General features: G+C 55.3%; 3 protein-coding genes across 3 annotated transcripts; 1 reads left to right on the top strand and 2 right to left on the bottom strand.

The window, feature by feature from the left end:
• Window positions 1-8,673: 8,673 nt before the first annotated feature.
• Window positions 8,674-9,651, top strand: LOC141974204 (olfactory receptor 14A16-like). The gene has a single exon (XM_074933543.1). It carries the CDS (start codon window positions 8,674-8,676, stop codon window positions 9,649-9,651), a length of 978 nt encoding a protein of 325 aa, XP_074789644.1.
• A 25,662-nt stretch (window positions 9,652-35,313) lies between these two features.
• On the bottom strand, window positions 35,314-36,276 carry LOC141974203 (olfactory receptor 14A16-like). Its single transcript, XM_074933542.1, has one exon. The coding sequence runs from the start codon at window positions 36,274-36,276 to the stop codon at window positions 35,314-35,316; it is 963 nt and encodes a 320-aa protein (XP_074789643.1).
• Window positions 36,277-57,597: 21,321 nt separating this feature from the next.
• LOC141974202 (olfactory receptor 14A16-like) lies at window positions 57,598-58,533 on the bottom strand. Its single transcript, XM_074933541.1, has one exon. It carries the CDS (start codon window positions 58,531-58,533, stop codon window positions 57,598-57,600), a length of 936 nt encoding a protein of 311 aa, XP_074789642.1.
• Window positions 58,534-69,745: the final 11,212 nt, after the last annotated feature.

Here is a 69,745-nt window from a genome sequence, read left to right as displayed (position 1 = left end):
TCAAACAATCTGATTAGTAGCAGTGGCAATGATAACAACAATAAACAGCAGTAACAGTAAACAAGACAAAAGATATACAGAGAAATACCGCAAAATGGTCAAGGAGCAAGCCCGCCGCGTGTATGGCAAAATCCAAAACCAGAAGCGAAAGTAAAAAGGCTCCGCCCCTGGACCTGACGTCAGCATGGTATGAATAACCCGGCTGGAGATCCCTTCCCCCTCGCTCTCTGCTGGGGAAAAACTTGACTCTATCCCAGCTGAACCAGGACAAGAATGCTGTGGGAAACAGTGTCAAAGGCCTTGCTAAAGTCAAGGTAAACAGCACCCACAGCCTTTCCCTCATCCAATCAGCAGGTCGCCCTGTCGTAGAAGGAGATCAGGTCTGTCAGGCAGGACCTGCCTTTCATAACCCCGCTGACTGGGCCTGATCCCCTGCCTGTCCATTAGATGACTTGTAATGGCACCCGAGGTGACCTGCTCCATCACCTTCCCTGGCACCCAGGTCACACGGACAGGTCTGTAGTTCCCTGGATCGTCCTTCCTGCCTCTCCTGTAGATGGGTGTCCCATGTGCCACCCTCCAGTCCAATGGGCCCTCCCCAGTCAGCCATGACTCCAGGTAAAGCATGCACAGTGCCTTGGCGAGCACATCTGCCAGCTCCCTCAGCACCCTTGGGTGTAACCCACCCGCTCCCACAGCCTTGTGTGCATCCAAGCGGTGCAGCAGGTCTCTGACCACCTCCTCTTCCCCTGCGCTGCCCTCAGCCTGCTTCCCCTGCCCATCTCCCGGCTCCTGGGGCTGGGGGTCCAGGGAACAGCCACTTCCACTGCTACACGCTGAGGCCAAGTAGGCCTTGAGCACCTCAGCCTTTCCCTCAGCCTTAGTTACCAGGTTTCCCTCTGCATCCAGCAAAGGAGGGAGATTTTCCCTCATCCTCCTTTTGCTGTGAACGAATTTATAGAAACATTTTTGTTATCCTTAACAGCTGCGGCCAAGTTGAGCTCTAGCTGTGCTTTGCCTCTCCTCATGTTCTCCCTGCACAGCTTCACGACATCTTTATAGTCTTCCTGAGAGAAGAGTTGCCTCCTCTGGGTCATGGGCACAGTTGTTAAACTGTCCAGGTCCCAGAAGTGTCCCCTGTGCTGCCCCACAACGCCCCGGTATCTCCCACTGACCTCCAGGTAGGGGTGACCCCTTCCCCACAGCTCTCTGAGCCTGATCCTCCAACGGGTGTTTTACCCATCTCGTTGCCGACCCAGCCCGGCTGTAACGGCCTGACTTGGGTACGAGAATATTGAGGGAGACCGTGTCCAATGTCTTGCTGAGTTGGAGGTACATGACACCCACTGTCTCCCCTCACGTCCCAACGCAGCCACTTCCCCATGAAGGCAATCCGGCTGGGGAGCCATGATGTCCCCTTGGGAGGTCCATGCCGACGGCGTTTGGACACGATCTGCTCTTTTGGGTGCCCGGGAATGTCACCCCAGAGGACTCATTGCAAGGGTCACTCCTCACCACAGTGACCTTGTGCAGCCAGTGGGTGCTGGGGGGCACTTCTGGCCTCCTTCAAAGGTGGGGGCAACATTGGCTTGTCCTCACCCACAAGAGATGTCTCCCAGTACTGGGACCTTTTCAGAGGGATATTCCACAGAAATACTGATCTTCTCCTGTAACTTCATTGCACCTCTCTGCTGTTACATGGTGTATCAAATCTCTTTAATCTTTCGTGTATTTTCACCTGTCCCAATAGAATGACCATTTCTGAAGCCAACTTTTCAGATGCAAACTCTCTAGAAAAAGGGCCTTTTCTATTATTCTTTAGTTTTCTCCTCCCCTGACTTTTGTTCATTCAGATTCCTCTCAGCTCGCGAGCTGCTGCTTTCAACTTCAGGTCATTAAAATCTTGCCTCTCTTTCCGCAGACTAATTGTCTCCTTGGCCAACTCCTCCAGTATGTTTATCTCTACCTTTTTCTATCTGCACACCTAAAATATTACTCATAAAATTACCCCTTGTAGAAAGGCAACCTCATTGGAGATTATACTTAACTTATAGGAGAGAAATTTATTTTATTTTGTATGAACCTTGATGATGTTTGACTTTTCCTTGCTTACAAACAGCAGAAATCCTTCTGCTCCCTTGTGCAGGCGGTTCTCCAAGGACAACAGGGGGGAGATTGTGCAAAGGAGCTGTAACCTCCCGCTGCAGAGATCAGAGGAGAAATCTGATGTAAGGAGAGATGATGCGAGTCCCAGGCGGCTGAGGAGAGAAATGCTGGGACTGGGGGTGAGGACAAAGGTTGTCCGGACTGTGTTGGACCCCAAGGGACTGTCCAGGAGATCTCCCGAGGAGATGCTCTGCATCGATGTCAGTCAGAGAGTGCTGCTATCGCCTCTTCTCTAAAGTGTAAATTAAATAATGTGCTCTTTAAAATACAGATTGATTTGTATTAGGGGCACTTTGAAATCTTCCTCCTTAACTACACCAGGAAATGACTCCAATTAGCTGCACAAGTCCTGAAGACTTGAAGAAATCTAAAGGAAGAGAACGAGCTCGTTAGGGCTTTGTGTATTTTAATGAGCCCCGTGGTGTATTTGGCCCCATGTCCATGATGCTCAGGCCCTGAGAGGAGACTGAGCAAAGGACTCAACAAGTCCAAGTCAGCAGCAAAGCTCCCCGTGCCCTGAAGCCCTGATTGGCCCCACGGAGGGCCAGGACTGACAAAGCCTCTGCAGGGACTCGTTAGAGCAGAGAATTGGAGGCTGTGATTGCAGGCAGGCAAAGGCCCCGTGCAGGGCTGTCCTGCTGTGAAACCCTTGGGTTGGTGATGGAGCACAAAGGCCAAGCCCTGACCCTCAGGCCCTGGGAAGGAGATGCTGCCCCTCGTGTGTGGCTCAGGGCTCTTCCTGGGGGCAGGGGCTGTGAGGGGGAGCAATGCCGAGTGTAGGAAACTGCACAACCCCTCCTGGCCTCTCCAGGAAGGGGCGAGGAGGAAAACACAGTCCAGAGCCTCAACATCAGGTTTATCCCGGTAGCCCCCCATGGCAGGGCAACTGCCATGACCAAGGGGGCCAAGAGCTCTGTCTCGTGTGGCCTTTCAGCCCTGGCAGAGCCCTCAGCCATCTCTGCTGCAGGTTTGCTTCTGCTGGGCCCTTCAGGCGCCTTTTTCCCTCCAGGCTGGTGACATCCATCTCCCTTTCCTCCCTCGCTCTCCTCCCGGCATTCCCACCCCTTCACTGATGTCTCTCCACACTCACTGCCTGTTCCTTGAAACACAGAGCCACAGGCTGATCCACACTCCCTCTGGGCGACCTCTTACACCACAATACCACCTCCTGATTGAGATTTCTTTTTCCTCAACTCCCATCTGAACCTCCCAGTCTGCACTTTGTTGAGGTTTCCTTCTCTTCCCACTACCAAGAAAAGCTCCGTTATCTCAGAAACTCTCCTCCCAGCAGGTGCAGACGACTGCTGTAGTGCCCTGAGCCTCCACCTCACCAGGCTCAAGCAGCCCCGGTCCTTCAGCCTCTCCACAAAGGCCCCAAAGCCCACCCTGGCACATCTCCTTTGGAGCTTCTCCCTTTCCTCTCCATTCCTCCAGGACAGGGAGCCTCTCCCCCAGTCACACCAGTCTAGAGGTGGCCTCCCCAGCGCTGAGTCAAGGGCATGATAACGCCCTGGTTTGGTTTGCAGCCTAAGAGAAGGGTCTGGGGGTTCTCACTGACAAGCAGCTGAACAGGAGCCAGCAGTGTGCCCGGGGGGCCAAGAAAGCCAACAGCATCCTGGCTTGTGTCAGCACTAGTGTGACCAGCAGGAGCAGGGAGGTGACAGTCCCCCTGTGCTCTGCCCTGGGGAGGCCACACCTGGAGGGTTGTGTCCAGGTTTGGGCACCTCAATCCCAGAGAGATCTCGAGGGGCTGGAGCGAGGGCAGAGGAGGGCAACGAGGCTGGGGAAGGGCCTGGAGAATCAATCCTGTGAGGAGCCAGGGAAGGAGCTGGGAGTGTTCAGTGTGAGGAGGAGGAGGCTGAGGGGAGCCCTCATCCCTCTCTGCAGCTCCTGACAGGACATTGCAGAGAGGCTGGGGCTGGGCTCTGCTCCCAGGGGATCATGGACAGGACAAGAGGGAACGGCTGGAAACTGCCACAGGGGAGGGTCAGGCTGGGCAGGAGGAGAAAATATTTTGCAGAAAGAGTGGTCAGAGATTGGAATAGGCTGCCCGGGGAGGGAGGGAGTCCCCATCCCTGGGGGGGTTTAAGGGTGGTTTAGATGAGATATAGGGGGGTGTGGGTTAGGGGAGAAATTTGTAGAGTCGGGCTGATGGTTGGACTCAGTGATCCCAAGGGGCTTTTCCAACCTCAGTGATTCTGTGATTCTGTGAATAACAGAGGTTCCTCCGCATTCAGAACCCATGTCTTGTCCCCAGATTGCTGGGGCCAGCTGCTGGCCAATCAGGACCCTGTGGCTGTCATGGAGTCACAATCAGCATCACAATTTGTGGCGCCTTTGCCCGTCTCTCCCCATCCACTCCCTTGAGCCCTCATGGCTGCTGGACCCCACGTTCAACAGCCACACCCAGCCCTTCGCTGGCCTTTCCCTCTCCCTGCCCCACGCCTGGGCAGAGCCGGGGGGGACGTGTCGCCTTCAGGCTTTGCAGTGCTCATGCAGAATTACTGCCACAAAGTCGGTGCTGGGATCAGACTCGGCGCTGTGGAGCAGACCCCAGCAAGACAGAGCAGCGTCCAGCAGGAGATGTGCAGTGGTGGCCGCCACCTTGCTCTGGCCAGGGGGCTTCTGTCCGTGCACTGAAAGGATCTGCTGCTACCAAGATGCACTTGGTGTTTCCAGCTGTCACTGCAGAGCTGCCCCAAACCGATCTGCAGTTGTGGCCGTGGCCTCCCCTCTGTGGGGGCTGGGCTGGGGCTTTGACTCCAGTGTCACCTGCACTGGTCACGGCACAAGGCAGACAGCTCCTACCCAGAGATCTACATCCTGCTGGGGGTTCGGCCAGCGCTCCCTGCCCTTCACTCTGCTCACAGTGTTTGCCTCAGCGCAGGGACCAGCTTGATGAGATTCCCAGGAATATTCTGAGGCACAGTCCAATGCTTGTTGCCGTCTGCATCCACAGCATCAGAAATATTCCTTTCCCTTACATTGCAGATTGACTGATGGGCCTGGTCACATGACTGCCTGGAATTTCCCTTCCTGGAAGGTGACATTTTCCCAGAGTGGGTCAAGGTGATGGGCTCTGTCACGGCCACTTGGAGACACTTCTCCTGGAGTTCTTCAGCCTGAGTTTACCCCAGATGACCCAGGAGTGCTCACGGATGCTCCTGTGCCTGCTAATAGCTGGGCCAAGGTTCTCAGGTTCCCAATGGCCTCTTCAGCTGTGGGTCATCCCCAGGAATCTGCTGGAACTGGTAACATGACCCGTGGTGCCCCCACAGGAACCGGGGCCTTCCCAGTAGAACCTATGGGTCTTGCCCAAGACTTACCCTGAGTTCCCAGGCTGCAGGCAGTGCATTGCATTTGTTGTCACTTGTGTTAGTGACTCAGCACTGCTGTGGCCCACACAGATGGGTGTGTTACAGGTTGTGTCTCCCCCACATTGGGCGCCCAAATAGACTGTGATGGTTTGACTTTGGCTAAACGCCAGGTATCCACCAAGTCACTCTATCACTTCCCCCCCTTACACCCTTGTTTTCTCAACAGAGCAAAGAGGGGAAAGGAAATAATATAAACCAATAATTGTGGAAAAAAAAGAAAAAAAGCAGTTTTAATCTAAGCAAAAAAAAGCAAAGGTCTGTGCGTGGAAGCAAATCAAACAGATTTATTCTCTACTTCCCATGGACAGGCGCTGTGGGGCCTTCTCAGGATCAGGGCTCCCATACGCGGAGTGGTTGCCTCGGAGGACCAAGGGTGACCCCACCCCCTTCCTCCTTTCTCCCAGCTTTACACTGAGCAGACGTCACATGGTCTGGAATGTCCCTTTGGTCGTTTGGGTCAGCTGTCCTGGCTGTGTCCCCTCCCAAGATGTTGCCCACCCCGTCCCACTGGGGGAAATGTCGGAAGGAGCCTTGGTGCTGTGTAAGCCCTGCTCAGCAGCAGCCACCACACCAGGGTGCTGCCAACACCCTGCAGCTCCCAGCATAAACCACAGCACCGTGAGGGCTGCTGTAGGGGAAACCAATTCCAGCTCAGCCAGACCCAGTGCAGTCTCCCCGTTTTGGAGAAGTAAGGGCGACCTGAATAGTGTTGAGTGAAGGTCTGACAAGGTGGGGCTCAGGGCTTAGTGCACATAACCTGTGTGAGGTGGCTGAGGGACGTGGAGTTTTTGGCCCAGCGGTGTGGAGGCTCCAGGAACCATAGGAGTAGCCTGAGAGTGGCTGAGGGGTGACTTCAGAGATAATGGAGATTGTCTTTGTTGAAAGATACACCATGAGAAAGAACTTTTGCATCAAGTGGAGCTGGGGAGGAACAGACTGGGCACAGAGCAATGTCCCTGGAAGGGCAGTGCTGTGGTGGAACAGGTCACCCCGAGGGAGACTGGAGCAGCCCCAGGCTTTGTGTGTCAAGGAGCAGGCAGGGAGGACGCAGAGATCTCAGGAAAGGAAGGGAGATGCTCAGGGGAGAGCAGGGTGTGGGAGCTGGGTGGACGTCTCCAGCCGGCAGAGAAAGAGGTGCAGGTGTGGGACACGGTGGGACAGCCTGTGGTGGAGACGACAGAGGGGTGAGCAAAGTCTGAGCATCCCCCAGCAGAGCTGAGCTCTCTCTGCCCTTGGCTCTGGCTGGTGTCTCTGCCACTGGTGGCCATGAGGAAGCCCCTTCCCCTTCCAGCACTGGGTCTCATGGCCTCCCCTTCCCCAGCCGAGAGCCTGGCAGGGGTTGGACCATAGTCCTGCCCTTGGCATTGCCCATCCCCACATCACCCTGCCCCGGGAAGAGCCCTGAGTAATGGGTGAGGGACAGGACCTGACTTCCCAGGTTCTGGGGGTGAGACCATGGCCCTTTGACTTTACGTAACACACCCAGGTTTGCTCAGAATCTGTTCCACACTGACAGGGCCTTTGTTTACCAATATTCTCTGCCTTGAGTTTTCTTGTCTAATTAGACAATGGGGAGGCTTTGTCAGGAACGGTCCTCACTGGGAGCCATTAACACTCCAAGAAACTTTGCAGTTGGCCTCTGGCTTTGACTTCCTGACTGGCACCTTCATCATCCAATCACTGTCTGAGGTCCATGGACTCAGACCAACCCTCCTCAAGGAGTCATTAAAATGCCTTGGGCTTGCATTCTGCTGTGATGCTGGGCCGGGCTGCTGGGCTGGAGGGAGCTGAGGGCAAGTGGTCAGCGCTGCAGAGAGCCAGCTCTGCCCAGGAGCAGCTCCTCTGCAAAGCGCAGCAGGGCTGAGGGCACTGCCTGCAGGCACCGAGGGCAGAGGAGCCGGGCACAGAGAGGGCAGAGGCAGACGGCACTGGCAGGGTGCTGAGAGCTCACTGCAGGAGAAATCTTCCCAGCCCGTGACACCGTCAGTCTGTGGGTGCGGGGCAGGGCAGCTGCAGGTGGCGGAGAGATGTGGGGAGGCCGGCACAGCCCCAGGAATCTCCCTGGTGTCTGGAGGAGGAGGCCGTGCTCCCGAGCAGGGCTTCCCTGCTGCGCTGCCAGAGGGACAGGCCATGGCTCTGCCTTCTCCCGGGGACGGCTGCAGGGGGTGCAGGCGCGGGTGCAGCCGGGGGTGCCCAGGGCTGTCCTTCCGAGCAGGGTCCCTGCACCCCCGGGGCTGTGTGCTGGGGCAGGGACTCTGCCGCCGGCCAGGGTCAGCACTCAGCCTGCCCGGGGAGCTGCCCACGGCGCCGGGGGGTGCAGCTGTGGGGGGCAGGAGAGACCCCGGCAGGGCAGGGTCCTGCTGCTGTGGAGAGGGTGCTGCCTTGGGCAGGGCTGCTCACAGCCCCACATCACCCCCAGGACAGTTCCAAGGGTATTTTATAGGTGGAATATCAAGGCAGGGCTGACTCAATATATAAGATGCTTTCTGAATTTTGTGATTTCTCTTTCCTGCTTTTGTGGAATTTGGGTGGAGCAATGGAGTAGGAGTTCTCATGCTTGAGCACGGCAGCTCAGAACAAGTCGGAGGGACAGAGAAGCTCCCTTACTCTCCATTAACCTGCAGATCATCCTCTACAGGCAGAGGCTTTTCTCTGTTCTCCCTGGGTGCAGCAGAAGTCCTGAGGGATTCTGAATTCCAAGGACACTCCCCAGGTGAAATAGGGGAGCCTCAAAAAACCCAAAGGTCTCTGACTGCCTTCTGCCATCCTCGTTCCTTATCACTGCAGATGCTGACAGGCCGTGTTGCATTACAGACAGTCACATATAACCACATCGCACACCAGCTCTGGCTCCTGCCCCCAGCACTTACATGAACCCGCTGCCGCAGAGCAGCTCTAACTCCTGGGCAGCCTGTGGGCAGAGGTCCTGCTGCTCACAGCGCATTATGTGTATGTGCACCAAGCGCAGGGTCAGCCCCAGAACTGAAGAAACTTCCCTACATAATGAAAAATGGGAGCATGGGTGCAGTAGGGAGAGGGGCATTGGGAAACAACACTGATCAGAAGAGTTACCCCTAAACTGCCACTGTTGTTTCCTCCTTTGACAGTCCTCCATGTCCAGCGGCAGCAAATGTGCAACGGCAGCTCCACCACCGAGTTCCTCCTCCTGGCATTCGCAGACAGACGGGAGCTGCAGCTCCTGCACTTCTGGCTCTTCCTGGGCATCTCCCTGGCTGCCCTCCTGGGCAACGGCCTCATCATCACCGCCATCGCCTGTGACCACCGCCTGCACACCCCCATGTACTTCTTCCTCCTCAACCTCTCCCTCCTCGACCTGGGCTCCCTCTCCACCACTCTCCCCAAAGCCATGGCCAACTCCCTCTGGGACAACAGGCACATCTCCTACTGGGGGTGTGCTGCACAGCTCTTTTTTGTTCTATTCCTGATGGTGGGAGAGTATTTCCTTCTCACCGTCATGTCCTACGACCGCTACGTTGCCATCTGCAAACCCCTGCACTACGGGACCCTCCTGGGCAGCAGAGCTTGTGTCCACATGGCAGCAGCTGCCTGGGGCACTGGGTTCCTCACTGCTGTGCTGCACACGGCCAACACATTTTCAGTGCCATTGTGCCAAGGCAATGCTGTGAACCAGTCCTTTTGTGAAGTTCCCCAGATCCTCAAGCTCTCCTGCTCAGAATCAGACTACTTCAGGGAAGCTGGGCTAATCATTATTAGTATCTGTTTTGACCTTGTATGTTTTGTGTTCATTGTGGTGTCCTATGTGCAGATCTTCAGGGCCGTGCTGAGGATCCCCTCTGAGCAGGGACGGCACAAAGCCTTTTCCACGTGCCTCCCTCACCTGGCCGTGGTCTCCCTCTTTATCAGCACTGTCATGTTTGCCTACCTAAAGCCCCCCTCCCTCTCCTCCCCAACCCTGGACCTGGTGGTGTCATTTCTGTACTCAGTGGTTTCTCCAACTTTGAACCCCCTCATCTACAGCTTGAGGAACAGGGAGATCAAGGATGCCCTGAGGAAACTGGTTGGACGTCTTTCAGCAGCTGTAGACTGTCCACCTTTCTATTCAAATGACTCACAGTGCATGCCATGACAGGCCAAGCACAGTTTTCCTTCTTTAGATATTATTTATTCTTTTTTCCATTTGTGAACATCTGCCCTACAAAGAAGTTCCATTATTCTTCCCCTCCTACATCAGTATCCACCCATCTTGTGTTACTGCTCATCACTTTTTAAAGCAGGAGCCAGCCACTCTGAACTTAAGCAAAATAAATGCACCCAGGACTTCTTAGTCTTACACCCATCCTTACCCGGGCAGGAAGAAACAGGGAATGAGAACGCCTTTCTGGCTGCACCAGCTCAGGGCTCTTGTGCTGGGCTGGAGAGAGGGGATGGCACAGAGGGGCTGCAGACCCCTCAGGAACTGCTGGAGAGGAGAGCAGGAGATGCAAGTTGCCCCGACCTCCTTCTCCTTGTGCCATGGGTGCCTCCCATCTCTGGGGCTGACCCCTCCCTGCCCCCGAGGAGCTGCTGTGCCCTTCAGAGGGGCTGCGGCTGTGGGGTGAGTGCCCAGAGCACCCTGCAGTGGGCACTGCCTTGGGACTAACTCAGACTGGGCTGTGCCGGGGAGAGAGTTGGAGAGTGAGCAGGGGAGGTGGGAGAGCTTGGCGGGAGCTGGGCTGGGCTGGAAATTACTGGGGATATAAAACCAGGAGCATATAACTGGCACGGTGTGACCTCGCAGGGTGAGGACTCACACCAGGACATTTGTGGTGCAGAGCCAGGGCTTGTGGAAGGGATCGAAGACATGGAGGTGCAGGAGGGAAGGGGCTGCTCTGTGCCCTTGGTGGCACGGACAGACCAGGAAGGTGGCCCAGGGCCTTCATCACCCCCCCGCCTCCCTCATGGGCCATTTCCAGCACTGGCTGCTCACCCCAGGGCTATGGGGAGACTTTCTGTGAGACCGTCTCCATCCTCCGGCTGCTCTCAGGGCCTGGATGGGGGAATGGCCAGCCCTGCCCGGCCTCTCTGCTGGCCCAGACCCCGGCAGACCCTGGAACAAGGGTGTCTGCAAAGCCCAGCATGGGACACGGCTGGGTCTGGGCAGGGGTCGGGTGCTGGGGGAGCTTCCAGTGCAGCGTGGCCGTGGGGAGAAGGGGCAGTGAAGGTGTCTGGGAGACTGAGCTGGGGAACCTTTCAGCTATCACAAATCAAATGCAGGAGGTGACTGAGACAATCCAGCACAGATTTACCAAGGACGAATCATGCCAATGTAACCCGATCACCTTCCACTGAGGAACATCTTCTGTCAACATGAGGAGAGCAGTGGATGTTGTTCACCTGCACTTCAGCAGAGCATTCAACACTGCTTCCTACAGCCTTCTCCTGGGCAAATGGACACGATACAGAGGGGAGGGCTGCTCTGTGAGGTGGGTAGGAAAGTGGCTACCAGGCTGCACTCAGAGGGTGCTGACCAGTGCTTTCTACTCAGCCTGAAGCCTGTAACGTGTTGGATCCTCCAGGAAATGATACTGGGCCCAACGCTGTTCAACATCTTCTTAAATTACCTGGGTGACAGGCGTGAAATCACCCTCACAATGTTTTCTGACAAAACCACATGGAGGGGTGAGGTGGACATGTCAGAAGGCAGAGCTCCTTGACAGAGAGACCCAGACCGTCTGGAAGAATGGGAAGGTCAGAAAGTAATCATTAGCCTCTACTCCCATCTCTTAGGTCTCCTTTGGAGCTGGGGGCCCAGCCCCAGCAGGCAGAAGGGATTCAGGAGCCGAGGGCCCAGCTGCCCCATGGAGGAGCAGCCCCAGTGTTCCTCAAGGCTGCCTGTGAGCTGGGGCTGCTGCTGCCCTGGAGCCCCGGCCAAGGACAGCAGCAGGACGTGGCCTTTTCGGGGCTGGGCTCTCCTCACTTCCACACTGTCCCGCTGTGCCCTTGCATCTGTGTCACCCATAAGATCTTTTGTAGCTCCTGGCAGTTCCGTTGTGTCCACAGTGACACCCCTGTGGCTGCAGGCGGGAGCAGGCCACGTGAGCCACAGTGTCAGAGCTGGCCTCCATGCCAGCACCACCATCACCAAAGGGGCTCCACCAGGCAGGACCAGTAGACTGGATGCCTCTTCCACAGCTGGTGTCGGGAATGCACTCAGGAATCGGCTCCCTCACAAGGACATCTGCTCCTTTGAGGTTCTTGATTGTTTCACAGGGACAAGTGCAGAGACCGAGTGGGATCTGTCTAGGGGCCAAGGGCTGGACCGAGACCTCCCTTTGTGGTTGCCCATGTCCATGCAGGCAGCAACTGCTCTTGGATTTACCTGCCTGGCCCTGTCCCACCTGCAGTGGGGCTGATGGCAGAGGCCACCCTGGAGAGGAATCGGGAGCTGCCGGGAGAGCTCAGGGGATCTCCCCTGTGTGAGTCTGGGTGGGCAGTGAGTGGCCCTCAGAAAGTGAGTGACCCTCCAAGGTGGAGTCTCCTGGATAAAAAGGTGAACCTGAGGACACCATGGGCCAACGAGGGCCCTGCAATTTCTGGAGAGGCTGTGAGGAGCCAGCAGGCAAAGGGACACAGGGCTGAGAGTGGTTCAGGACACACATTTGAAAAACTGACAGGGTGGGTGTGGTGCAGCCCTCCCTTGCCCTTTGTGCCATCGGAGACACCCCATGGTCCTGCCCAGCCCCATCCTTGGCTCTTGAGCCATCCAGGGAAGATGGAAAGGGCCTCAGCAGCATTGAACCCCGTCTGCCTGGCTCTGCTGCCCACCCCCAACAGCACGGTCAGTGGGGAGTCGCCCTGTGGCCCCAGGGCACCGCAGTCCCCTTGCTCCGCAGAGCAGCACCGCCAGCTTGGGGCGCTGCAGGGAGCACAGGACCCGCACCAGGAATGGCCGGGCTGGTCAGCACGGACACGCTCATGTTGGGAAAGGCTCTCTGGGGAGCAGGGATGTCACTGGAGGAGAGCGAGGGAGCATTTCTGTGCCTGCAGGGATGACGCCTTGAGAAAGAGAAACCTCTTCCTGCAGGCACCCGCTCGGGGCAGGATGCTCTGTTGCTGGACCTGGAATTTTTACTGTCCTGGGCCCAGCGGCTGACAGTGAGGGGGCACAATCAGCCTCTGGTGACTGGGTCCAGGACCATCTGGACACGAGACCAGGAGTCCTGCAGTTTCACTGCTCTCCATTTCATCATGGCACAGTGAGACTCCATCCTTGGGTGTGATGAGGAGTCTGAGACCCCCCCTCTGCCCCCAGCAGCTGCTGTGCCCTTGGGAGGGGCTGGGGCTGTGGAGTGGGTTCCCAGAGCTCTGCAGCACCCTGCAGCCCAGACTGGGCCCCTCTGTGAGACCAAAGAGGGGAGCGGGCAGGGGAGATGGGGAGAGCTGGGGAGGGGCTGGGCTGGGCTGGGCAGGAGAAATCTGTGAGAGATGAGAAACCAGGCCTGTGAGAAACTAAGAAATACAGCCCGAGAAAGTGAAAGCTGAGGCTGATCAAAGAAATGCCTCAAACACTCCTAAGACAAAAGCGAGTCCCCGGGTGGATGTTGTGGAGGTCGAGGGTGATGAGGCTGCCCCAATCACACCAGGTGCAGCTGGGGGAGGGAGCCCTGTGGAGACAGGACGGCCCTGCTCTGGGGCACCTGGGCACATTGCAAGGGCCATGTGTCCGGGGAGTGACCTTTGCTTCATTATCCACGAAATGCATATTAAAGTTAACACCCTCAATATGCTAATGAGGGCTGACATGACCATGCTAATTACATCATCGTGTGGAACACATGACCCCTCCCCGTACATGGGGTACACAGGTTTGTGGGTAGATCTAGGGGACGGACCCGAGGAACGTGGGTATAAATCGAGGGGGGGCAAGAGGGGCTTGTCTGGAGAGTGCAGGGAAGGGAAGGAGATGGCCGACGCCTGGAACCCTCGCCGGCGGGATCGACGCAGGGACCCAGACCGGTGATCTCCATTCCGCTATTCCCTCTGTCTCCCTCCTTTCCTTTCCCCCCTTTCCTTCACCACCATTAAGCGATGCAAGGCATGCTGGATTGCTTGCCACAACTCGTTCTGTACTTACCCAATGATCGTGTACCCAATTAGTACATTGTGGGAAGTTAATGAATGTCCGGGCTTTGAGACTTGTCTCACCACCGTCCACTCCGTTGGGGATTTACGAACCTGAGTCACTTGTATCCCTGGTCCGAGTGGGACGTGACATGTACGGTGTGAGGAACCGGGAGCTCAGGGATGCTCCTGAGGCAGCTGCAAATACGCGTTATTCCGGCATTGGTAAGGTGCCCGCCATCACATACCTCCCCGGAAATCAGTGCAGGCCCTGCCTGGCTCTGCGTCTTTGATTGCTTTATGTTGGATTTGCTGTTTACACCTGTAACAATATTAACTGTAAGGACACAGTATTCATACAATTTCTTCTTCGGCTTAGAACCGGTTGTTTCTGTCTGGCAAGTGGAACGTGCGCAAGGCCCCCGGCACCTGCAGAGCTGAGGAAGCCAGAACGTAATCCTTTGTCTGCGGTCGCACCCCTTCACACCTGCTCCGGAACTGGGGCCCAGCCCCAGCCGGCAGAAGGGTTCAGGAGCCGAGGGCCCAGCTGCCCCCTGGAGGAGCAGCCCTGAGCCCAAGAGCTTCCCTCCGCACTCAGAACTGGTGGCGCTGGGCAGCAGGGATTCTTTGTTCGCGGCGCTGGGCAGCGCTGCCCGTACGTGTTCAGAGCGTTACCTCACCCGTCCTTCCGCCCGTTTGTTCCGAGGGAGTTACTTCAAACTGGCTTCCAGCCACTTCCCGTGGCTCTGGCGTGTGCTTAGAGGCTTGTTTTTAATTCCTGTTATCAGGGTGTGCTCGGGGACTTCCCCAGACTGTCCCAGGCCTGTCTTATCTCTGCTAGGCAAGCAGTTACAGCGTTCAAAACAACATGGAGATGATGCCATTTTAGTTAGTTAGTTATTTTAATTATAAATTTTTTTATTTTTTTTTTTACATCAGTTCCATGGCAACCGGCGTCACGTGACCCTCGGGCCCCCGGGTGGGACTGAAGGGGAACGAGATACTCTCATCGTCACAGAAAGAAGAGGACGCCACCCAAAATGGAGCCCCTTCGCCTCGTTCTGCTGCTTGGTGAGTCTCCCTCCTCCGCCGTTCCTCTCACTTTCACCTCTCCCTTCATTTTTCTGCCCATTTCCAGGCCCATTGGGCCAACTCCTCCCTCCTTCTTCCAAGCTTCTACATTGCTTTCTTCATCTCTTCCCTTTTGTATTGGGTCTGGCTGAGCTGGAATTGGTTTCCCCTACAGCAGCCCTCACGGTGCTGTGGTTTATGCTGGGAGCTGCAGGGTGTTGGCAGCACCCTGGTGTGGTGGCTGCTGCTGAGCAGGGCTTACACAGCACCAAGGCTCCTTCCGACATTTCCCCCAGTGGGACGGGGTGGGCAAGATCTTGGGAGGGGACACAGCCAGGACAGCTGACCCAAACGACCAAAGGGACATTCCAGACCATGTGACGTCTGCTCAGTGTAAAGCTGGGAGAAAGGAGGAAGGGGGTGGGGTCACCCTTGGTCCTCCGAGGCAACTACTACGCGTATGGGAGCCCTGATCCTGAGAAGGCCCCACATCGCCTCTTCATGGGAAGTAGAGAGTAAATCTGTTTGCTTTTGCTTCCGCGCGCGGACTTTTGCTTTGCTTTGCTTATATTAAAACTGCTTTTGTTTCACCCACAAGGGTTAGTTTATCTTCTTTCCCCTCTTTACCCTGTTGAGAAAACAAAGGGTGTGGGGGGGAGTGATAGAGCGACTTGGTGGATACCTGGCATTTAGCCAGAGTCAAACCATCACACCTTTATTCAGCGCTTGTCTCCACCCGATATTCGTTCCCCCCCCCCATCACTTCTTCCCCCTTTTTGAATGTTTAGCTTTTCCCTCAATTTCTGATTTTTTTCCCAATTCCTTTTAATTTCCCAATTAATTGGATTTTTCCCCAATTCCTTTGATTTTCTTCCCAATTCCTTTGCTGCTCTCCCCATTGTTTTGCTTTTCCCTCATTTTCCCCCTCATTTATTTCCTTTCCCCCAAGTGCTTTGATTGTTTCTTTGAATTTTTGCCCATTGCTTTGCCTTTTCCACAATTTCTTTGCTTTCCACCCAATTGCTTTGTTTTCCCCTAATTTCTTTGATTTTCCCCACATTTATTCCCACTCCTTTTAAAATTGCCTCTTTTTTATTTCAGTCTTCCTTTTTTCCGTTCTATTTTAATTTTTTTCCTTTGCTGCTGTTTTCTCCAATTCTTTTTCCAGACTATTTTCTTTTTTCTTTCACTTTTTGTTTCATTTTTGCCCTGACCTGCACTGCCCTTCCTCTCCCCCTCACCCTTCCTCTTCCTTTCTCTTCACTTCCTCTTTTCGTTTCATTTTCCATTTTTATTTCTCGGTTTCCTTCTCCAACCCATTCTCTTAATTTCCATCCACTCACTTTCCATTTTTCTTCTCTTTTTCCCTCTTTTTTTCCCATTTCCTCACCATCTCCCCCACCTCAAAAACCAACATTTCCTGCCCCCCCCCTTTTCATCCCCCACCCTTACTCCTCTCTCTCTCTCTTCCAGCCTCTCTCCAGATACTCCTCCCGCTGGCAGCACGTACAGGTAACAAATCTGGGGGGAAAACAACGAGTTTCCACCTCGCCTTTGGGCCACGTCACCACATGGAATCCCCCGACCCACAATAACCACCATCTTTTGACACAAACCCCTGAGGAACTCGATGCTAAACACACATCTGTATTTTAAGAGAATCTGGCAGTTTCTCCTCCACTTGGGCCCCCTCCAATCCTCCAGCCACAAAAATAACAATTTTCAAAGAAATTAAGTGGTTTCTCCTCCGTTTGGTCCCGTCTCATCTCTACCACCAATCAAAATACCAATTTTGAGGAGATTGGGGTGGTTACTCCTCAATCAGGCCATGTCACAACTCCTGCAGTAACAAAATACCCATTTTTAAGAGAATTCAGTGGTTGATCCTCCATCCAATCCCCTCTCATCTCCTCTGTACACGTAAATATCTGTTTTTAAGAGAAATTGGTGGTTTCTCCTAAATTCGTTCACGCCTCATGTCTTCTCTCACCCAAATCATCCATTTCTAAGAAAATTTGATGCTTCCTCCTCGATCTGTTCCAACATTGCCTCTTGGCCCCACCCCTTGCTCTCCAGGGGTGCCCATTTTGGGTTAAAAACTGTCTTTTGACCTCCAGAATTCCCCTCCTCTTCCAAATCGTCTCCCCCCACCCCAATTCTACCCATTCCCACCTCACCCAGAAGACTCCGAGATAGCCAACAATGCCCCTTTTTTCCCCTTTGTTCCACCCCTATCTTTCTTCCAATTTGCCCACCTCGACCCTTCCTGCCTAGACGTTCCTCCTGCTCCTCCCAACATCACGGTGACACCGGAGAAGACCGAGTACCTCCTCGGCGACACCGTCTCCCTCCGTTGCGTTGCTCCTTGGTCCGAAGAAAAAATCCGAGGTTTCCAATTTTCGGGAACGAGCGGTTGGGCCATGGACGTCCGGACAACAAAGAGGAGTTACGTCTACACCTTCAACCTGACGACGCTGAAGAACGGCGGCTCGCACGCCTGCACCTACACCCCCATCAACCGCCACCGCCAACTCATTCGGTCCCGTGAGAGCAAATCCATCACCATCAATGTCAAAGGTAGGTGAGATCTCGCCCCGTTGGCCTCCTCCCACCGATTTCCCCGCTTTTGGCCTCAGAAAGGGCCTTTTTCTCCTTAAATTCCCCCATGGCAAAGCCAAATTCCCCTCAGCTCCCCACCAAAGTTCACCAAGTTGGGGAAAGAAAACTGCAATCCGCCCCAAAACCCCACATCTGACGTTTCTCTTCCACCTTTCAGACCATCCGCCTCAACCCACCTTGACCTTGACGCCTTCCAGCGGCGTCGCCATTGAAGGCCAAGCCCTCGTCTTCCTCTGCGCAGCCCCGGCAGGGGACGGGGAGCGGAGGTTTAATTTCTACAAGGACGAGGTCAAAGTCATCGACGGGGTTGAGTTGACCTTATGGAAGACTGGGGCCCAACTGCGGGTGGCGGCCAGTGTCCACAACCACACCGGCAACTTCAGCTGCGGCTACGAGGAGGAAATCGGAGGCCGGTGGATCCCGTCCTACCTCAGCCAACCCATCGATGTCCTTGTCAAAGGTAGCGCTGCATTTTTCGGGCTAAATCCCACCGGTTTTGGCCACGGCAAAGAGCCACCGGTTTGGTGAAACCACCCTAAACCCCAAAACACCTCGGTTTGCTTTTCATGGTCAAGCTGGCTGAGAAGAAGCCAACTTATGGCCAACTTTTGGCCAACTCAAGCCGTGCCCCGATGACCGTTTTGACCAAAATTACCGTTTTTAAGCCAGTCTCCCTCCCGAATTTTTCTTCCCAGAGCGTGCGTCCCCTCCCCAGTTGAGCGTAGACCCTCCCAGCGGGGTGGTGAGCGAGGACGACCGGCTCCGCCTCACCTGCGTGGCCTCCAGAGACGACTTCGAGTTGAAGTTTTGCTTCTACAGGAACGGGGTTCAGATCCCGCCAGGCCTAAGGGGTGCCAACATTAGGAACAATGGGAATTTTTCCCAGCTTTTCTTCCCGAAAAGTCCCAGGAGTTTTGGCGGGAAATTCAGCTGCAGGATGGAGGAGGAGGTGGGGGGGACGTGGGTGCTGTCCCCCCCAAGTGAAACCTTGGACATCACCATCAAGGGTAAGTCCGTTGAGTCTCCCTGTGAGGTTTTCCAAACTTCATGGCTCAAATTGGCCCCCAAAGAAGGCAAATTAAGGCAAAAAACAGTGGAAGGGAAAGGGCTGAGAGCGGCCGATTTCTGTCCTTTCCCGACGGAGGGGCATTTAAATGGCTTCAGCGCAGCTTTTGGGTCTTCTCCAACGGCCAAGAGCCGCTCTGGGAAGGTCTGAGGGAGCTCGGACTCGCAGGTTGACTAAAAGAAGATGGAGATGAGTTTGGGGGGTTCCGTCTTCCCCTGAGCAGGGACTTCATCTCCTCGAGATGATGAATTTCATCTGGTCATGAGTTTCACTTCCTTGTGATGATGAGTTTCATCTTCTCGTGACTGTGAGGGTCATCTCCTGACGATGAGTTTTATCCCCTCGTCATGACGAACTTCATCTCATCTCCTCCAGCCACCAGAGCAGTTCTGAGGAGAAGGAGAGGGTTTCTGCTCCCTTTGGTCCTGTTTCATTTCCTTGGACCAACAAAACAACAATCTTTGAGAAAAATGGACCCTTACTCCTCCCTCTGGTCCTGCCTCAACTCCTCTGCCACCGAAATAACAAATTTTAAGGGAATTTGGGGGTTGCCCCTCCATTCTTTCCTGTCTCATCTTCTCTACCCTCTAAATACCAATTTTGAGGAAAATCGGGTGGTTTCTCCTCCCTCTTGTCCTGTCTCGTCTCCTCCAGACACTGAAATAACAGCTTTTAAAAGAAGCTGGTGGCTCCTGCTGCATCCAGTCCCCTCTTCTCTCTTCACCAAAATCTCTGCTTTAAACAGGATTTGGTGGTTTGTCCTCCACTTGGGCCTCTCTCATCTCCTCCCTCTAACAAAAGACCCATTTTTAAGAGAATTTGGTGCTTCCTCCTCCAACTGGTCCAACATTGCCTCTTGGCCCCACCCCTTGCTCTCCGGGGGGACCCACTTTCGGTTGAAAACCCTCTTTTCATCTCCACAAATCTCCCTCCTCTTCCAAACCATCTCCCCCCACCCCAACTCCACCAGCTCCCACCTCACCCAGAAGACTCCGAGATAGCCACCAACGACAAGTTTTTCCACCCAAATCATTCCTCCCGTTTTTCCCCACCTCGACCCTTCCTGCCTAGACGTTCCTCCTGCTCCTCCCAACATCACGGTGACACCGGAGAAGACCGAGTACCTCCTCGGCGACACCGTCTCCCTCCGTTGCGTTGCTCCTTGGTCCGAAGAAAAAATCCGAGGTTTCCAATTTTCGGGAACGAGCGGTTGGGCCGTGGACGTCCGGACAACAAAGAGGAGTTACGTCTACACCTTCAACCTGACGACGCTGAAGGAGGGCGGCTCGCACGCCTGCACCTACACCCTCATCAACCGCCACCGCCAACTCATTCGGTCCCGTGAGAGCAAATCCATCACCATCAGTGTCAAAGGTAGGTGAGATCTCACCCCGTTGGCCTCCTCCCACCGATTTCCCCGCTTTTGGCCTCAGAAAGGGCCTTTTTCTCCTTAAATTCCCCCATGGCAAAGCCAAATTCCCCTCAGCTCCCCGCCAAAGTTCACAAGTTGGGGAAAGAAAACTGCAATCCGCCCCAAAACCCCACATCTGACGTTTCTCTTTCACCTTTCAGACCATCCGCCTCAACCCACCTTGACCTTGACGCCTTCCAGCGGCGTCGCCATTGAAGGCCAAGCCCTCGTCTTCCTCTGCGCAGCCCCGGCAGGGGACGGGGAGCGGAGGTTTAATTTCTACAAGGACGAGGTCAAAGTCATCGACGGGGTTGAGTTGACCTTATGGAAGACTGGGGCCCAACTGCGGGTGGCGGCCAGTGTCCACAACCACACCGGCAACTTCAGCTGCGGCTACGAGGAGGAAATCGGAGGCCGGTGGATCCCGTCCTACCTCAGCCAACCCATCAACGTCCTTGTCAAAGGTAGCGCTGCATTTTTGGGCATAAATCCCACCAGGCTTAAGGGGTGCCAAAAATAGGAACAAAATTATTTTTTCCCAACTTTTTTCCCCAAAAGTCCAAGGAATTTTGGCAATAAATCAGCTACGGTGTGGAGGAGAAGGTGGGGGGGATGTGGGTGCTGCCACTCACGAGTGAAACCATGGACATCACCATCATGGGTAAGTCTGTTAGGTCTCCCAACGAGGTTTTCCAATCTTCATGCCTTAAATTGGTCCCAGAAACGGCAGAATTGTGAAAAATGGTGGTGGGGAAAGGATTGAGAGCGGCCGATTTCTGTCCTTTCCCAACGGAGGGGCATTTAAATGGCTTCAGCGCAGCTTTTGGGTCTTCTCCAACGGCCAAGAGCCGCTCTGGGAAGGTCTGCGGGAGCTCGGACTCGCAGGTTGACTAAAAGAAGATGGAGATGAGTTTGGGGGGTTCCGTCTTCCCCTGAGCAGGGACTTCATCTCCTCGAGATGATGAATTCCATCTGGTCATGATTTTCACCTCCTTGTGATGATGAGTTTCATCTCCTCATGACTATGAGCTTCATATCCTAGAGGTGACGATTTTTATCTCATTCATTTTCTCCAGCCACCAAAACAACTTTGAGGAGAATCAGGGGGTTTCTCCTCCTGCTGGTCCTCTTTCATATCCTCTGATTACAAAGATAACAAGTTTTAATAATATTCGGTCGTTACTCCTCCCTCTGGTTCAGCCTCAATCCCTCCTCCCACCAAAGTTACAATTTTTAAGAGAATTATGTGGTTTTCCCCTTTTTCTCTCTCGTCTCATCTCTACCCACAAAAGTACCAATTTTGAGGGAAATCCGGTGGTTTCTCCTCCCTCTTGTATTGCCTCATCTCCTCCAGCCACCAAAATACCAGCTTTTAAGAGAATCTGGTCTTTCCTTCTGCTTCCAGTCCCCTCTCATCTCCTCTCTTTACCAGAATATCCGTTTTTAAGAGAATTTGGTTATTTCTCCACCATCTGATCCTGCTTCATCTTTATTCTCCACCAAAACACCCATTTTTAAGAGAATTTGGTGATTCTCCTCCATCCCATCCTCTCTCATCTTTTCTCTCCACAAAAATACCCAGTTTTCAGAGATTTTGGTGATTTGTCCTCCATCTGATTGAAGTTTGCACCCCCACCTCCGTCACCACCAGGACATCCCCCCACACCTTCTCATCATGACCCTGAACTTCACCTTCTCACCATAAATCTCATCTCCCAATGCCCGACACCACCCTCTCTCCACTGCGCCTGTCACCTCCTCATCACCACGACGTGGCTCCTCCCCCAACCTCTCCCTTCTCCGTGTCTCCCCAGAGCTCCCTTCCCAGCCTGCTTTGCTCCTGGACCCCCCATCCGGCCAAGTCCTCGACGGCGACACCTTGGTCCTCACCTGTGTGGCTACCGGCCCCGTGGCCCAACGCAACTTCTCCTTCTACAAAGATGGTGACCGACAACACTCCATGATGGCCACGAAGGAACGAGCCCGTTTCAGCATCCCGGTGGCCAAAGACACCTTCACCGCTGGCCACTTCACCTGCCGCTACGAGGAGAAAGTCAACGATAGGTGGATCCCGTCCCCCTTCAGCCAAGCCATGATGGTCACCACCCAAGGTGAGGTTGTGGAGATCTTGGGGACCTTCCTGCTGCACCCATATCTTGGGGTGGGTCCTCAGGGACATCATTGACATTCTAACGGCTCATCTAGATCCCAAAATTGGGGAAAATGGGGCTTTTTAGAGATGTCTCTGGGATACCAGGTGGCCCCCCAAGTTGGGTGTCACCAGAAGGGACAAGCGGGACACCAGGGTGGGGTTTAGGAGGTCACTTACTCTTCTTGACGGTCTCCCTCCCCAGCCCGGTCTCAGCTCCTCTCCTTGGTGGCCGATTACGTCACCGGCGGCGTCGCGTTGCTCCTGGGACTCCTATTGGCTGTTTTCCTGTGTCGGAGGTGGAGAGGTGAGTGGGGCGGGGCCACCACCCCCTTCCAGCTTTGGGGTGACTTCCCATGAGCCTTGCGGCTGATGGAGCCTCCCTCCTTCCCTCTCAGCAAGGCAGCACTCACTGGAAGGGGTTCAAGAGCAAGGATAACCGCAGCACCTACCCTATGGCCTATGTCGATGGTGGCGACCCTTGACCTTGAAGGTGACCCCCAACTCTGCCCCCTAACTCCCCAACCCCTTCTCCAGGGGGATGGGGAGGACAAGCTTCTGTGGGTCCACCACATAGCACCGGTCAGTAAACGTTGACCTCAACTCCGCCTCCCCCTTCTCTCGTCCCTGCCCATCACGCATCCCAACTCCAAGATGGCTGAGAGCGTCGCCTGGGGGCGCCCTGATGGTTTTTGGAGTGAGGAAATGGCCACATGGAACTGAATTTGTCACTTTTGGGGTGAAATTAGAAGGGGGGGGTAATCTCGGGTCTTGCTCAACCAAGTTGGCCAACCCAAGCTTGCGCCCCCCAAGTTAGGCACCGTGACGTGGTTGACGCCACCCCTATGGGCCTCCTGGCCCCCAAAAGAGCTTTCTGGCCCTCACAAAATGGCCTCCTGGCCCACCAAAATGGCCTCCGGTGCCCTGAAATGGCCCATTACCCTACAAAATGACTTCCAGCCCCCTAACATCACCTTCTGCCCCCCCCCGAAGCCCCCCAACATGGTCTCCTGCCCCTCAAAATAGCCTCCTGCCTCCCCCCAGAAGCCCTCCTGCCCCACAACTTGCCCTCCTGTCCTCCCACAAGCCCTCCTGCTGCCCAAAATGGCCCCTTTACCCCCCTGTGGTTCCTCTTGTCCCTCACAACTTGCACTCCTGTCCCCAAAAATAGGTCCCTTCCCCCCCCCCCAAATTGACTCCTTCCCCCCCAAAAACAGCTGCCTGCCCCCCCACGTGTCCTCCTGCCCCTCGAAATGGCCCCTTTACCCCCTTGTGGAACTTCTTGCCCCCCTATGTTGCCTCCTGCTCCCCAAATGGCTTCCTGAACCCCCAAAATGGCCTCTTAACCTCCTGTGGAGCCTTCCGCCCCCCCCCCCCCAAATGGCCCCTCCCCCCCCGTGGAGCCTCTTGCCCCCCAAAATGGCCTCCTGATTCCCCTCCACAAGCCCTCCCGCTCGCAATGCGGCTTCTTCCCCTCCTACGGTACCTCCCGTCCCCATCTTGGCCTCCTGCCCGCTCCCCAGTGCCTCCCCCCATGGCACCGCGCATGCGCACACCGAGACCCCGAGGGGAGGGCGCAGCGCCATTGCACACGTGCAGGGTGGTTCTGTGCCTGGGGGCGCCGGTAACGGAGGCACCGGGAGCGACAGCGCTGGGGCCTCTATTTACCTGGGGGGTGCGTGGGGTGGGGGGACGGGACACAAATGCACACACACACACACACGCACCCCCAAACCCCTCTGGGAGTGGCACAGCTGAGGGGATTAACGGTCACTTCTGGTGGTGGGAGGTCACTCTGGGGTCAAACGTGAAGGCGGGGTCAGAGGTCACTCCAGCCGGGGCGCAGGTGGCAGCGTGGAGGTGGGGGGCGTTTGGGGGGCTCTGAGGGGTGCCTGGAAGAACTGAGGCAGTCCCAAAGAGTCCCGGGGGGTTCTTAGGGGGTACTGGGGGGTCCTGGGAGGAACCAAGAGAACTTGGGGGGTCCCAAGCGGGCGTGGGAGGGTCTTAGTATTGGGAGGTGCCAATGTGCTCTGGGGGGGTCCGGGGGGGTTCTTGTAAGAATTGGAGGGGAGAATCAAGGGGTCTGGCAGGTTCTTAGGAGGGTATTGGGGGGTCCTAGGAGCTGCCAGGAGGAATTGGAGGGTCTCAAGTTGCTCTGGTGAGGGGTACTGGGGGTCCCAATGTGCTAGGAAGAATTGAGGGGCCCTGGTGGGTTTGCAGAAGGACCTTGGGGGGGTCCCAGCAGACCTTGGGGGGACCCTGAGGAGGTCTTAGAGGATCCATGGGGGTCCCATAAGGAAATTGGGGGGTCCCAAGGGGTCATGGGAGGAGGGGAGGGGAGCTGAGTTGGAACTGAGGGGTGTCAGGGGGTGCTGGGGAGTGGCATGTGTCAGTTTGGAGGGGGTTGCAGGGGATCATGGGGAGGTCCAGGGAATATGGGGAGGGGGGGATATGAGGGCACTTCTGAGGAGTTTGAGGGGATTTGGGGGGCACCAGGGGCTGGGGAAACACACATCCACTCCATTTAAAAAGGGACATGTCCCTCAGGGGGCAGGGGGAGACTCAACCATGCTGCCACAGAATCCCAGAATCATCGGGGTTGGAAAAGATCTTGAAGCTCCTCCAGTCCAACCATGACCCTCACACTGACCGTTCCCAACTGCCCCAGATCCCTCAGCGCTGGCTCAGCTCAACTCTTCAAGCCCCCAAGGATGGGGACTAGCCCCTGCCCTGGGCAGCCCATTCCAACGCCCAACAGCCCCTTCTGCACAGAAATCCTTCCTCAGAGCCAGCCTGACCCTGCCCTGGGCAGCTTGAGGCCATTCCCTCGGGGCCTGGTGCTGGGGCCTTGGCTCCAGAGACTCACCCCCCCTCTCTGCCCCCTCCTGGCAGGGAGTTGCAGAGGGCCAGGAGGTCTCCCCTCAGCCTCCTCTTCTCCAGACTGAACCCCGCCAGTTCCCCCAGCCGCTCCCCAGCAGACCTGTGCTCCAGACCCTGCCCCAGCTCCGTTGCCCTTCTCTGGCCACGCTCGAGTCATTCAATGGCCTTTTTGGGGTGAGGGGCCCAGAACTGAACCCACTCAGCGAGGGGCGGCCTCCCCAGTGCCGAGCCCAGGGCTCAGATCCCTTCCCTGTCCCTGCTGGCCACGCTAGTGCTGACACAAGCCAGGATGCCATTGGCCTTCTTGGCCCCCTGGGCACTCTGCTGGCTCATTATCAATCCCCCCCAGGCCCCTCTCTTACTGACAGCTCTCCAGCCACTCCTCCCCAGGCCTGTAGCCCTGCTGGGGGTTGTTGTGACCAAAGGGCAGCCCCCGGCATTTCCCCTCAGTGAAACTCCCCCAGTTGGGCTCAGCCCATGGCTCCAGCCTGGCCAGGTCTCTCTGCAGAGCCTCCCCACCCTCGAGAGATCAACACCCCCACCCAACTGGGTGTCATCTGCAAACTGACTGAGGGGGCCCTCGATCCCCTCGTCCAGAGCATCAATAAAGATGTTAAACAGGAGTGGCCCCAGCACCCAGCCCTGGGGGACACCACTCGTGACCACCAGCCAACCGGATTTAACTCCCTTCACCACAACTCTCTGGGCCCGGCCATCCAGACAGTTTTTTACCCAGCGAAGCGTGTGCCCATCCCAGCCTCGAGCAGCCAGTGTCACCAGGAGAATGCTGTGGGAAACGGTGTCAGAGGCCTTGCTGAAGTCAAGGTAAACAGCACCCACAGCCTTTCCCTCATCCAATCAGCAGGTCGCCCTGTCGTAGAAGGAGATCAGGTCTGTCAGGCAGGACCTGCCTTTCATAACCCCGCTGACTGGGCCTGATCCCCTGCCTGTCCCTCACGTGCTCTAGGATGGCACTCAGGATGAGCTGCTCCATCAGCTTCCCGGGCACCGAAGTCAAGCTGACAGGCCTGTAATTTCCCGGATCATCCTTCAGACCCTTCTTGTAGATGGGCGTCACACTGGCCCATTTCCAATCTGTCGGTCCCTCCCTGCTCAGCCAGGACTGCTGGCAAATGATAAAAAGCGGCTTGGCCAGCACCCAGCCAGCTCCTTCAGCACCCTGGGGCGTATCCCGTCTGGTCCCACAGACTGGTGTGTGTCTGTGGGATGCAGCAGGTCACTGACTGTCTCCTCCTGGATTGCGGGGGGGTCGTCCCAACAGTCTCTGTCCTCTGCCTGCGGAGGCTGGATTCCCTCAGGACAACTGGTCTTGTTGCTAAAGCCTGAGGCAAAGAAGGCATTAAGCACCTCAGCCTTCTCCTCGTCACTTGTTGCCATGTCTCCTCCTGCCTCTGGCAGGGGATGGAGACTCTCCCTGGACTTTCTCTTGCTACTGACATCCTTACAGAAACATTTCTTACTGTCCTTAACTGCTGAGGCCAGATTAATTTCCAGCTGGGCTTTAGCCCTCCTGATTTCCACCCTGCACAGCCTCACAGCCTCTTTGGAATCACTGTGAGTCGCTAGCCCCTTCTTCCAAAAGTGGTAAACCCTCCTTTCTCCCTGAGTTGCAGCCAAATCTCCCTGTACAGCCAGGGAGGTCTTCTCTGTTGCTGGCTTCTCTTAGAGCACCCGCGGACCGCCTGCTCCTGAGCCATTAACACTTTCTTCTTGCAGAGCCCCCAGACATCCTGGGCCCCTGTACCCTTCAGGATCGTCTCCCAGGGGATCCTGTCAAGCAGGTGCCTAAACAAGACAAAGTCAGCCCTTGGGAAGTCCAGGATGTCAGTCCTGCTCAGCCCTCTCCTGGCCTCTCTAAGAATAGAGAACTCTATTATTCCATGATTGCTGTGCCCTAGTCGGCCTCCAACCACCACATCCTCCACCAGTCCTCCTCTGCTCACAAAGAGGAGATCCAGCAGGGCACCTTCTCTGGTCAGTTCTCTCACCAGCTGCCTCAGGACATTGTCTGCCGCACATTCCAGGAATCTCCGGGACAGGTCCTGCTCAGCTGTGTTGTATTTTCAGCAGATGTCTGGGAAGTTACTGTCACGCACAACAACAAGGGCAAGCTATAATGCCTATAAAATATCTCATCCACCTCTCTGTCCTGGTTGGGTGGCCTGTAGCAGACTCCTACTAACACATCTGCCCTGTTGGCCTTCCTCCTGGTTCTAACGCAAAGACACTGCACCCTGTCTTCACTGCCCTTGTACTCAAGTGTACTCCAGAAGGCCATGGCCAATAGCACAAAGTGCCCGTGGGAGCAGGGCACCAGTGGTGACCCCCAGGGGCCAGTCCTGAGTCCAGTCCTGTTTAACTGGTGGGTTTGCCGATGGCAATGGGAAGGGATGGGATGCAGATGGGAAGCTCGAGGGAGCTCGTGACTTCAGGCTGTGACGCTGGGAGTGACTACGGACACAGTCTGGGGCAGGGGGGGCTGTGGGGGTTCTTGGGGTCTCTGCTTGACAAAAAATGTCTCTTCCTTTGACTTAAGCCCATCTCCACTGTGGAAAGTGGCCTTCAGAAGTGGTAAAATGGACTTAATATGCAGCAGAGGAGTGTATTTTATTTTTGATTGAACCATGCCTTCTGTTGATTTAGCTTTCTGGCAATTAAACCTCCTTCAGTGTCTGCGTGCAGCTGTGTGCAAGTACCAAGTACAGCAGGTGGGAGTTGGTGGGAAAGGTCTGAAAGATGCAGCTTCAGACTGTCATGGAGAAAGCTCAGGTTTGAACAGAGGTGCTGGAAGTGCCAGGGGGCTGATGAGAGAAATGTGGGGTTGGAGGCAGGGACAAAGATTGCCCCCAGAGTGTCTGACATGGAGGGTCTTGGCTTCCCTCCATGTTCAGCCTCTATCAGCAGATGCTCAGGACCAATATCCAGTGGAGTTTGCTGATGTCACTGCATGGGTGAGCAGAAATACAAGGAGCAGTGGAAAGAGAAGAAATTGTTTCTTATTGCCATGTAGGACTGAAAGCTTTTCCCTTTGCCTGCACGGCTGAAACCTCTCACATTCACCCCGTCAGAAGGGAGGAATGAAGTTCTGCCAGAGACTGGCTTGTCAGGGGGATTTGCGTGTTCATGAGCCCTCTGGTGCCAAGTTCCTGAACTGCAGGTGCAGCAGAGGGGTTGGAGTGGCCTCTAGAGAAGGGCAAGTCAGCAGCAAAGCTCCAAGGCTGTGAGGGTGTCAGTGATGCCCAGCGAGGGCCATCACTGGAGAGGCCGGGCAGGGAATGAGGAGACAAGGTTCCTGTCCCTGGGGCTGGGGAAGCAGGAAGGCAGAGGCTCTGCTCACAGGCTGCCAATCCAATGTTGAGGGGCCCTGAAAGGCCTTGATGGGTTTCATCCCCAGGAGGGTCCAGCCCTGAGCCCATCCCCTGGGAACGGGGATCCTTTCCCTCCTGGGATGCTCAGGGCTCTTCCTGGGGCAGGGAGAGGCAGGGGGTGATGCCGAGGCAGGACAGCGGTCGGATCCCCCCAGGCTCTGTGGAGGGTGGCGAGGAGGCAGCAAAGTGCTGTGCCTGTAGGAACTGGTGTCCTCTCAGGGTCCTCAGGGGAAGCGACAGCAGCCATAGGCGAGAGGACAAGGATTTCAGTTCTGTTGGGGGGTGCCAGCCTCAGCCAAGGGCCCATCCCCACCACAGGCTGTCCCACACTTTCCTCTGCCTCTGCCTGTTTCTCTGCAGATTTTCACCCCACCCCTGCTGCCCCACCTCACTCTGACCCCAGGCTGTCCCAGCACTTACTGATGACTCTCTGTCCTCACTGTCTTCAAACACAAAACTGTCATTGTCTGCTCTGACAAGGGCTGTGAGATCCCCAGAACCTGTGCAGCAGGTGATGAACTGATCACACACCCCATCCCCTGCCCCCCTGCGCCGCTGCGAGGGAGGAGGGAGAGAAATCAGGAGCAAAGCTGAGCCTGGGAAGAAAGCAGGGGAGGGGGAAGGGGCTTTTACATGTGGTAAAACCTCTCAGTGTCCCAGTCTGGGGTTTAACTTTTGTTGTTAGTGTGGGAATTAAATGGATGGGTTTTTTGTTCCCCTAACCTGTCTGTCTTTTGCTCATGGCCATAAGGGGTGAATCATCCCTCCCTGTCCCGATCTTGATGTCTGAGCTCTTTGTTGTGTTTTTTCCTTCCCACTCCGGAGAGGGGAGGGGTCACTGAAAGGCCGAGCTGGCCAGGGCTGTGAAGACTGGCTGCCATGACCCTGAAATAGCAGGGCCCCAGTTCAGGAGGGGAGGCAGGAAGCAGATTGGAAGACACCAGACGCCAGCATTCAGAGGAGCAGCCTTTGGCCTGTTCTGGGCAGTTTCCGTGGGGATCTCATGGTCAGCAGCGCTGAAGGGAAGCCCAGCTCACTGCAACTGGTCTGCAAGAGCATCTTCCCAGCTTGGCAATGGTCTGTGGCAAAACTCAGTGGAAACTGGAAAGTGAGGTCAAGGGCATCAGAACAAAGGTGTTGTCTGCTTCAGGAAGAGTTAACAAAGTAGCAGAGAGCATGTGGGAGCTCTGCTCCATGTAGTAAGGGTCTGTGGAGAAAGGTCTGAGACACTCTGTCCTCTTCTCCTCAGCCTTCCCCAGCAAGGTCTGCCCGGCCTTTGTGCCTCGAGGCAGGACTCTGGAGCAGAACAGTCAGGGGGCGGTGAAAACTAGATCAGAGGCTACTTGATGAACCTCAACCCTTCCAGTCCACAAGCGCAGAGGGGCTGCATCCCAGGGTGCTGAGAGAGCAGGATGATGTCACAGAGAGGCCACTCCCCATCATCTCTGAAAGGTTTTGGAGACTGGGGAAATAACGGGAGTTTATTGATATCACATGATCTGTAACCAGAACAGAAGGGAAATGGAAAAAGAATAAATGATTTCTTACTGTTCCTGAGAACTGAAACTTGTTCACCTTGACTGTGCTCCTGAAACCTCTGAGATGAAGCACCTAAGAAGAGAGGAGTTAAGGGAAGTGCTGCCCACTGCCTTGGCTTTTCAGGGCATTTTGTCTGTTCCTGAGCCCTCTAGTGCCAAATTCCTGAACTGCAGATCCTGAAAGAAGAACCAACAAGGCTCTGGAGCACTAAAAGTCAGCAGCAACCCCCGTGTGTCTGAGGGTATTACCGTGCCCCACCGAGGCCATCGCTGAAGAGACTCTGGAGGGAACCACCAGAAGAGGTGACCACCCCTGGGGGCAGGGGGAGAAGGAAATCAGAGGTGATGGAACCAGGCAGAAAAGGAACGTGGAGGTGGCTGTGAAGGGATCCTAGAGTAGAGTGACAGAAGAGTTTGGGCTGGAAAAGACCTTTAAATGCCATCTAATCCAAGCCCCTGCAACGAGCAGGGACACCTTCAAGTAGATCACGTGGCTCAAAGCCCCGTCCAAAGCGACCTTGAATGTTCCCAGGGACGGGGCCTCTACCACCGCTCTGGGCAGCCTGTTCCAGGGTTTCTCCAGTGCCACTGTAAAAGTGTTCTTCCTTTTATCTCCCTGAATCTGCCCTCTTTTAGTCGAGAACCATTACACTGTGTCCTTTCACAAAAGTCTCCCCCCATCTCACTTTGAAGCCCCCTCTCAGCGCTGAAAGGCAGCAGCAAGGTCTCCTTGGAGCCTTCTCTTCTCCAGGCTGAAGAATCCCTCTGAATATTTTTGTGGCCCTCCTTTGGAGCCACTCCAAGAGTTCCATGTCCCTGCCGTGCTGAGAACCCGAGCTGGACGCAGCACTCCGGGGGCTCTCAGCACAGCAGAGCGGCACCATCCCCTCCCTCGAGCTGCCGCCACACTTCATTTGATGCAGTCCAGGACACGGTTGGCTTCCTGGGCTCGGAGTGCACATTGTCATCTCAGGGTCAACTTTTCCTGCACCAGCACCCCCAAGCCCTTTTCTGCAGGACTGCTCCCAGCACCTTCATCCTCCAGCCTGTGCTGATACTGGGATTTGCCTTGACCCAGATGCAGGACCTTGCACTTGGCCTTGTTGCATTTCAGGAGGTTCGAAAGGCCCCACGTAGGACCTGCCAAGTAACCCCGACTCAATGACTTCAGTGGGACACAAAAGCTACAGAGGATATCTCTACAGTTACATCTGCTCCCTCCATGGTCACAGGGAGTGTGGGTGCTCTCCCGGTCATCATCAAGGGAAGAGCTGTGGTGGAAGGAAATGCACCGTCACCCATCCTGGAGGGGACCTCGGGAGGTCTGTAGGCCAAGCACAAGCCCTGTCAGTGGAGACAGGAGAAACGAGGTTTGGGCTGTTTGTGTGCGGGGCTGTGGGAGTGGGAACCCTTGGCCTCTCCAGACACGTGTCCAGGAGTGATCTCTGCAGGAGCTGATCTCAGACTCTCCACCTGTCCAGGAGCTGCCCGGGGATCCCTCATCCCTCCAGGACCTGCCCTCCACCACCACAAAGGTCTCTCTCCAGCACAGTCGCGGAACCACTGAGGCTGGCAGGCAGCCAGCTCCCACCTTCTCTCTGCTGCCTCTTCCTGCTTCATTGTTACCAGGACCTTCTCCCTCACCTGTACCAGTCTCCTCCCAGGCTGCTTGACTTCCTGAATTTCTGGGTGGACTGGAGCTCAGAGAGGAGACTGAGTCGCGGAAAAAAGATTCCACAACTCGAATAGAGTCACACAGCAGGGATGTTTACTGCGGTGCCGGGGTGCAAGGGGATCTCTCCACAAAGCTTGCACACCCACCGCACATTTTACCAAAACCTGATCGAGTGTGGATTTCCATATTCATTGGGTTCCATCACACAAACATCATGTGCAGGAGTGAGGCTGGGTTAGCTCTAGAGGCTGCTGTCAGCACTTGATGTCATCTTTGCACCTGCCCATTGCCTCCTGGGGGTGTCTCCGGGGGGCTTTGGGAGGAAGGCTCGGAGTCTTTCTCACCCTGTTTTTCCCAGAACATGCGCAGATTCTCTTGGCTATTTTCTTGAATATCAAGAGTGTTTTTCAGACGGTTTACTTTCTATCTTAACTAAGAGAACCGATAGAACTTCTGCCATTCGCATATGGATGCACTTTAACAAAATTCCAACTATAGAACCACTTATTAGTCAAGGAGAAAAGTATATTTTGCTGAACATTGTAATCCTTGGGAGATTTTCACAGTGAACTGCTTTGTGTTGATGAACACAGCAGTCCTTGGTAAAATTCCACAGGACAGTCTGGGCAAGCAGGATTATTAGCAATGTTTTCTAAAAATACTACAACTTGCTATAAGTAAGTAAATAAGTTGCTGAACACTTTTGTATAAGTAAGTAAGTAAATAAACCTGAAAACAAGCAATCATTTCTCTGCATCAAGACCCGTGACCATCAACAGCTCTCCACTCTTCTCTTCAGTGCAGCATCCCACGGGATTCCTCCAAACAGGTTCCTCAGCAGGCCAGAGCCCGCTCTCATGAAGCCTGTTCTTCAGCTCTCAGCTGACTCCTCCTCCATCCCCCGGCAGAGCTCCATGCCTTCCTGCTGCTCTCTCCCATAAAGGGTAACTTCCCCTCCGGGTCCAGCCCCATGGCCTTATCAGTAGCAAAGCCCCAGGACCCCACAGTTTCTCTAGGAGGGAGCATTTGTAGTGCCCTGCAACTCCTCATGCTCTTCCCTTGTGAAAGACACCCCAATCGAGATGACCCAAATGCCCACAACTATTAAAAGGTGACCAATTGGAGCTTCAGTCCGTGGGGACCTTGAAAACTCTGGGATTGGGAAAATGGAAGTAAATTGAAGCTTTACAAGGAAAAGTGGCCAATCCTGGATCAGCAGGGAGCAGGGGGTGGATAGTCCCATAGCTGAGGGCAGGCTGGGACCTGCCGGGCTGAGCAGCGGCTCTGAGGAGAAGGGCCTGGGCACTGTGAGGGATTCCCTACGAGCCAGGAGAGGATGGACACGATGAACAAGGGCAGCTGCCTGCGGGGCTGCATTGGGAGGAGCGTGGGCCACCCAGACACCCTGGGTTACCATCCCCCTCCACTCAGCACTGGTGTGGCCCCACACACATGGGTGAGTCCCAGGGAGTGGGTCCCCATTCTGGAGAAGTGGGGGGGACCTGGAGAGTGTTGAGTGAAGCTCTGCCATGGTGGGGTTTGGGACCCAGCGCCAATTCTTCTTCAGCCCAGGCAGCACCAACCTGGCTATGAGAACACGATGGGAGACCATGTCACAGGCCTTGCACAATCCCATGTGCACAACACGCCCTGCTTTCCCCGGTCTGTTGTGGGTCAGCAATCCCTTCCTTGGCCTTCAGCTACCTGGACACGGCTGAAGGAGGACGTAGCCTACGACCTTCCCAGGGATGGAGGGAAGCTGACAAGCCTATAACTCTCCCCTATAATTCTCCCAGTTCTCATTCCTGCCCTTCTTGAAGATGGGTTTGCCCTCGGCCTTCTCCATGGACCCCAGAACCTCTCTGATTGCTCTGGCCCTTCTGAGGGCTCAGCCCAGAATCACCGGCGAGGGTGACGGAGCCAACAGGAGCACTTGCCATGAGCCTGTCCAAGGCAGCGGAGATGAGTCTCACTGGGAGAGTGGGGGTTGTTCCTGGGTCACACACACAAGTGTCCGGGCTCTGTCAGGTGCCCACATCTCAGCTGGCCCCATGCCCTCACCTTACACACAGGGGGTTCAGAGACACGAGTCCTTCCCTTGCACACGCAGAGGCAGTGCATTGCCGGAGTCGTCGTGTCTCTCTGGGCTCCTGCTGCCACGGCCAGAGGCTGGGAGGCCCCTCAGCCCTGTGCTGATCACCCTGCTCTGCACTCGTGGGAGATGCCCCACGGCATGAGGAATGGACTCGGGGACCTCGGTTCAAGGAAACACCTCCCAGGGCTGCAGCCAGGGGGTTGCCCAGGGGACGTTACTGTCGACGTGAAGTGACCTCATGACCCTGTTTGTGCCACACACCTTCACAGCACCCCCAGGAATAGCTGATGGCATTTGTGCTCTCTCACCTCACACACATGATGTGCATGTTTACATCTCCTCCATAAAATGCAACATGAACTTCTGACCTACTCATTTGGTGTCCCTCTGTGGAGGGACAAAGACCCTCTCCGAGCTGAAGTGAGAGGCCAGTGCTGCAACTGGTGGTTCTGAGGGGCTACAGCATCATGTTTGCCCTGGGTCAATGTCATGGTTTGAACCCATCCAGCATCTGGGCCCAACACAGTCACACACTCACTCCGCTGGGTGCAATGGGGGAGTGAATCAGAAGGGTAAAAGGGAGAAAACTTGCAGGTTGAGCTAAAGACAGTTTTATAGGTACAGATAAACACACAGGTAAGCAAAGGAAAAGGTCGAATTCCTTCACTTCTTCCTATTTCTAGGCAGAGCTTCATCCATCTCCAGGACATCAGGGCTCCATCACACATAACAGTGACGTGGGAAGACGAACTCCATAACTCTGAATGTCCCCATGTTCGTCCTTCTCCCCCAGCTTTATATAACGGAGCATGATGTCCTAAGGTACAAAATACCCCGTTGGTCAGTCGGGGTCAGCTGTCCCAGCCGTGTCCCCTCCCAGCTCCTTGTGCACCCCCAGCTGCTCGCTGGTGGGGTGGGGTGAGGAGCAGGAATGTCCCTGACCCTGTGTAAGCCCTGCTCAGCAATAACGAAATCAGCCCTGCGTTACCAGCACTGTTCATGGCACAAACCAAACCCCAGCCCCATAGCAGCTCCCAGCAAGAAAAGGAACTCTCTCCCAGCCAGAGCAGCACAGGCAGCTGCCCCAGTGTGTCCAGTGAGCGCAGACACAGAGCAGAGCCTGCTCCTTCAGGTCTCTCCCAGGAGGCCTGGCTGTGCGAGGACACTGCTGCCAGCCCCCACCCTGCAAATCACACTGTTCACCTCTTCGCTGGGGTTTTCCTCTGCGGGCCACTTCCTTGGGCGTGTTCTTGAGATCAGGTTTGGGAGAAGAGCTCAGCCTTCAGGCACTGCCCTGAGCAGATCCTCTTTCATGAGGGAACCGCTCTTCGGGAGGCCGGCTCTGTCACACAAGTGCCCAGTGCCTGTCCCTGCCTGCGGTCACAGGGCTGTCACACAGCAGGAGTGTGACCAAGCTGCCAGGGCACTCAGGCCTCACACCAAACCGAAGGGATCAGAAAGAGAGTGTGGAAGGGAAGAGAGAACATCTCTAGAGGACCAAGTGCTCCCTGGCAGGGCTGCCATGCTGGGACTCTCTTCCCCTCCACCTCTGCACACAAGAATTTTTCGTGCAGGTCCTTAAAATCTTACAGGAAAAATCTCAGAAGAAAAAAAAGTCAATGCATGCCCTTTGTTTTTTTAAAACACACACAGATCATGGCTCCTCATTTATCCAGCCACTCGATCAGAAAAGAAAAGCAGGCAGTGAATTAGAAGGGGAGTGGAAACCTCTTTCTAAGTATAATACAACCATCAACTACAGAAAATGTACATGATATCCTGGGCCTGTACAAAGTTAAACCTCTGCAGCAGCAGATGAGCAGTTTCTTCCTTCAAAATAACATCTGGTTATCAGTTTCCTCAGGGCATCCTTGATCTCCTGGTTCCTCATGCTGTAGATGAGGGGGTTCACTACTGGAGGCACGACCGAGTACAGAAATGACACCACCAGGTCCAGGGATGGGGAGGAGAGGGAGGGCGGCTTCAGGTCGGCAAACAGGCCAGTACTGACAAAGAGGGAGACCACGGCCAGGTGAGGGAGGCACGTGGAAAAGGCTTTGTGCCGTCCCTGCTCAGAGGGGATCCTCAGCACGGCCCTGAAGATCTGCACATAGGACACCACAATGAACACAAAACACCCAAAAGCCAAACAGGCACTGACCATGATAAGCCCAACTTCCCTGAGGTAGGAGTGTGAGCAGGAGAGCTTGAGGATCTGGGGGATTTCACAGAAGAACTGGTCCAGGGTGTTGCCCTGGCAGAGAGGTAGTGAAAATGTGTTGGCCATGTGCAGGAGAGAATTGAGGAACCCAGTGCCCCAGGCAGCTGCTGCCATGTGGACACAAGCTCTGCTGCCCAGGAGGGTCCCGTAGTGCAGGGGTTTGCAGATGGCAACGTAGCGGTCGTAGGACATGATGGTGAGGAGAGAAAACTCTGCTGTGATAAAGAAGGCAAACATAAAGAGCTGTGCAGCACACCCCGAGTAGGAGATGTGCCTGTTGTGCCAGAGGGAGTTGGCCATGGCTTTGGGGAGAGTGGTGGAGAGGGAGCCCAGGTCGAGGAGGGAGAGGTTGAGGAGGAAGAAGTACATGGGGGTGTGCAGGCGGTGGTCACAGGCGATGGCGGTGATGATGAGGCCGTTGCCCAGGAGGGCAGCCAGGGAGATGCCCAGGAAGAGCCAGAAGTGCAGGAGCTGCAGCTCCCGTCTGTCTGCGAATGCCAGGAGGAGGAACTCGGTGATGGAGCTGCCGTTGGACATTTGCTCCCTCACGGCACGAGGGCCTGTTCACAGAGGAAAAAGCATCAATCAGTCGGGACAGATTTCTCATTTCTCTCCATCCAGTTCCTCACGGGGCTGCTGGAGAACACAGAGCTGCCCGGGGAGAGCTGTGCCCTTCTGGAGGACAGGCTGCAGCCCAGCAGGACCCCACTGGGAAAGAGTCCAGTGCCCTAAAGATGGGGTGTCCTGAGGGGGGAACTGGCTCCTTTGTGTCCCCCGGAGCCTGCAGATGGCGAGGGCACTCGGACATTTCACTCCCAGGGACACATCAGTGGTCTCCTCTGGAGTGGGTGTCTGCACTGCAGGGGATGGCAGGGGGTGCCTGAATTCCTGCCCCCAAGGTGTTTCCAGCAGCAGCTCCCTCTGACTCCCTGCCCATGTCTCTGGTGCCTGGAGCTGTCCCAGCCAGGAGCTGCTTCTCTGTCCCCACGTCTCCTCCCTGTCAGTGCTCACAGCCCCCATCCCACCCGCTGGGTGCTCAGCTCTGCCCTGCAGACCCCTCCTGGCAGCAGGGCCCTGCCCAGGGGCAGCTCTGCCTCTGCAGGGGCTCAGGAGACAATTAAAGATGTGCTAATGAAACAGCTGCCTTAGCACTTTCTCTAGAAAGGAGGAATAAAATGCCACCTCCCCCTGCCCACCCAGCAAAACAAGAGTTCACTTACCATGTTACCTGCTGGGAAGATTTCTCCTGCAGTGAGCTCTCAGCACCCTGCCAGTGCCGTCTGCCTCTGCCCTCTCTGTGCCCGGCTCCTCTGCCCTCGGTGCCTGCAGGCAGTGCCCTCAGCCCTGCTGCCCTTGCAGAGGAGCTGCTCCTGGGCAGAGCTGGCTCTCTGCAGCGCTGACCACTTGCCCTCAGCTCCCTCCAGCCCAGCAGCCCGGCCCAGCATCACAGCATAGGATCACCCCTGGGCAATTTAATGACCCCTCGGGTGGCTTTTGTACCAAGTCCATGAACTCTGACAGGGATTGGATGATGAAGTTGCCTGTCAAGAAGTCCAAGTCAGATGCAAACTCCAAAGATTCTTACATTGTTAATGGCTCCCAGTGAGGACCATTACTGACAAAGCCTCCCCATTGTCTAATTAGACAAGAAAACTTGAGGCAGAGAATATCGGTAAACAAAGGCCATATCAGGTTATAACAAATATCGATCAAACGTGGGTCTGTTATGTAAGGTCGAAGGGCCATGGCCTGACCCCCAGGCCCTGGGAAATCAGGACCTGTCCCTCACCCATTGCTCAGGGCTCTTCCCGGGGCAGGGTGATGTGGGGATGGGCAATGCCAAGGGCAGGACTATGGTCCAACCCCTGCCAGGCTCTCGGCTGGGGAAGGGGAGGCCATGAGACCCAGTGCTGGAAGGGGAAGGGGCTTCCTCATGGCCACCAGTGGCAGAGACACCAGCCAGAGCCAAGGGCAGAGAGAGCTCAGCTCTGCTGGGGGATGCTCAGACTTTGCTCACCCCTCTGTCGTCTCCACCACAGGCTGTCCCACCGTGTCCCACACCTGCACCTCTTTCTCTGCCGGCTGGAGACGTCCACCCAGCTACCACACCCTGCTCTCCCCTGAGCATCTCCCTTCCTTTCCTGAGATCTCTGCGTCCTCCCTGCCTGCTCCTTGACACACAAAGCCTGGGGCTGCTCCAGTCTCCCTCGGGGTGGCCTGTTCCACCACAGCACTGCCCTTCCAGGGACATTGCTCTGTGCCCAGCCTGGGCCTCCTCAGCTGCACTTGGTGGCATTCGTCCTTTCTCACGCTGTATCTTACTACAAAGGAAAATTCTTGTCCTGATGCCCCCACCTCCACCCCTTTTATCCCTCCCTATCCCATTGGTTTGCTCCCTTCAGACATCTCATCCCTGGCATCTCTTTCATGTCCTCTCTGGGGTCCCCAAATCCCCTCCCTTGAATCCCTCCCGAGGCCTTTCCTTCCCTCTCTCCCCTCACTCCTTCACTGTCCATCCTGTCCCCTGCAGGAGTGTCCCCGGATCCCCTGCCTTGATCCCCCACTCCCAAACACTCTCCAATCCCATTGGGTTTGTCCTCTGCACTCCTCTTCCTTCTGTCCCCATCATCCACTCTGCTTGCAGTCTCCGTGTCCCTCCACTTGAATTCCTTTCATCCTCACTTGCACTCGACACAGTCCTGTCCCGGCAACCCCTCCAGCCCCGTACCCTGGTGTCCACTAATTCCCCCCAGTGCCCTGTCTTTGGGTCTCCCCCACCTCCACCCCTCCCCTTTGGAGGACATGAATTCCTCACTCTCTCCGTGTCTCCGTCCCCACCCCTGGCCCTTGCATGGACAGGTATCCCTGGGGACACTTGGAGGAATGGGGCTGGGCAGAGCAGAAGGGATTTTCCTGCTCAGACCAGGGGAAGCCATGGGCCTGTGGGGACTGGGGAAAGCTGTGCCCACCCCCAGCCCACCAAGATCCAGTCCAGAGCACCCCTTTGCTCTTCTTCCCGAGGCATTCCTCAAAGCGAGAGCAGGTTATGGCGTGGTGGTAATTAGTGGGGTGGATTTGGAGGGCCTCCAGTCTGGGGAACTGGAGGGCACTTTGGTTCTCCCATCCCTTGCTGGTACTGGGGACATCCCAGCAACCATTGAGGTCTTGTGGTGTCTCTACAGGGGGAACTGAAAAAGGCAGGCACCATGAGTTCTGCTGCCCTCAGACCCTCCCCTCCCATGGCCATGACACTCCAGGGCATCCCAGTGTGCCCCAGTAACAGCCTGGGTTTTACCACCTAACCCTCGGAAGCCCTTGTTCCCACACTCTGACCCCGTCCCCCTGAGTCCCTATCCTAACCCTGACTTGGTCTGTCTGGCCCTTGGGGGCAGCACAGGCCCTGCAGGGTTCTAGAGCAGCCGTAAGGCCTTGGAAGCGGAACGTGAGGTGACCTGTATCTGATCCCCTCGTGGGCCACGAGGAGGAGCTGGTGTGGAGCGCTGGGATGAGCTCAGCTGTGCCTCAGGATCTCGTGGGCCAGCAGCAGGTGCATGGCTGTGAAGGCAGCTGTGAGGTCACACCTGCCGCAATCCCTGGCAGGCCAGCAGCAGGCTTGGGTGCTGGTTTGCACAAGCACATGGTTTTGATCCTGGTGCAGGGAGCTGTGCAGATCCCACCCCTGGAACTGTTCTCTCATCGTGCCCCTGTGAGCTCTTTCCGTGTTACCAGTTACAGTGCTGCTCTCACAAGGGTTTTCTTGCTCCTGCTGCCCCCAACAGAGGATGTTCCCACGGGCGTGTGCTGCTGCTTTTGTATAAAGGTCAGGACATGCCGATGGCGGGATGGCCAGGGGCAGGTGGGACCTTCCTGCACTCTTCTCTCTTACAATCAAGTTGAACTGACGCCCAAGGGATACACTCAGCCCAACAGGGCCTGAAGGCCCAGCTGTACATGGAGCACAGCCCGGCACAGCCCAGGCCTGGCTCTGCTCAGGTTTGCTGTGCTGAGCATCACGGACTCTTCAGGGCACAGGGGTCTTCTGCTCAGGATCAGCCAACCTCCTGATGAAGGACAGCAGGAGGATGAAGTCTCCTCTGGACAGCTGGAGGAAGGACGCAGGTTTAGGCGCTGGTACTCCGCGGGGACTTGGAAGTCCATGGACCTCTGCTAGCCAGCCTGGGTTGAAGGGAAGGTGGACAGTGATCCCTGACTGCACCTGGGGGAATGCTCTCCTCTACCTGCACATTCCCAGCTGGCCCTGGAGCCAGCTGCATTGCTGGGGGACCCTGAAACTCTCTGGGCTTCAGTCAGTAGAAACCTCCTGAAGCTTTACGAGGGCAAGTGGCCAGTCCTGCATTTGGGGACAGAACAACCCCAGAGCTGGGGGCACGCTGGGACCTGACCAGCGGAGCAGTGACCCCGAGGAGAAGGGCCTGGGCATCCCTCGGGATGCCATCCAAGGCAGAGGGGCGTGTCCCCGTGAGGAAGGCCAGCTGCCCATGGGGCTGCGTTAGGGGCATGTGGCCAGCTCAGACAAGGCAGTTCCCATCAGCACTGTGGTGGCCACATCATGACTGGGGTGTCTGGGGTGGGGCTCCCTGTGCTGAAGGAATGGGGAGGAACTGGAGAGGCTCCAGAGCAGAGCTGCCAGGACGGGGTGTGGGGACTTGGTGGAGAGGCTGAGAAACCTGGGCTGCTTGAGCCTGGTGAGGTGCAGCCTCAGGGCACTGTACAAACAGCCTGCAGCTGCTTGAAGGGGGGTTTCCGAGTGATGGAGCATTTCTCGGTAGTCGGAACAGAAGGAAATCTCAACAAAGTGCATCTTGGAAGGTTCAGAATGCATTTGAAGAAGAAGCAATCTCATTCAGATGGTATCAGTGTGGTGTAAGAGATCCCGCCGAGGGAGTCAGGATCAGCCCATGGTTTGTGTCTCAAGGAACAGCCGTTGAGGGTGGAGAGACATCAGTGAAGGTGTGGAAATGCTGAGGCAGGAGCTGGGTGGGAAAGCAAGATGTGTGTCTGCAGCCTGGAGGGAAAGAGGTGCCGGCACGGGCCAGTGTAGGACAGCCGGCAGGCGAGATGGCCAAGGGCTCTGGCACGGCGAAAAGGCCCAACAGGACCAAGGTCTTTCTCCCCTGGGCTATGGCAGTTGCCTCTGCCACTGAGGCCTCACAGGAGAAACTTGATTGGGAGGCTCTGCACTTCATTTCTTCTTCGCCATTGCTTGGGGAAGGCGGGAGGGGTTGTGCAGTTTCCTACACTTGGCATTGCTCCCCCTCACAGCCCCTGCCCCCAGGAAGAGCCCTGAGCCACACACGAGGGGCAGCATCTCCTTCCCAGGGCCTGAGGGTCAGGGCTTGGCCTTTGTGCTCCATCACCAACCCAAGGGTTTCACAGCAGGACAGCCCTGCACGGGGCCTTTGCCTGCCTGCAATCACAGCCTCCAATTCTCTGCTCTAACGAGTCCCTGCAGAGGCTTTGTCAGTCCTGGCCCTCCGTGGGGCCAATCAGGGCTTCAGGGCACGGGGAGCTTTGCTGCTGACTTGGACTTGTTGAGTCCTTTGCTCAGTCTCCTCTCAGGGCCTGAGCATCATGGACATGGGGCCAAATACACCACGGGGCTCATTAAAATACATAAAGCCCTAACCAGCTCATTATCTTCCTTTAGATTTCTTCAAGTCTTCGGGACTTGTGCAGCTAATTGGAGTCATTTCCTGGTGTAGTTAAGGAGGAAGATTTCAAAGAGGATCTAATAATTATTTTTTTTTCTTATACAGGCAATTTTTATTTACTGTTCAGATTAGAGAAGGGTGATGGAAGCCTTCTGCAGTTGATATTGATCCCGGGGTCTCCTCAGGAGCTCTGCACAGGGAGCAGAAGCAGCCCCTTGAGCTCTGGCACTGTATGGACAACCTTGCTCCTCACCTCCCAGCCTCACCATTGCTGTCATATCCCACCTGGGATCTACAGCCCTTTTCCTTACATCCGACTTCTCCACTGCATGCTGCAGCGGGAGGTTACAGCTCCATTCCCCATCTCCCACCTGCTCTCCTGAGAGACCTGCCGGCACACGGGCACAGAATATGTTTTCCTATTTGCAAGCAAAACACAGTGACGCATGGTCAAGATTCACAAACAATACAGCACACTCCTCAACCAGCTACTAAGCACACGATATCTCTAATGAGGTCGCCTGTCGACAAGGGATAATCTCAGGAGAAATGTTTTAGCTCCACAGACCCAAAAAGGTCGATACAAACATGATGGAGGATTTGGCTACAGAGACAATTAGACGATAGGAAGACAGGCAAGGTTTGAGTCCCTGCAGCTCAAAGCAGCAGCACAGGTGAGAGGTGTCTGAATGAACCAGGAGTGACGGGAGGAGAAAAGTGCAGTTGTGGGCCCCACAGTTTCCGCAGGGTCTTCAGGTCCTTGAAGGGATCCAGAGGGGGCAACAAAACCGCTGCCAGGGCTGGAAGGAATGTCCCATGGGGAGCAGCTGAGGACTGGGTGTTGGTCTCGTTTGGAGAAAAGGATGTTGCGGGGTGAGCTCAGGGCTCTCTGCAGCTTCCTGAGGAGGGGCTGTGGAGATGGAGGTGCTGAGCTCTGGTCATGGCACCCAGGGACAGTCCGTGTGGGAATGGTTCCAAGCTGCACCAGGGCAGGTACAGGCTTGGCACTAGGAAACATTTCTTTCCCGAGAGGGCAGTGGCACACTGGAACAGGCTTCCTCGAGAGGTGCTCGACCCCCCAAGCCTGTCAGTGTTTCAGGGGCATTTGGACACTGCCCTTAACAGCAGGATTTCTCTTTCCGTCAGACCTGAAGTGGTCGGGTGTTTGGAGCAGGTGGTCAGTGCAGGTCCCTTCCCACGGAGCTATTCTATTCTATTCTATTCTATTCTATTCTATTCTATTCTATTCTATTCTATTCTCTGTTCCTGGGCAGGGTGGATCCCTCCAGCAGCTGGGCTCGGACACTCACTCTCCTCAGTAACTGCCCCTCCAGACCACCCTCCCCACTGGCAGGCACCGGCACATACAAGCCCCCGAGGCCGCAGCCCCGTTCCAGATGCTGGTACAGACCCCCCCAGTCACACACAGACTCTCAGGATCACTCACTCCCGTCTCTCAGGGGCTGGCACTAATGACATACGGGCTGTCTGACCCCCTGCGCCTGCTCCAGCTGCTGCACTCACACCCCCACGCTCACACCTTCACACAGAAGAGAGATTCCCTCGCACAGGAAAGAGTTAGAAATTCGGTTTAATGAGCAGACAGGACAGACTGCCCTTGGCGGGGTCCTCCCCTAAACATCCCATAATAAGCCCGTCGCAATGCAAACATGCTCTTCCCCTGCCCCCATCACGTGTCCTACACCCCGAGGCAACACCCCCTCAGCGCAGATGCGGCCCCAGAGCTGCTCTCAGTGCCTCATCTGGACGGGCTCCCCCTGGCCAAGGGGGCTGGTGGCTCTCCCAGGGCAGCCCTGGAAGGAGCTGGGACAAGACGTTCATTCCTCAGGAGCCTGTAAGGAAGCCAGTAGGCCAACTGGTCTTGAACCCGAGTCTATTTTGCAACGGGGGCAGCTGGAACAAGGGGCAGTTGTCCCAAAAGCAATGGTGGATCTTGTTGGAGCCACAGCAAGTCAGCTGGTAGAGGAGGAGCAGACGGGCACTCGGCAGTGTGATGCCCGTGAGCAGCAGCAGCAGCCGGGTGGATGCAGAGCCGAGGCTCCATGATGGCGGCGTAACACAAAGGCTGGCAGAGAGCAACAGAGCGGTCAGAGGGCGTGACAGCAAGGAGAGCCAACTCTGCACAGCCCAGGGCAAAACTGGAATCGGATTGGCAGAGCCGCTGCTCTGCTGCTGCTGGGTCTGTTCCATGAGGTTTCCAGGCACAGAGGGGAGGCTGACAGGCTGCTGCCTCCCAGGATCCTCCTTTCCGCCCTTCTTCAAAATGGGGGCGATGGTTCCCTTTTTCCGGGCACCGGGGATTTTCCCTGAGTGCCAGGACTTGTCAAATATCACGGAGAGCAGCTTGGCCCCTGCATCAGGCAATTCCCTCAGGACTCTGGGATGGAGCCCGTCCTGTCCCACGGCCTGATGGACGTTCAGTTCCCCAGGGGGGCCTGAACCTCATCTTCTCTTCCAGGGGGAGGGACTTTGCTCCCCCAGTGCCCGCCTTGTGGTCCATCCACTCGAGAGCTGTGGGAAGAGAGGTTGCAGTGAAGACTAGTTACTACTTTGCCCGTTTTGCTCCCAAGGGGGATGCAGTTTCTGTGATCTTCCTCTTCAGGCTGATGTCCCTGCAGAAGCCCCTCTTCGGGTTCTTTGCATCCTTTGCCAAGCTCAGCTCCGGCTGAGTCCTGACCTTCCTGACCCGATCCCTACACAACCCAGCAGTGTCCCTCTGCTCATCCCAGGGTCCCTGTCCCTGCTGCCTCTGCCTGTGCATTTCCTTCCTGCCCTTCACTCTGACCAGCAGGTCTCCACTCAGCCATGCCGCTCTCTTGCCTTCCTTGCCGGATTTCTTACACCCAGGGATCCATAGAGGTTGTTCTTCCCCCCAATACAGGACTGGTCACTTCCTGAATATCTTGAGAAGTTTCTGTTAATTGAGTCCTGGATTACGTCAAAGGCCTCCTGGAGTGAAGCTCCATTTTGCGAGGAAGGAGGAACAAGAAAAGCCAGTGTTAGACAGGCTGCAGCCTGCAACAGAGGTTCCCTGCTGAGCAGCCCTGTGTCAGTGACTGCAAGGGCACAAAAAGCCACATCTGATCATTCCAAATTTATGTCTGCTCCTTCCATGGTCACGGGGAGTGTGGGTGCTCTCCCGGTCATCATCAAGGGAAGAGCTGTGGTGGAAGGAAATGCACCGTCACCCATCCTGGAGGGGACCTCGGGAGGTCTGTAGGCCAAGCACAAGCCCTGTCAGTGGAGACAGGAGAAACGAGGTTTGGGCTGTTTGTGTGCGGGGCTGTGGGAGTGGGAACCCTTGGCCTCTCCAGACACGTGTCCAGGAGTGATCTCTGCAGGAGCTGATCTCAGACTCTCCACCTGTCCAGGAGCTGCCCGGGGATCCCTCATCCCTCCAGGACCTGCCCTCCACCACCACAAAGGTCTCTCTCCAGCACAGTCACGGAACCACTGAGGCTGGCAGGCAGCCAGCTCCCACCTTCTCTCTGCTGCCTCTTCCTGCTTCATTTTTGTCAGGACTTTCTCCCTCATCCACACCAGCCTCCTGCCATGTTGCTTCACTTCCTGCCTGTAGGGATGGACTTTTGTGCCGCCTGAAGACGGGACTCTTGACCATCAAACAGCTCTCCCCTCTTCTCTGCAGGGTCACAACCCACGAGATATTTCAACAGGCCAGAGCCTGCTCTCCTGACGTCCTGCTCTTTGCCTTCTTCCCTTCTCTCAGGAGCCTCAACTCTCCTTTGTCCCCCTTGACTGTTCCATCCCCGACCAGCTCTCCCTTGTTTCTAAGTCTGATTTCCTGCAGGACACCTCCCCTCACTGGCTCCTCCGTCACCCTTGTTGGGATGATGTTGTCAAGTAATTCCAAAAACCTCCTGGATCACTTTCACTTTGCGGTGTTGTCCCTTCAGCAAATATTGGGATAGGTCAGGACTGACATGAGGACCAGGGCTTCTTCCAGTAGAATGAAGGCTTCATCTACTGCCTCTTCCTCACCGGGGGGTCTGTACCAGACATCCACCCACCACAGTGTTGCCCAGGAGCCTTCAGCTCTCAGCTGACTCATCCTCCATCCCCAGGCAGAGCTCCACACATTCCTGCTGCTCTCGCCCAGGAAGGACAATTTCCCTCCTGGGTCCATCCCCACAGCCTCATCAGTACCAGACCCTGAGGACTCACGGTTTCTGCAGGAGAAGGGACTGACAGTGTCATAAAACTCATGTTTCTCTCTTGGGAGAGACACCCCAGTCAAGCCAGCTGCACGCAAACATGGAAAGCTGACCAAATGGAGCTTCAGTGTGTGTGGACCTTGAGAATTTCTGGGTCTGGGAAAACGGAAGCCACTTGAAGTTCTACACGGAGAAGTAACCAGACGTACCTCAGTGTTGGATGGGGGGTGAATGCCCCATAGCTGAGGGCAGGCTGGGACCTGCCGGGCTGAGCAGCGGCTCTGAGGAGAAGGGCCTGGGCACTGTGAGGGATTCCCTACGAGCCAGGAGAGGATGGACACGATGAACAAGGGCAGCTGCCCGCGGGGCTGCATTGGGAGGAGCGTGGGCCACACAGACACCCTGGGTTACCATCCCCCTCCACTCAGCACTGGTGTGGCCCCACACACATGGGTGAGTCCCAGGGAGTGGGTCCCCATTCTGGAGAAGTGGGGGGGACCTGGAGAGTGTTGAGTGAAGCTCTGCCAAGGTGGGGTTTGGGACCCAGTGCCCATGGACTGTGTGGGGTGCCTGAGGGACCTGGAGTTCTTTGGCCCAGTGGTGTGGAGGCTCCAGGCACCATAGGTGTAGCCTGAGAGTGACTGAGGGGGGAATTCAGAGATGATGGAGATTTTCTTTGAAGTAAGAAAGAGCATGTGAAACACTACTGCCGAAAAGTACAGCAGGGGAGGCCCAGGCTGGGCACAGAGCAATGTCCCTGGAAGGGCAGTGCTGTGGTGGAACAGGTCACCCCGAGGGAGACTGGAGCAGCCCCAGGCTTTGTGTGTCAAGGAGCAGGCAGGGAGGACGCAGAGATCTCAGGAAAGGAAGGGAGATGCTCAGGGGAGAGCAGGGTGTGGGAGCTGGGTGGACGTCTCCAGCCGGCAGAGAAAGAGGTGCAGGTGTGGGACACGGTGGGACAGCCTGTGGTGGAGACGACAGAGGGGTGAGCAAAGTCTGAGCATCCCCCAGCAGAGCTGAGCTCTCTCTGCCCTTGGCTCTGGCTGGTGTCTCTGCCACTGGTGGCCATGAGGAAGCCCCTTCCCCTTCCAGCACTGGGTCTCATGGCCTCCCCTTGCCCAGCCGAGAGCCTGGCAGGGGTTGGACCATAGTCCTGCCCTTGGCATTGCCCATCCCCACATCACCCTGCCCCAGGAAGAGCCCTGAGGAACAGCATCTGACTTCCCAGGGGCTGGGGGTCAGGGCGTGGCCCTTTGCTCCATGTAACACACCCAGGTTTGCTCAGAATCTGTTCCACACTGACAGGGCCTTTGTTTCCCTGTCATCTCTGCCGGGAGTTTTCTGCTGTAACCAGCCCCGCAGGAGGTTTGTCAGGAATGGTCCTCACTGGGAGCCATTAACACTCCAAGAAACTTTGCAGTTGGCCTCTGGCTTTGACTTCCTGACTGGCACCTTCATCATCCAATCACTGTCTGAGGTCCATGGACTCAGACCAACCCTCCTCAAGGAGTCATTAAAATGCCTTGGGCTTGCATTCTGCTGTGATGCTGGGCCGGGCTGCTGGGCTGGAGGGAGCTGAGGGCAAGTGGTCAGCGCTGCAGAGAGCCAGCTCTGCCCAGGAGCAGCTCCTCTGCAAAGCGCAGCAGGGCTGAGGGCACTGCCTGCAGGCACCGAGGGCAGAGGAGCCGGGCACAGAGAGGGCAGAGGCAGACGGCACTGGCAGGGTGCTGAGAGCTCACTGCAGGAGAAATCTTCCCAGCAGGTAACATGGTAAGTGAACTCTTGTTTTGCTGGGTGGGCAGGGGGAGGTGGCATTTTATTCCTCCTTTCTAGAGAAAGTGCTAAGCCCGCTGTTTCATTAGCACATCTTTAATTGTCTCCTGAGCCCCTGCAGAGGCAGAGCTGCCCCTGGGCAGGGCCCTGCTGCCAGGAGGGGTCTGCAGGGCAGAGCTGAGCACCCAGCGGGTGGGATGGGGGCTGTGAGCACTGACAGGGAGGAGACGTGGGGACAGAGAAGCAGCTCCTGGCTGGGACAGCTCCAGGCACCAGAGACATGGGCAGGGAGTCAGAGGGAGCTGCTGCTGGAAACACCTTGGGGGCAGGAATTCAGGCACCCCCTGCCATCCCCTGCAGTGCAGACACCCACTCCAGAGGAGACCCCTGATGTGTCCCTGGGAGTGAAATGTCAGAGTGCCCTCGCCATCTGCAGGCTCCGGGGGATACAAAGGAGCCAGTTCCCCCCTCAGGACACCCCATCTTTAGGGCACTGGACTCTTTCCCAGTGGGGTCCTGCTGGGCTGCAGCCTGTCCTCCAGAAGGGCACAGCTCTCCCCGGGCAGCTCTGTGTTCTCCAGCAGCCCCGTGAGGAACTGGATGGAGAGAAATGAGAAATCTGTCCCGACTGATTGATGCTTTTCCTCTGTGAACAGGCCCTCGTGCCGTGAGGGAGCAAATGTGCAACGGCAGCTCCATCACCGAGTTCCTCCTCCTGGCATTCGCAGACAGACGGGAGCTGCAGCTCCTGTACTTCTGGCTCTTCCTGGGCATCTCCCTGGCTGCCCTCCTGGGCAACGGCCTCATCATCACCGCCATCGCCTGTGACCACCGCCTGCACACCCCCATGTACTTCTTCCTCCTCAACCTCTCCCTCCTCGACCTGGGCTCCCTCTCCACCACTCTCCCCAAAGCCATGGCCAACTCCCTCTGGCACAACAGGCACATCTCCTATGCAGGATGTGCTGCACAGCTCTTCTTCTTTTATTTCTGTGCTGCAGCAGAGTATTTCCTTCTCACCGTCATGTCCTACGACCGCTACGTTGCCATCTGCAAACCCCTGCACTACGGGACCCCATTTCTGTACTCGGTGGTGCCTCCAGCAGTGAACCCCCTCATCTACAGCATGAGGAACCGGGAGATCAAGGATTCTCTCAGGAAAGTGTTCGGCTGTTTTTCTGCAACCATGGACTGTCAACCATTCTTTGGAAATGACTCCCAGTATATATCATGATAAATCAAGCATTTATTTCCTTCCTTATATAAATATTTTTTCCTTTTTCCATTTGTGATGATGTGATCTCCAAAGACATTCCATTACACCTTCCCTCCTACTTTAGTATCCACCCTTTTTGTGTGAATCGGGGACTTTGTCTAAAGGAGGAATCATGGACTCTGTGTCTTTAAGAAAAATAAATGAACACCAAAATCTTTGTCTTACATCAATCCTAATCAGGGCAGGAAAAAAGTGAATTTAAACACCTTTCTGGCTGCACCAGCTGAAGACTGTTCTCCTGGTCTGATCTGAAGGGATAGCACGGAGTGGCTGCAGACCCCTCAGGATCTGCTGGAGAGGAGAGCAGGGGACACAGGGTGCACCTGACCTGCTTCTCCTTGTGCCATGGGTGCCTCCCATCTCTGGGGCTGACCCCTCCCTGCCCCCGAGGAGCTGCTGTGCCCTTCAGAGGGGCTGCGGCTGTGGGGTGAGTGCCCAGAGCACCCTGCAGTGGGCACTGCCTTGGGACTAACTCAGACTGGGCTGTGCCGGGGAGAGAGTTGGAGAGTGAGCAGGGGAGGTGGGAGAGCTTGGCGGGAGCTGGGCTGGGCTGGAAATTGCTGGGGATATAAAACCAGGAGCATATAACTGGCACGGTGTGACCTCGCAGGGTGAGGACTCACACCAGGACATTTGTGGTGCAGAGCCAGGGCTTGTGGAAGGGATCGAAGACATGGAGGTGCAGGAGGGAAGGGGCTGCTCTGTGCCCTTGGTGACATGGGCCTTCATCACCCCCCAGTCCCTCCCATCGGCCATTTCCAGCACTGCCCACTCACGCCGGTTTATGGGCGGTTTTGCTCGGTGCCCATCTCCTTCCTCCTACTGGTCTCGGTGCCTGTGTCAGGGGAGGAGCCAGCCCTGCCCCAGCCTCTCTTCTTGCCCAGACCTTGGCAGCCCCCAGAGCACGGCACTTTGGAACATTTCTGGGACAAAGCTGGGACTTATCTGGGGCCAGGCCATAGGGGTTGCCAAAGCAGGACAGCTGGTGGGGATGGACGCTGAGGTCTGGCAGGGGGGGTCTGCTGGGGGACATTTCCCCCCCCCGAACACACCCTGTCCTGGGCAGTGTCTGATGAGGGGCCATGGGGGCATGTGTTGGGCACTGGGGCTGCACTGGTGCAGGGATGGGTCACAGGTGGGGGCCATGACACGGCCATCGGGAGGTGGCTGCAAGGACAGGCTGTGAAGGAGGAATTGAGAAATAGGAGCTGAGCTGAGCTGGGGCGTGTGTTTAGGAAAGCCAAAGGTCCCCTGGAGCTGAGGGGCCTGCAGGCAACATCCAGAGCAAATGCAGAGCTTCAGTCGCTGCGTTTGAGGAAAAGGCTGAACATGGCCCGTGGCAGGGGCTGCTGAATGGGGAGGGGGTTTCACAGCAGCAGAGACAGATGGGGATGAGGGGCTCAGCCTTTGCTTTAGTCTTTCCTGAGAAGGTCTCGCAGGCCTCTGCTCAGGGACAGGGCTCCTACTGACAGGCTTCTTCAGCCTGGAGAAGGGGGGGCCGAGGGGCACCGCACAGCCAGGGGGGCCTCCCCTTTTGCACCATGAGGCGAGCCAAGCACGGGAACAAGCGTTGGTCCCCCGGAGAGATTGTGAAGTCCTCTATCCTGGCAGGTTTTCAAGACCCGGATAGACCAAGCCCTAAGGAGCAAAGAGTCCCCGTATACCCGACTCTGCTTTGACTGCAGGGGGAGCCTGGGAGGCACTGCCTGAGACAGCTCTACATCACCCCTGCACCTCACTGCATCCAGCTTTGACACACACAAAGGCTGGCCATGGTCTGCACCGTGAAGCTTCTACTTGTACGTTTTAGTAATCAGGGAAGCTGAATGCCACTGGTGACTGAAATACCTTCCCACTGTTCATGGACAGCAAGGAGTTTCTCCTTCTGGTGCATTCCCATGCCACGTGGATTCCACCTGGGATGAGTATGATAGAAATGCTTAGAAATTATCAGTCAAAATGAAACAAGGAAGAAAGGAGGAGATATAAGAATAATTTTAAATAGATCTTCAGGCATTTATTATGCTTATTCCCTCTTTAACTTACTTTGTTTTGATATACCAATGTTTGGGGGATTTCATGGATATTTTTTAATTATAATTTTGAAATACAAAAATATTTCCAGGACCAGGGTGGGATGTAGCTGCAGAACACAGCTGCCCTAAGTCACAGGGCAGGAGATGCCTGGGGCAGTGCAGGTGCCCTGGGCCCCTCTGCCCGGCCTCTCCCAGCAGCTCCCCAGGGGCTCTGCTCTCCTGCAGGAGACGTCCCGGCCTGGGTGACCGCGGCCAGTCCCAGGGAAATCCGTCAGATCCCCCGGGGCGTCTGCAAGGGGCACTCGATGTCCATGGTCAGACAGCTGAGCTCAGCCTGCAAAGGGGAAGAACCGCCTGAGACTTTTAACAAACACCTGAGCCACTTGACTCAAAACTTTGAATGCCGTGGTGATGTCTTTCCACCGTGACAACATGGGAATTTCTCAGAAGCGAAGCTCTGAGCGTCAGGGAGTTCGAAGCCTGCCCTTGTCTCTCAGCAGTCGAATTCTCTCCTCAGGCACCTCCTTCGCTGGGTTCATATCTCTCCTTGCCCATCGGTCTGTCTGAAACATGGCTAGTGAGGTTCTCCCCTGGGGATGGTGACCCTCAGTGGAGGCAGCTTCCCCTCAGCACACCGCTGAGCAGAGGCTGTTGGTCTTAGTTCAACTTTCCCGTGTTTTCCTTCTGTTTGTCTGCAGGGAGGAGAAATCCTGCTGTGCCTGAGTGCAGGCGGGTCTCTGAGGGAAGCCAGCGGGAGCTGGTGCAGAGGAGCTGTAACCTCCAGCTGCAGCGGGGCTGGAGAAGTCTGATGTCAGGAGAAGCTCCCGGTGCCTTGAGGCTGAGGTGTGTCCGGGGGGGCCTCAGCTGCAGAGGCAGCAACCACAGGCAAAGGGGAAAAGTCCTTGGCCCTGCTGGGGGCTCTCCGCCATGCCAGAGCCTCCAACCGCCTTTCCCACAGGCTGTGCTCAGTGTCCCACACCCGCAGCTCCTTCCCTGCAGGCTCTCAGCATCGTCCTTGCTTCCCCACCTCGCGCTCACCTCAGTGTGTCCCTGCCCTTCCTGATACGGGAGAGGAACGAATCGAGGAGACTGTTGCAGCTGGAAGGGACCTACAGTGCTCATCGACTCGCCCACCTGACCAGGTGAGGGCTGACCAAGTTAAAGCTGTTGTTAAGGGCATTGTCCAAATGCCCCTCAAACACTGACCGGCCTGGGACACCGACCCCCTCTCTAGGAAGCCTCTGCCAGGTTTTCTCCTCCATCTCGCTAAAACAAATCCTTCCCCATGTCCAGTCTAAACCTCCCCTGCCACAGCTTTGAGCCGTTCCTACACCTCCTGTCACTGATCCCGGGGAGAAGAGAGCAGCACCTCCCACTCCATGTCCCCTCCTCAGGAAGCTGCAGAGAGCAATGGGGTCACCCCTCAGCCTCCTCTTCTCAAGACCAGACAAACCCCGACACCTCAGCTCGGCCCCAGGTGACATTCCCTCCACCCTGTCACCAGCTCTGTCACCCTCCTCTGGGCGCATTCCAGGACCTTCCCATCCTTCTCCAGTTGGGGGCCCAGCACCGCACACAGGACTCAGGGCGAGGCCGCACCAGCACTGAATATCTCTCCATCCTCCCTGGCTCTTCCTTGAAACACAAAGCTATGGGCTGGCCCAGAATCCCTCTCGGTGTCTGGGTGCTGCACAACACTGCCCTTGGGGTGACACTTCTGTAACTTCATGCCCGTTCTGAACCTCTCCAGCTTCCCTTGGGTCACTTATGTCTTTCTCATGCTGTTTCCCACCACACAGAAATGCTCCATCACCTCTGAACACCCTTCAAGCACTCTCAGGCTCATCCTTTACTGCCCGGAACCTCCCTGCCATTGGCCCCAAGATGCCCACGTCCCTCCGCCTCTGCACACAGGCCATGTGTTGAGACCCCGAACCCCATCTTTGCAGACCTCCCCTCAGCACTCTCCACCTCCTCCCAACCCCTACAAACAGGAGCTGCACAGCGGGACACACCTGTGTGTGTGGAGCCACACCAGTGCTGAGTTGAAGGAGAAGCTAACTCGGGGTTTGTGGGTGCCACCTCCTTCCTGATGCAGCCTCCCAGGCAGCTGGCCTTGTTCCTGGGGAGCGTGCCCCCCCGGCTCGTGTGCCGTCCCTCCCAGTGCCCAGGCCCTTCCCTCAGGGTCCGTGCTCACCTGGGCAAGGCCTCGCGGGCCCTGATGCACGGGGTTATTCTTCCTCCCAGTGCGGGACTGGCCGCGTCTCCTTGGAAACATCCAGGGGGTTTTTATTGGTCAGACCCCTGAGTTTCTCAAGGTCCCCCGGGACTAGAAGCGCCACTTGGTCCGCTGTTAATGTCTGGGTGCCGATGGCTCACCCTGCCTGAGGTGTGTCTCACACAGTAACAACAGGAGGACTCTCAGCATGCTGCAGGAGATAAAAGGAGGTGCTAGTTCAGTTTCTGGCCCAGAGAACAATGACTGTGACAAGCACCCCTAAAGCACCAGAGGAGGGTTCAAAGGAAGCAAACCAAGAGCAGTATAGGAAGGGCAACAAAGAGCTGATGTGCTGGGCCGGGTTAGTGGCCGATATGTATATGTATATAGAATTTCAGACAATACGTATCTCTCCAGGAGTTGGCCTGAGACCCTCTGTTTACCCCGGAGCGGGCCCACATTGTCCTGCCCTCTCCTGGCTCAGACACTAAAGGAAGCATAAGGAAGGGGGAAATAAGGTGGATAACCCGGGAGAAATAACCAACCACTGTCCAAGCCTGCAGGGATGAGGGGAGGAAAGCTAAAGCCCAAAGGGAATGGAATCTGACCATGGATGTCAAAGCCAACTGAAGGGCTTCCTGAAATAAATGCGTGACAAAGGGAAAACGATGGAAAACGTGGGCCCGTGGCTCAGTGGGACTGGGGACCTTCTTACACACACGCGGGACAGGCTGAGGTACCGAATGGCTCCTTTGCCTCGGGCTTTACCAGCAGGATGGGCCTTCAGGAATCCCAGGGCCCCGAGAACAGGGGGAAAGTTGGAGCAAGGAAGATGCCCCTTGATGGAAGAGTATCAGGTCAGGGAACACGGACCTGATGGTGAAGCAGGCAAAGTGGCCATGGACTGGTGATGCAGAAGTCCTTGGGCCGTGACGGGACGCAGCAATGAGTGCTGAGGGAGCTGGCAGATGGCATTTCAAGGCCACCCTCAATGATCTCTGATTACGCATTGTGACTGGGAGAAGAGCCTGGAGAGTGGAAGAAATCAAATGTCACTCCCGTCCTCAAGAAGGGGCACAAGTAGGCACCAGGGAACAAAAGGCCGGTCAGCCTCACCTTGATCGCTCAGAAGGTGACGGAGCAGCTAATCCTGGAAACCATTTCCAGGCATTTGGAGGAGAAGAGAATAATCAGGAGATGTCAGCACGACGACAGGTGATCCAGCGTGATGAACTTCTCCGACGCAGTGTCTGGCCTGGCAGCTGGAGGCAGAGCAGTGGATCTTGACTGCCTGGACTGCGGGAAGGCTTTCAACACTCTCTGCCACAGGAACCTCAACGAGAAGCAGTCGATGTGTGGGCAGGATGAGCAGGCTGGGTGCTGGGTGGAAAAGGGGCGGAGGGCAGGACCCAGAGGGTGGTGAGCAGCAGGGCAAAGCCGAGCTGGAGCCAGCTAGTGTTGTTTAAATGTTGGTCATTTCCCACCATCGCCTCAGTTCATAATTAAATCTCTGTTTTAACTGACAGTAAATGGAGTCACTTTCCCCCAAGTCAGGTCTTGCCTGCAATGGGAACTGGGAACTGATCTCCCTGTCCTTGTCCCACCCAGCAGCTTTCTCACCCCCATTCTTCCTATTTTCTCCTCCATCCCGCTGGGGTGGGAGAGGCCGTGAGCGAGCAGCTGGGTGGCAGTTGGGTGATCAGCCACGGGTAACCCACCACAGCAAGAAGATGCCTCGGCTGGTGGGTGAGGGGAGAGCAGGGAAGGGGTTTCACCTCCGCAGTAACAATTCTTGTCACGCTGCATCCCGTCACAGCCCGATAGGCGTGAGGGAGGGGGGCTGGAAACAGGGTGAATGGCCGGATCCAGAAGGCCGTGGCCAAGAGCACAAAGTGCCCGTGGGAGCAGGGCACCAGTGGTGACCCCCAGGGGCCAGTCCTGAGTCCAGTCCTGTTTAACTGGTGGGTTTGCCGATGGCAATGGGAAGGGATGGGATGCAGATGGGAAGCTCGAGGGAGCTCGTGACTTCAGGCTGTGACTCTGGGAGTGACTATGGACAGAGTCTGGGGCAGGGGGGGCTGTGGGGGTTCTTGGGGTCTCTGCTTGACAGTAAATGTGTTTTCCTTTTATCTAATCCCATCTCCACTGAGGAAAGTGGAAATCAGAGGAGGTAAATTAGATTAATATAAAGTAGCTGAGTGTATTTTATTTTTGATTGAACCATGCCTTCTGTTGATTTTTCTTTCTGGCAATTAAACATCCTTCTGTGTCTGCGTGCAGCTGTGTGCAAGTACCAAGTACAGCAGGTGGGAGTTGGTGGGAAAGGTCTGAAAGATGCAGCTTCAGACTGTCATGGAGAAAGCTCAGCTTTGAACAGAGGTGCTGGAAGTCCCGGGGGGCTGATGAGAGAAATGTGGGGTTGGAGGCAGGGACAAAGATTGCCCCCAGAGTGTCTGACATGGAGGGTCTTGGCTTCCCTCCATGTTCAGCCTCTATCAGCAGATGCTCAGGACCAATATCCAGTGGAGTTTGCTGATGTCACTGCATGGGTGAGCACAAATACAAGGAGCAGTGGAAAGAGAAGAAATTATTTCTTATTGCCATGTAGGACTGAAAGCTTTTCCCTTTGCCTGCACGGCTGAAACCTCTCACACTCACCCCGTCAGAAGGGAGGAATGAAGTTCTGCCAGAGACTTGGCTTGTCAGGGGGATTTGCGTGTTCATGAGCCCTCTGGTGCCAAGTTCCTGAACTGCAGGTGCAGCAGAGGGGTTGGAGTGGCCTCTAGAGAAGGGCAAGTCAGCAGCAAAGCTCCAAGGCTGTGAGGGTGTCAGTGATGCCCAGCGAGGGCCATCACTGGAGAGGCCGGGCAGGGAATGAGGAGACAAGGTTCCTGTCCCTGGGGCTGGGGAAGCAGGAAGGCAGAGGCTCTGCTCACAGGCTGCCAATCCAATGTTGAGGGGCCCTGAAAGGCCTTGATGGGTTTCATCCCCAGGAGGGTCCAGCCCTGAGCCCATCCCCTGGGAACGGGGATCCTTTCCCTCCTGGGATGCTCAGGGCTCTTCCTGGGGCAGGGAGAGGCAGGGGGTGATGCCGAGGCAGGACAGCGGTCGGATCCCCCCAGGCTCTGTGGAGGGTGGGCAGGAGGCAGCAAAGTGCTGTGCCTGTAGGAACTGGTGTCCTCTCAGGGTCCTCAGGGGAAGCGACAGCAGCCATAGTCGAGAGGACAAGGATTTCAGTTCTGTTGGGGGGTGCCAGCCTCAGCCAAGGGCCCATCCCCACCACAGGCTGTCCCACACTTTCCTCTGCCTCTGCCTGTTTCTCTGCAGATTTTCACCCCACCCCTGCTGCCCCACCTCACTCTGACCCCAGGCTGTCCCAGCATTTCCTGATGACTCTCTGTCCTCACTGTCTTCAAACACAAAGCTGTCATTGTCTGTGCTCTGACAAGGGCTGTGAGATCCCCAGAACCTGTGCAGCTCCTTCCATAGGCCTGATAATGCTCCTCAGGAGCCTAAAGATGTCCCAGCCCCCAGCCTCCCTTGGATCCTCTATTTATCCCCATGTCCCAGCACTGAACTGCACAGCCTCCTGCTTCTGCTGCCTCCAGATCAAAACTCGACATATTTCACTTCAGCAGCAAACACTCCAACCCTCCATGTCCTTCCTGCCTGTTACACACACACTGTCACACCCCCACCTCTCTCTCACTGCACTCTCACGTGTCCCACAAACCCTTCTGCTTCCCCTGCAGCCATGGGACCTCTGAGCTGGATTTTTCTCCCTCCTCCAGGCTCATGGCTGTTTCCTGAGCTCTGTTCAGGTGTGGGAGTGAAGGAAGAAATGAGAGGTGTCTCAGCCTCCCCATCAGCCCCAGGGCTGAGGCCAGCCATGGCATGAGGAGATGGAGGCCAGTGTCTCCCTGTGTCCCTGCTCCTGTCTCCAAGGCATCCTTATTGTCCACTCCCAGCAAGCCCCTCTGTGCCAGGCCCCTCCCAGAAAAAGGCTCCTCAGGGACTTCTGCAGCTTCCCCTGCCATAGAGAAACTTCCCCAAGCTGCTGCATTAGAAATAAATTTATCGTGATGGTTTATTTCCCCTGGCAGCACAGTGCTGATCCTCTGCATTTCTTGGGGAATGTTCCAGCCCCTAGAAAACTTTTCAGCAGTGAAATGTTTCCATGCTGACCTGACCTGTCACTCCTACACCCTGTCCCCATGCTCTCACAGGCCTCGTGGTGCTGCTCTGCAGAGCGAGTGGGCTGTGGGGCCTGAAATCCATGGGGTGACAGTCCCAGGCACATCCCTGGGATCATTCTCCATCTCCGGGGGAACTCAGCACCCACGGGGGAAGGCTCATTCCATAACACATCGCCCTGTGCCCTCCTTCCATGTAGAACCCAAGCCCCTTGTGGGGGCAATTTCTTCAGCCTGCCCTCAGCTTTGGAAGAAGAGCCCAACCTGCAGACATTGAGGAAATCCCCTTTTATTACAGAGGTGCCACATGGGAGCCCAGCTGTACCATCGTGCCAGACACACGGGAACAGAGCTCTGGGTCAGACAGGCTGGGTCATGCCTCTGGGGAAGTGGAGTGGGTGCAGACATGGACAAACATGGTTATCACAGATAAGATGCCCGAATGCAGGAGGTTCCCTGAATGAATGTGAAATCACTTCTGAAGAGACACGGGCAGGTTAATGGTGCTGAGAAACAGCTGATTGAATCAGCTTCTTCAGTGTCTGTTTAAGCTCCTGGTTCCTCATGCTGTAGATGAGGGGGTTCACTGCTGGAGGCACCACCGAGTACAGAAATGACACCACCAGGTCCAGGGATGGGGAGGAGAGGGAGGGGGGCTTTAAGTAGGCAATCATGGCAGTGCTGACAAAGAGGGAGACCACGGCCAGGTGAGGGAGGCACGTGGAAAAGGCTTTTTGCCGTCCCTGCTCAGAGGGGATCCTCAGCACGGCCCTGAAGATCTGCACATAGGACACCACAATGAACACAAAACACCCAAAAGCCAAACAGGCACTGACCATGATAAGCCCAACTTCCCTGAGGTAGGAGTGTGAGCAGGAGAGCTTGAGGATCTGGGGGATTTCACAGAAGAACTGGTCCAGGGTGTTGCCCTGGCAGAGAGGCAGTGAAAACGTGTTGGCCGTGTGCAGGAGAGAATAGAGGAACCCAGTGCCCCAGGCAGCTGCTGCCATGTGGACACAAGCTCTGCTGCCCAGGAGGGTCCCGTAGTGCAGGGGTTTGCAGATGGCAACGTAGCGGTCGTAGGACATGATGGTGAGGAGAGAAAACTCTGCTGTAGCAAAGAAAAAGAAAAAAAAGGTCTGTGCAGCACACCCCAAGTAGGAGATGTGCCTGTTGTGCCAGAGGGAGTTGGCCATGGCTTTGGGGAGAGTGGTGGAGATGGAGCCCAGGTCGAGGAGGGAGAGGTTGAGGAGGAAGAAGTACATGGGGGTGTGCAGGCGGTGGTCACAGGCGATGGCGGTGATGATGAGGCCGTTGCCCAGGAGGGCAGCCAGGGAGATGCCCAGGAAGAGCCAGAAGTGCAGGAGCTGCAGCTCCCGTCTGTCTGCGAATGCCAGGAGGAGGAACTCGGTGATGGAGCTGCCGTTGGACATTTGCTCCCTCACGGCACGAGGGCCTGTTCACAGAGGAAAAAGCATCAATCAGTCGGGACAGATTTCTCATTTCTCTCCATCCAGTTCCTCACGGGGCTGCTGGAGAACACAGAGCTGCCCGGGGAGAGCTGTGCCCTTCTGGAGGACAGGCTGCAGCCCAGCAGGACCCCACTGGGAAAGAGTCCAGTGCCCTAAAGATGGGGTGTCCTGAGGGGGGAACTGGCTCCTTTGTGTCCCCCGGAGCCTGCAGATGGCGAGGGCACTCGGACATTTCACTCCCAGGGAAACATCTGCATGGCAGTGCCCACAGGTCTTGCTCCCAGCTGAACCCCCGCCCATCCCCGAACGTCCGGTGATCCCAACGCGGGGAGCAGAGGCCCACGGGGAAATGTGGGGAAATGCCCCAGTGCTGCTGGGAGGAGGCAGCACAGGGACAGCGGGTGGGGCTCTGCTGGCTGGGAGAGGAGACCAGGGGGCTCCTCTGGAGTGGGTGTCTGCACTGCAGGGGATGGCAGGGGGTGCCTGAATTCCTGCCCCCAAGGTGTTTCCAGCAGCAGCTCCCTCTGACTCCCTGCCCATGTCTCTGGTGCCTGGAGCTGTCCCAGCCAGGAGCTGCTTCTCTGTCCCCACGTCTCCTCCCTGTCAGTGCTCACAGCCCCCATCCCACCCGCTGGGTGCTCAGCTCTGCCCTGCAGACCCCTCCTGGCAGCAGGGCCCTGCCCAGGGGCAGCTCTGCCTCTGCAGGGGCTCAGGAGACAATTAAAGATGTGCTAATGAAACAGCTGCCTTAGCACTTTCTCTAGAAAGGAGGAATAAAATGCCACCTCCCCCTGCCCACCCAGCAAAACAAGAGTTCACTTACCATGTTACCTGCTGGGAAGATTTCTCCTGCAGTGAGCTCTCAGCACCCTGCCAGTGCCGTCTGCCTCTGCCCTCTCTGTGCCCGGCTCCTCTGCCCTCGGTGCCTGCAGGCAGTGCCCTCAGCCCTGCTGCGCTTTGCAGAGGAGCTGCTCCTGGGCAGAGCTGGCTCTCTGCAGCGCTGACCACTTGCCCTCAGCTCCCTCCAGCCCAGCAGCCCGGCCCAGCATCACAGCAGAATGCAAGCCCAAGGCATTTTAATGACTCCTTGAGGAGGGTTGGTCTGAGTCCATGGACCTCAGACAGTGATTGGATGATGAAGGTGCCAGTCAGGAAGTCAAAGCCAGAGGCCAACTGCAAAGTTTCTTGGAGTGTTAATGGGTCCCAGTGAGGACCGTTACTGACAAAGCCTCCCCATTGTCTAATTAGACAAGAAAACTCGAGGCAGAGAATATCGGTAAACAAAGGCCCTGTCAGTGTGGAACAGATTCTGAGCAAACCTGGGTGTGTTACATGGAGCAAAGGGCCACGCCCTGACCCCCAGCCCCTGGGAAGTCAGATGCTGTTCCTCAGGGCTCTTCCTGGGGCAGGGTGATGTGGGGATGGGCAATGCCAAGGGCAGGACTATGGTCCAACCCCTGCCAGGCTCTCGGCTGGGCAAGGGGAGGCCATGAGACCCAGTGCTGGAAGGGGAAGGGGCTTCCTCATGGCCACCAGTGGCAGAGACACCAGCCAGAGCCAAGGGCAGAGAGAGCTCAGCTCTGCTGGGGGATGCTCAGACTTTGCTCACCCCTCTGTCGTCTCCACCACAGGCTGTCCCACCGTGTCCCACACCTGCACCTCTTTCTCTGCCGGCTGGAGACGTCCACCCAGCTCCCACACCCTGCTCTCCCCTGAGCATCTCCCTTCCTTTCCTGAGATCTCTGCGTCCTCCCTGCCTGCTCCTTGACACACAAAGCCTGGGGCTGCTCCAGTCTCCCTCGGGGTGACCTGTTCCACCACAGCACTGCCCTTCCAGGGACATTGCTCTGTGCCCAGCCTGGGCCTCCTCAGCTGAACTTGGCGGCATTAGTCCTTTCTCACGCTGTATCTTACTACAAAGGAAAATTCTTTTCCCGATGCCCCCACCTCCACCCCTTTTATCCCTCCCTATCCCATTGGTTTGCTCCCTTCAGACATCTCATCCCTGGCATCTCTTTCATGTCCTCTCTGGGGTCCCCAAATCCCCTCCCTTGAATCCCTCCCGAGGCCTTTCCTTCCCTCTCTCCCCTCACTCCTTCACTGTCCATCCTGTCCCCTGCAGGAGTGTCCCCGGATCCCCTGCCTTGATCCCCCACTCCCAAACACTCTCCAATCCCATTGGGTTTGTCCTCTGCACTCCTCTTCCTTCTGTCCCCAACAGCCACTCTGCTTGCAGTCTCCGTGTCCCTCCACTTGAATTCCTTTCATCCTCACTTGCACTCGACACAGTCCTGTCCCGGCAACCCCTCCAGCCCCGTACCCTGGTGTCCACTAATTCCCCCCAGTGCCCTGTCTTTGGGTCTCCCCCACCTCCACCCCTCCCCTTTGGAGGACATGAACTCCTCACTCTCTCCTTGTCACCGTCCCCACCCCTGGCCCTTGCATGGACAGGTATCCCCGGGGACACTTGGAGGAATGGGGCTGGGCAGGGCAGAAGGGATTTTCCTGCTCAGACCAGGGGGAAGCCATGGGCCTGTGGGGACTGGGGAAAGCTGTGCCCACCCCCAGCCCACCAAGATCCAGTCCAGAGCACCCCTTTGCTCTTCTTCCCCAGGCATTCCTCAAAGCGAGAGCAGGTTATGGCGTGGTGGTAATTAGTGGGGGGGACTTGGAGGGCCTCCAGTCTGGGGAACTGGAGGGCACTTTGGTTCTCCCATCCCTTGCTGGTACTGGGGACATCCCAGCAACCATTGAGGTCTTGTGGTGTCTCTACAGGGGGAACTGAAAAAGGCAGGCACCATGAGTTCTGCTGCCCTCAGACCCTCCCCTCCCATGGCCATGACACTCCAGGGCATCCCAGTGTGCCCCAGTAACAGCCTGGGTTTTACCACCTAAGCCTCGGAAGCCCTTGTTCCCACACTCTGACCCCGTCCCCCTGAGTCCCTATCCTAACCCTGACTTGGTCTGTCTGGCCCTTAGGGGCAGCACAGGCCCTGCAGGGTTCTAGAGCAGCCGTAAGGCCTTGGAAGCGGAACATGAGGTGACCTGTATCTGATCCCCTCATGGGCCACGAGGAGGAGCTGGTGTGGAGCGCTGGGATGAGCTCAGCTGTGCCTCAGGATCTCGTGGGCCAGCAGCAGGTGCATGGCTGTGAAGGCAGCTGTGAGGTCACACCTGCCGCGATCCCTGGCAGGCCAGCAGCAGGCTTGGGTGCTGGTTTGCACAAGGACTTGGTGGAGAGGCTGAGAAACCTGGGCTGCTTGAGCCTGGTGAGGTGCAGCCTCAGGGCACTGTACAAACAGCCTGCAGCTCCTTGAAGGGGGGTTTCCGAGTGATGGAGCATTTCTTGGTACTCGGAAGCAAAACTGAACAAAGCACATCTTGGAAGATTCATACTGCATTGAAGGATAAGAGATGTCACTCAGATGTGCAGTGTGGTACAAGAGATCCCGCCGAGGGAGTCAGGATCAGCCCATGGTTTGTCTCTCAAGGAACAGCCGGTGAGGGTGGAGAGACATCAGTGAAGGTGTGGAAATGCTGAGGTAGGAGCTGGGTGGGAAAGCAAGATGGGTGTCTGCAGCCTGGAGGGAAAGAGGTGCCGGCACGGGCCAGTGTAGGACAGCCGGCAGGCGAGATGGCCAAGGGCTCTGGCACTGCGAAAAGGCCCAACAGGACCAAGGTCTTTCTCCCCTGGGCTATGGCAGTTGCCTCTGCCACTGAGGCCTCACAGGAGAAACTTGATTGGGAGGCTCTGCACTTCATTTCTTCTTCGCCATTGCTTGGGGAAGGCGGGAGGGGTTGTGCAGTTTCCTACACTTGGCATTGCTCCCCCTCACAGCCCCTGCCCCCAGGAAGAGCCCTGAGCCACACACGAGGGGCAGCATCTCCTTCCCAGGGCCTGAGGGTCAGGGCTTGGCCTTTGTGCTCCATCACCAACCCAAGGGTTTCACAGCAGGACAGCCCTGCACGGGGCCTTTGCCTGCCTGCAATCACAGCCTCCAATTCTCTGCTCTAACGAGTCCCTGCAGAGGCTTTGTCAGTCCTGGCCCTCCGTGGGGCCAATCAGGGCTTCAGGGCACGGGGAGCTTTGCTGCTGACTTGGACTTGTTGAGTCCTTTGCTCAGTCTCCTCTCAGGGCGTGAGCATCATGGACATGGGGCCAAATACACCACGGGGCTCATTAAAATACACAAAGCCCTAACGAGCTCATTATCTTCTTTTAGATTTCTTCAAGACTTCAGGACTTGTGCAGCTAATTGGAGTCATTTCCTGGTGTAGTTAAGGAGGAAGATTTCAAAGTGCCCCTAATACAAATCAATCTGTATTTTAAAGAGCACATTATTTAATTTACACTTTAGAGAAGAGGCGATAGCAGCACTCTCTGACTGACATCGATGCAGAGCATCTCCTCGGGAGATCTCCTGGACAGTCCCTTGGGGTCCAACACAGTCCGGACAACCTTTGTCCTCACCCCCAGTCCCAGCATTTCTCTCCTCAGCCGCCTGGGACTCGCATCATCTCTCCTTACATCAGATTTCTCCTCTGATCTCTGCAGCGGGAGGTTACAGCTCCTTTGCACAATCTCCCCCCTGTTGTCCTTGGAGAACTGCCTGCACACGGGCGCAGAAGGAGTTCTGCTGTTTGCAGAAATATGTCAAACATAACCAAGTTTCATTCTCTCCCATAAGTCAAGGCCAAGCTGTCTCCAATGAGGTTGCTTTCTACAAAGGTAATCTTATGAGAAATATTTTACGTTGGTAGATAGAAAATGTAGAGATAAACATACTGGAGGAGTTGGCCAAGAAGACAATTAGTCTGCTGAGAGAGAGGCAAGATTTTAACCACCTGAAGTTCAAAGCAGCAGCTAGCGAGCTGAGAGGAATCGGAACGTACCGAAAGGATGAGAAAGAATACAAAAGAATAGTTGGGAAAATCTTTTATTTATTTTTTTTTTTTTCCTACTGAGGTTGCATTGGAAAAATGTGTCTTCAGGAATGGTACGTTCTATTGGGACAGGTGAAAATAAATGAAAAATTAATTTCATACAGCGTTGCCCAGAATTGGCAATGAATTTACTGTGAAAGAGCCATTTTTTTTTTTTTTTAATATTCCCTTTTAAAGATCACGGGGTTGGGGGAGGTCTCTGGTGGGTGAGGACAAGCCAACGTCGCACCCACTTTTGAAAGAGGCCAGAATTGCCCCCCCAGCACCCACTGGGTGCACGAGGTGAGGAGTGGCCCTTCCAATGAGCCCTCTCGGGTGACATTCCCGGGCACCCAGAAGAACAGGCAGTGCCCAAACAGACCCCCCAAGGGGACATCATGGCTCCCCAACCTGATTGCCTTCATGGGGAAGTGGCCGCCTTGGTAGGTGGGAGGAGAACGGTGGGGGTCACCTGACTCCAAGTCAACCAGACCACTGGACAAGGTCTCCCTCAATATTCTCGTACCTAAATTAGGCCGTTACAGCCGGGCTGGGGTGGCAACGAGATGGGTAAAACACCCATTGGAGGCTGAGAGAGCTGTGGTGCAGGGTGAGGTCACTGGGACATACTGGGGCGTTGTGGCAGCACAGGGGACCCTTCTGGGTGCACCCATGACCCAGAGGGGGCAGCTGTGGCCGTGCTTGTCACTGACACTAGAGACGACAATTCCTGAGCCCTGGGGGCGCCGTTCAGATGAACCCTGCCAGGCAACGGGACCGTCCTGTGAGGAACCTCATGAGACAGAAGAAGGACAAAGGTGACGTCTTGCACCTGGGACGGACGGACACCCTGCTGTGGCGGGAGAAGGGCGCTGCCTGGCTGGGGAGCACCTCTGGGGACAAGGCCTTGGCCGTGCCTGGGGACGGTAAGAAAACATGATCCAGTAATGGGCCACGTGATCCAGTTCTGACTTTGTTGGCCTTTGTTGGCCATTACTGGTCTTTGTTGGCTTTTGTTGGCATTTGTTGGCCATCATTGGTCATTGCTGGACTTTGTTGGCCATCATTGGTCCTTATTGGCCATTGCTGGCCTTTATTGGCCATCGTTGGTTTTTTTGGCGATCCTTGGCCTCGGTTGGCCTTTGTTGGCCATCGTTGGCCATCGTTGGTCATCCTTGGCCTTTGTTGGCTTTTGTTGACTATCGTTGGCCTTTGTTGGCCATCGTTGGCCTTTACTGCTGACCCCAACTGACCAAAGGGATATTCCAGACCACGTGACATCTGCTCAGTATAAAGCTGGGACAAAGGAGGAAGGGGGTGTGGTCACACTTGGTGCTCCGAGGCAACCGCTCCGTATGTGGTAGCCCTGCTTCCTGAGAAGGCACGACAGCGCCTCTCCGTGGCAAGTAGATAATTAATCTCTTTTCTGTGGGGTTTGTGGTTTGTTTATTTTTTTTGCTTCCACATGTGCACTTTTGCTTTGTTTTTTTTCAAACTCCTTTTGTTTTACCCCCAAGGGTTGGTTTATCTTATTTTCTTTCCCGTTTTTGCCCTGTTGAGAAAAACAAGGGGGAAAGGGGCAGGAGAGTCAAGTGATAAAGCAACTTGGTGGCTACCTGGCGTTTAGCCATGGGGTCACCAGCAGGGATGCGCTGCCCCTTTAAGAGCCCCACGGGGCCAAAGTCTGATGGAGAGTCGGGATTGACAGTGGATGATGGTGGCCTGGAGTGTCAAGGTGGACGTTGTCGTGGTTTAATAAATTAGCAGCGACTACAGACAGGAGACACGGGATTTTTGGGGGTGATGTGGGTTTCGGGAAGCCTGCACGTTCCAAATTCCAATCAGGTATCGTTCCCTCGGTCTCTGCTCCGTCCTTCCACAATGTTTGCTGAGGTCATTTAGTCCGTAACTTTGGGTTCCATCTGCCCGTAACCTGAGGAATGAGGCGGAGTCGGCTCACGCGGTGCGAGCAGGAGGCTTTGGCTGTGGCATGGGGATGCTGCAAGGCACTGTGGGCAATACCAGGGGTATCTGACACTGCGGTTCATTGGCTGTTCTCACCTAAAACCAGCTCCCATCGAGGCACACATCGGCCCTCTCCATCCTTCTGGCTCCCCCACCAAGTGCACCCAGGGCCTTGGGCAAAAGTAAGCCCACGCACGGGTTTAACTTTACCCGATGGAGGAGTAACCCCGACGGTCTTCCCCAACATAATCCCAGGGAGCACTACGGGGGCTTTGTCGTGCCGAGTTTGTGGGAGTGGGATATAATCCACCTGCCAGGCCTCCCCATATTTATATTTTAACCATCATCCTCTGTACCAAAGGGGCTTTAACCGATTGGTTGCTTGATCGTAGCACATTCACGGTGTCCACCCCTCAGTCACGAGCCCGTCTCGATGTTCCATCTCAGCCCTGATGGCCTGAGGAGTCAAGGGCCCAGCGAGCCAGAAATTCACCTTTATGCTGCCAGTCCAGAACCCGGGAAGCGGCGGACGGACTCAGAGCAGGAAGGCGACAAGATCGTAAGACTGACAAAGAGCAGCAGATGCGTGCCATCTCCAAAGCGCCAGGATCGTAAGACTGACATCGGGGCAGCAGATCGAAAGTCTTGCTTCAGGAGAGTTTTCACTCCGAGAAGGGCTGCCCCGGAAAGGCCGCGGTAGGGACTTACCTAGGAACGGCCAAGGAATAAGGAATTAAGGAATTAACTACACTGGTCTTTGGCTACTTGATCGGATATTAAAGAAGGTCGTCAGGCCACATGATCCAGGAATTTAAGGAATTAAGGAATTTGAGGAATTTGAGGAATTTTCGCCCAGGCAGGAATATTACACGTGAGGTAGCCCTAAGATTTTTGCTTTTTAGAAAAGCGGGGAATAGGTCTGATAAAAGACTTAGCCACTCTGATTGGTCTGGGCAAGGCTAAGGGACACTTTAAAGAGCCAAATTTATTGTTTGAAGAATCAGAATGGTGTGATAATCTTTTAGACCCTAATGCTGTAAATCCTGAAAAATAATCTGGCCTCTGTCCTCCCTTAACTGAGAATGATCCGTAGGTAAAAGTGAGGCGAAAGAACCTTGGCGCAAGGGAATATGGACATGGCAAGAGAGATTCTTACTCCTGCGAACTAGGAGCCGGGACATCAGCCACGTTGGGGAGGACGGCATTTTTCTGTTGTTAACGATTTAGAGAAAAGCATTAATAAGAACGGGCTGCAAAACCTCCGACTACACCAGCTGTACTGGAGGCGATGGCTCAGGGATAGCGATTGGGTCATCGGTGCTGCGGTTGGTTCGGGCTCAGTGTTCTCAGTGTTCCAGGTGAAATACTCCTCTAGCAGGAGGCAGTCATTCTGTCTTGGTTGTTGTTTGGAATTTAGGTGCACACTCTGCGGGGAGAGTGCACCTCTGAACCATCTGCCTAAGGGAAATATTGTCAAAAGGTCATCTGCAACCTGGCAGGGGTTGTTTGTTTTACCAGGGGTCGTAGATGCTGGTTATGAAGAGAAAAATCAAAATTATGGTCTGTACCCCTGTGTTCTGTAACAAAAGGGTCGAAAATTGTTCAGCTTGTTAATTTTACTGCGGCTCCCCCTAATATTATGCCAAGAAGCCGCAATGACTCAGGATTTGGATCAGCAGGCACCCCTTAAATATTTTTGGATTTAAACATGACACAAGGTTGACTTCTGGTAAAATGTACTCTCGTTAAAGCTAAAAAATCTGCCGAGCTGACAGGGATTTTAGATACTGGTGCAGATGTGACCATAATATCTGTGAGCAGATTGGCTGTTAGCCCTGGTACCTCAAATGCTGTTCAGGGTTGGTGTCATGCTGTAACAATTCAAAGCGAGGATCTCATTCATGTGAGGGGCCCGGAAAATTGGGGAGCAAATATTCACCCATTTATATTGGAAACCCCTATTGCATTCTGGGGTCATGACTGTATGACTCGATGGGGAACTCAAATTGGGTCAAATTTGTCTTAATCACCGCTGCAGCACGACCCACCCTGAAACCCCCCTGACACTCACCTTGTGAACCGAATCACCTGTGTGTATTGTCCTGCGACAACTTAAAACTGATATTAAGACTTTAAAAGATTTACAGACACTGTTGGGAACAATAAATTAGATACAGCCGTCGTGGGCCTAACTCATGATGATCTGCATAGCTTGTTTGATATTTTGTGAAAAGATCCTTCACTGACATCACCCAAAGTACTTGCAGAGAAAGCAAAACAGGATCTTCACGGCATAGCTAACACCATCTCAGACAGACAAGCATCGCAATATACTGCATTCCCCCACGGCACAAGCCATCGTAGAAAGAGCACGCCAAACCTTGAAAGCGCTTCTGCAAAAACAAACGGGGGGAGAGATCTTGGCTCCAGGGCAGCCATATGCTCTGCTGGTTCAGTGGGATGAAAAACACAGGCATTTTTTCCACCAGAACGCCAGGGCAATACAAAAACAATTTTCTTTATCAACTTGCCCTGAATACCAGACAGACTCCATCTCTTCAAACCTTTTAAACATTCCCGTCTCACAGGTGCCACCAATAGTGTGTCACTTCTCATCACAGATACCAGATCGACAAGAAGTCCAGAGCAAAGCTCAAGCGTTAACAAAACCCTAGACAGGGGTAACTGGGAAGGACCAGTTCCTTTAATAACCCGGGGAAGAGGTGATGCTGGTGTCTGCACAGGTCACAGTCCCTGGTGGTTACCGGCAAGGTGTGTGCAACCCCACCTGAGGGTGAGAGGCAGCCAGCACTCAGGATCCAGCTGTGGGTGCTGTGGGTGCCCCTGTGCCGACAGTTTGTGATCTCTTCGACTGATCATTCAGCAGAATGTACGGGTAATGTTTGCTGCTGCAACAGGACAAACCACACTACAGTCGCCAATTCTTTTAAGAGAAAATGCTAACAGTAATTGTAACTCCTTAATGAGATATCTAGGCTTACTAGTCACTTGTGCAAAATGTAGTTTAGATAAAATATAGTTATTAATAAGGATAAGATGCTGTAGGAATGTGTGTATTCCACTTTCTTTGTTTAGTGATATTAAGAATTAAGAGCTCAAGTGTTTAACCTTATTAGAAACTCCCTTGGTTTTCCCCCTGGAGTGCTGGCCAGGCTCCAGGTGGAACCCAACAGGAGGATGGAATCAGATGTTTCCGCTCAAAGCAAGTTGCCAGTTATTTTGGCCTGTTGATTTAGAGGCCGGACCTGCTTGCAGCGACGTTGGATGCCTCACCTACGGATGGACGCATCGCGTAGGGTTTCCAGTTTGTGAGGAAGGGCGCTCTGAATTCTCGCTGCATCCAGGGTTCCCCAGCGATTGCGGATCTGAATGTTAGTACCGTATTTTCCTTACTGTTTATTTTTGTACTATTTAGTCATATCCCTTAAATATGGATAGTGAAATTAGTCTACTCTGTTTAATTAGCACTATTCTAAGTATGCTGTGTTTTGAAGTTTGTCTAACCCTTAACTGATACAGCTCTCAAACAAGTCTTGCAGGTGCCGCAGCAAACCAAAGAAAGGGGAGGGCTGGAAGGCATCGGCCTCACACAGCTCCTGACAAACAGCTCAGCTTTGATGAAGAACAGGCCTCGTAAGATAGATAAGAAACTGCAGAGTTGTGCCAAGGTGGCAGGGAAAGATCAATCAGGACAGCAGGCATTTTGCCTGGGCTTAGCAACTGCTGCCGACCCATCCCAGCCCTGTTTGGTATGCCAGTTGTACTGGTCATTATGGTTGGTATAATCAGACAATCTGGCTGAGATGGCAAGGTGTGACTCCTTCAGCAGTACCGGTGAATAGCACTAAGTTTTGTAGTGATGTTTATACAATGAGTTTACATCTTGAAGAAGGAAGAGGGTTTAATAATGATTTGACTAAAAGGTTACCAATTATTAGATGGTTAAAAATTCTTTTGTTTTTACATGGAATAACAGTTTAAATTGTCATTGTAATCCTTTTAATGGTGTTAACCTGTGTGTGGAAGCGTTTTATGAGAACGATGGACTGAACAATAAAAGGGGTCTGGATCACTCAAAAACAAAAAGGGGGATCTGTGGAATGCCTGGGAAACAGCGGACATGTCATGAGTGATCCAGACTGAGTGGCATCACTGTCATCAGGCTGTAGCTGTTGGGAAGAACACCGGCAAGGCCGAGAGGCTGAGAAACTGCGTGAGTAGCAAAGAAATAAGGATTCCGGACTGTGGGAAATAAGATGTTTGC

Source organism: Athene noctua, unplaced genomic scaffold, assembly GCF_965140245.1.
Source record: "Athene noctua unplaced genomic scaffold, bAthNoc1.hap1.1 HAP1_HAP1_scaffold_36, whole genome shotgun sequence".
NCBI classification, from domain to species: Eukaryota; Metazoa; Chordata; class Aves; order Strigiformes; family Strigidae; genus Athene; species Athene noctua.
This window is presented reverse-complemented; position numbering and strand designations above follow the sequence as displayed.

Coding starts and splice junctions, on each gene's coding strand:
- LOC141974204 (XM_074933543.1), top strand. CDS start 8,674: ATGTGCAACGGCAGCTCCACCACCGAGTTCCTCCTCCTGGCATTCGCA.
- LOC141974202 (XM_074933541.1), bottom strand. CDS start 58,533: ATGTCCAACGGCAGCTCCATCACCGAGTTCCTCCTCCTGGCATTCGCA.
- LOC141974203 (XM_074933542.1), bottom strand. CDS start 36,276: ATGTCCAACGGCAGCTCCATCACCGAGTTCCTCCTCCTGGCATTCGCA.